General features: G+C 46.4%; 3 protein-coding genes across 3 annotated transcripts; 1 reads left to right on the top strand and 2 right to left on the bottom strand.

Annotated features, from left to right (window-relative positions):
• Positions 1–31496: 31496 nt before the first annotated feature.
• On the bottom strand, positions 31497–42718 carry LOC142563306 (oviduct-specific glycoprotein-like). The gene is made up of 3 exons (XM_075673860.1): positions 42713–42718; positions 41783–42034; positions 31497–31790 (listed from the first exon to the last, which is right to left on the bottom strand). The coding sequence occupies exons 1-3, from the start codon at positions 42716–42718 to the stop codon at positions 31554–31556; spliced, it is 495 nt and encodes a 164-aa protein (XP_075529975.1). The 3' UTR covers positions 31497–31553.
• Positions 42719–43016: 298 nt separating this feature from the next.
• Positions 43017–48843, bottom strand: LOC142563305 (uncharacterized). Its single transcript, XM_075673859.1, has 3 exons — positions 48427–48843; positions 45753–46025; positions 43017–43451 (listed from the first exon to the last, which is right to left on the bottom strand). Exons 1-3 carry the CDS (start codon positions 48841–48843, stop codon positions 43041–43043), a joined length of 1101 nt encoding a protein of 366 aa, XP_075529974.1. The 3' UTR covers positions 43017–43040.
• A 12000-nt stretch (positions 48844–60843) lies between these two features.
• Positions 60844–71192, top strand: LOC142564950 (mitochondrial inner membrane protein Mpv17-like). Its single transcript, XM_075676166.1, has 2 exons — positions 60844–61249; positions 69384–71192. Exons 1-2 carry the CDS (start codon positions 61095–61097, stop codon positions 69829–69831), a joined length of 603 nt encoding a protein of 200 aa, XP_075532281.1. The 5' UTR covers positions 60844–61094; the 3' UTR covers positions 69832–71192.
• The last annotated feature ends 897 nt before the right edge of the window (positions 71193–72089 follow it).

Here is a 72089-nt window from a genome sequence, read left to right as displayed (position 1 = left end):
AACGATTTACCATGTAAGCTAGCTTCTAAAGTACGTCTGTCCTCTGACGACTGCGTTCTGTACGATATAATTACCTCTCGTGGTGATTATGATGACCCTCAATATTCAGTTGCATTCTTTCGCAAATGTTGCATAACTTGGCAAATTAGCACTGAATTAAAAACAAAGCATGATAAGGACCTCTTCTGCAAAATACTGTCCTTTGGTTTTACTGTTCATAGGATGTTTTGCAGAAGAGGGTCAGCAGTTATAAACACCCGGAAGTAATTTTTTACTTCCAACATATCATGGGCCAAACACATTGAGTATATCTGTTCTAAGGCACTGAAAAAAATGGGGTTACTTGCGCAGAAAATTGGAAACTGCGCCAGAAGAAACTAAGCGTTTCTGTAGTCTGGAATCCACATAAACATTGTGAAACTGGTGCGATCGAAGCCGTGCAAGGAAAAGCCATACGCTTCATTTACTGCAGGTATGACAGCGATTTCTCACCTGCATCAGCCGTTCACTCGTCTCACCTTCAATCGCTTTTCAATGCAGCGCAAGAATGAGTCATTAATGTTACTGTATTTTTTCAGTTATTTATGCTACCTCCCCAATAACAATGTCCTAACTATTGCCAACCCATCTTTTACTCGAATTCGTAATGATTTAAACAGTGCCCCTTCCTACTCGGGCACAGACATATTCAAATGCAGTTGTTTTTCCCGCGCCATTGATGCTTGGAACTAATTACTTGACACTATTCGGTCAGTGCCATTGTCAGAATTCAAAAAAGCGCAGGGACAATTGTATAATTACGCATGTTAACCCTCTGGCATTTGCGTTTGCACTGTGCGGTTTGCATATACTATTCAATGTGTGCACGTGTGCTCTTTGCCCAGTCTTGCTATAGCCCAGCAGGGCTGTAATGTGTGTAAATAAATAAATAAATAGCTAAATAAACAAATCGGCGCCTGAGTTCTAGTGACAAGATTTTAATGATGTGTACGACGTCATCGGGCTAGTGCTAGAACGGCTCGGTAAATTGTCAAATCTTCCTAAATGTATCTGTCTTTAGCTAATTAAAGTTGAGTACTCGATAATATTTGTCTTACACGTTTGCGAGCACTAGTCTATCACTTTACCTAATAACTAATATTTGTGTTTACTGTACTTTCATTCCAAGCTCCAATCCTGCCGTAGAATGCTGAGAAGCCAGCCTTGTCGTGTGCAACAATAAAGGATGCTTAGCTGTGTAAGACGCACAGACGAGTGATGTTACAAGGATGCAGTGGAGTAAAAGTAGCCTGGTAAACTAGACTTCCCATTTTGTGAAAAGGCTGTAGGGCTGATTGGGGCTTGAAACCTTAAGCTTGACTGCCGATTACGTGACAGGCACCGCCTTGCAAAAAATGCAGTTCCAGGGAAGTGATGACACCGAGTCGCTGCAGAGGTCTGCGTTATCAAGTCCTGGTAGTTAACATTAGGTTGCGCAATCACTTCAAATTTAGTTAGCAAAATAGTTTGAGATATTGCAAGTATCGTACCGCACCTCTTCTTTGGCCACACGATTTGAAAATTGACAATAGCATTGTTCAGAGCATCATATTCTTTTCGTATGTTCATCTATTAGATTGTCATTATTGTTTATTATTCTTTCTCTATTTCTGTTTACTTCTTTACCTTTGCATAACCACCCACCCCTCCAGCCCTCCGTGTTAGTGGGTACGGTAATTTCTAATAATAAAGATATTTAGGTTTCCCTTTTCGGTTTGCACACCAGGGGAATGAGCAATGTCTAAGCGCTTTCGTGGGCCTACTCTTTGAGGGAGAGAAGAACCTGGGCTTTTGTGAACAAGTTAGATTTTCTCGCTAGAACGAATTGTTACGCAAACACTGTGTAGAATCGAGAACGCTTATAGGCAAACTCTATCGTACGTTGCTTGCAACCTCTACTTCACCAAACAATGCTGCTGATATAGCGCCTAATGCGGGCATCCGTAGCGAGACAATAATATATCTAGAGACCTTCCGAAATAAATTTTAGCTCGCATGAGCTCTATGGTTCGAACGACGCGTTATGAGGAATTGGCAGCCCTTTGACCTACGACACAGAAACGAAACGTGATCGTTGAAATTAAATTGTAGAGGTTTGATTGCGCACCTTACAACGTCGTCCCCTTACATCCGTGGATGTTGATCTCTTCAGTGAGGATGCCGTTTCCCGGATAGTAAATCTGTTCTCTCTTCCAAGGAAATCATTCACACGTCGCTGGGATTGTATCTCTTTCTTCCGCAACAGACAGTTCATACCATACCATACGGCCTGAAATATTGGGCTGTCTATCAGGTATGCTGCTAGTTCTTGGCCGTTTCCACAGAAGTTGGAATTTTTTTTAGAAGTTTTACGCGTATGTTTTTGACAATTGCTTTGGTTGCTTGCATGTAGGCTGTTGACTGTCAACTTCACAAACCCTATCTTTTGGCATGCAATTACCATATTGCAAAAGCAAGTACCATACATCCGATGGCACACTGCGTTAGTCAAGGCGCTGCGCAAACACAAGCCCACAATTATAAACTCTGTGCATACAGACAGAAATACGAATGGAATTTGTTTATCTGTAATTAAGAGTGTACACAAGCGAAAGCGTGTTTACTGAGAAAGTGTATATAACTTCAAAAGCGGGGCAGTTTGGGCGAGTTGGTATGTCATGACTTTTTTAGGCTTGTAGCGCAGCTCAGAAGGTGGAAGTGGTAATTGACAGAAACTGAGAACAGGGTGAGCCCTCAGTTCCAACTGATGACTCAGTGACTCAGGAGGTTGCTGGTACACTAAGCGAACCATGTGGATGAAGAGACAACAACGCAAAACCAAGCAGCAATAGCAAAAGTAACGATGTCAAAAAACATATTCAGACAGCTGTGACGGCATTCCGATATACGCCAATTCATTGCTTGGTAACGATAATGAAGGTCAGCTTACACATGCACGGCCAAGATTTATGATAGCTTTTGCTTCAATGATTTCTCTTGTGAGGTTATTATGACTACGCAACGACACGTTTTGCAGTGCTGCGCAAGAAACCCCCCAGCTGTAATACAATTCCTAGCATTGTAACAATGTTCGCGCAGCCTATTATTCAGACATCGGCCAGTCTGACCAACGTAACATTTTCCGCACTTGAGAGGAAAGCAATAAACAACACAATGTGTGCAATTAAGAAACTTTATGGGCCTCATCGCAGATGGAAGAAGCCTCCTTATTCGGATTAGTGAGCTTGCAAATGCTCATAAGCTTGTTAGTGACAGAAAACACCCCACGAATATTCGCTCGCTTGGTGATTTTCTTCAGATTACGTGAGACGGTGTGCATATACGCGATAATGCTTGTCCGACCCCGAGTAGTTGTAGGATTCTCTTCGTGCCGGTTGGCTAGGATCCGTTCACCTACTGACATTTGTAAGGACACGGGAAAACCAGCCTGCAAGAGTCGGTCGCACTGAGAAGCAAAGTTAGACAAAACGCTATGGTGACACTATTTTTGCAAAGCATTATTTAGGCACAGGTTAGCAATGCCTCTCTTGACCAACTTAGAATGAGCAGAACGAAACGGAGAAATGTTTTTTTGGCACGAGGTTCATAGTGCCCACACGTGGGAATATCGGAACAAGCTAAGCCCAGATCCAAAAGCCGTATCGTGTCATTCTGTGGGAGCTTGTGGCTAACTTTCATTATCCCTTCCACGTTCCTTTCTTGCTCGTTCTGAGCTGCGCTACAAGCCTAAAAAATGCATATAACTTGCACATGTACGGCGGTTTCCAAGTTACGCGATACAGACATGAGTGGAACAACCATAACATTGGACGCTGTGCCTTTACTGATCACGCAACTCGTCTGAAAGACCACACAAGAGTGAAAGAACCAAGAACAAAAGCGAAAAAGCTAAGAAAGCAGGCTATGCGTGTCGATAGTGTGGTTTCGCAAATGGAAGCTTCCCCACGGTAAGCTTAAGTGACTACGGCCGTCACCATTAAAATAAAATTGAGGAACTGCCAGTGTTTTCAAAGAGTCTCATACTTTGGTATGTTCTACGCAGAACCCTTTTGCAGACTTAAGAACTGGTATACATAGTTTAAATAGCGAAGGAACACTAAAAAAGCTAGGGTGTTCGCCACACACCGACACCCCAACGTCCACAGAAAAATGTTCTAAGGGTGTTTGATCTCAATACGCTCTTGAGAAGCTGATGCATGCATGCGCGTTTGGGATACATGCGTACAGCTGAGCTGTAAATGATCCAAACGCACTTAAGGGTGCAAACAGCTTCTCGCCGTACTAATACTGATGTGGTTCCATGCAAACACCCAACCACAAGCGTCCGTGTTGAGCAACCTTACAAACGGCTGCACGTAGTTAAAGAACTTAATAGCTAGGGAACACCGAAATCTGTACCTGTACCTGTACACCAACCCCCCCCCCCCCCGACAACGCCCGCAGAAAACCTTCTATCCTAATACGTTCTCGAGATGTTCATTTATGCATGAACATGGGGAACGCATGCATACAGAAGAGCTGTACATGACGCAAGCATATAGCTAATATCAAACAAGCAGTACAGTGTCAAATTGTTGTGTTGTGTTGCGCACATGCACAAGGTTCCCGACAAAGAACCGAGAGATACATGTGAACCGCATGTACGCAAGTACATATGGATGTCTACTACAGATTTACTAAGTACATGCAGTTTGCACAGTCGGCACTCTTTCTCAGAGAGTAGGCGCTGGCTTGAGGAGTGCGTTTATACGCAAGAGGTTAGTCGTTGGAAAAAGAGGCAGAGTTTCTAACAGGGGGCGAGCAACAAGCGACAGTCCACAGGGATAATAGCAAAGCACGTAGCCTTCGCTCCTCGTTGAAATGTTTAAAAAATGAAGCAAAACGATAGCAACGTATTCTGCGTGATAAAGTTCAGCTCTGTTATCGACAACCGACTTTTAACATACTATACATCTACAGTGTTGGCACACTTCTTATTTGATGAGGAATAAGCGGACGGTGAGGGGACTTCGGGAAGTAGCCGCGAGTGGCACAGCTGACACACGCCAACTACACAAACACGGTAAGCATTGTCAGTTAACCTACTTGAAAGGAGGGGTGGGGGGCGATGGTATTGAAATGACCAGTCTTGATCCTTAGGCTACACAGCAGCATTAAAGGCGCAATCAGGGCAACTATAGGTGATTTCGGCGCACCGCCATTCGCGTATTATAACAGTGAACCGCATTAAAATAAAGCCACTTTTCCAACCAGCTCTGAACAAAACTAGCTTGATGGATCAGCTGGTTTCAATGTCCCGCTGACGTAGTAGGGCGACGATGCAGAACCCCAGGAGAATGAAAGAAAACCTGGGCGCTACGCTTTGACTTCAGCTGAGGAATAAAGCGTTTGAATTGAAAGAACCTTGTGGAATACCATTGTTGCTAGCTGTGCAATCGCCCTGCGATGCGTTCACTAGACTGGCGACAGCAGACTCTCCGACATCGTCAATCGAAAATCACGCGCGTCGAGACGACGTCGGCGTAGCCACTGTTGTTGCTGGATTTCCTCCCCGGCTTGCATCGGAAGGCGACGACGAAGTCCGCGTTGTGCCTAGTAGGCCCATTCACCGAAGCCCGAGCTTTGACTCCGCCGCACCGAAAGTAGGCGTAAAGGGCGTAAAAGAACTGAGCCTCAGACATGCGGTGCAGGCTCCAAGCACGCTTCATACGGAACCACTGCGCCTTCCTGGTATAACCGGTGGCAAAGCTCGTGGTCCTGACCGTCGTGGCTATGCGCAGGCCCACAGACAGCGTAAACAGCTCGTCCTCGGTGTCGTAGTCCAGTAGCCCCTCCGACTCCTTCACACATTCCCTAGGTTGGATGGAGATTGACGGGAGAGCGGGAATCAGAAAAACATTCTTAGTAAAACTAAGCCAACAATTAGTAGGCACGGCAAATTACAGCGAAGCTAATAGTTCCTCGTGGTGATCCGTATTTTTCGTGTCCGCATCCGTTAGCGAAAATGCGGGCCGATCCTCCCGCCGGTGAAGGCCAGAAGCTGTGCTTCATACCCCCGTACGGCAGAGGCATAAATCACTCAACAGAGTGAGGCGAACCGTGCGTACATTCTTCGTAATCGCTCACACAACATACAGAACAGCATAATTTTCACTAAAGAACAAGCTCAAAAAAAGCATCTGAACCACATCATTGATAATAAGGTGCTTCTGATAACAATTAGAAGCACATAGCACTCGCCGCATATGTTTCTCGTAAAGTTGAGTGTTGCGCAAACTGCCGCGGCAACGGCAGCTTGCGAGGTGGCGAGAGGCGTCCCTAGTTTTTCGTACATAACAATAAAAAACCTGGCAACCGATTACAATGTTGTTGCAGCACGCTATGGGCGATGGCGTGCTGTAAAAATTACCATTACTCCCATTACCATCATTATTCTAAATTACCATTACTGCAATTACTATAAGGCAATAAAGCGTTGCACACACCCCTCAGCAGTTCTAGTGTCGGTTTTTCACATATGCGCTCGACATACATTTTCACAGATGCCGGATAGGCCAGTCAGCTTTTCACAAGGGCGCACACTTTCACAATTTAAAGGTGGCCAGCGCTAATAAACGTGGTAAAAGCCACGCGGATTCTTTTCGATATTATTATGAGGCGGTAATGTACAGGTTGTCAGCGAGTTTCAGTGACATATAAGTTATTTTACCCTTAAGCGCTACGGTTAGAGGAGCAAATTTTTTTAGCCAGAAGACCAGGAGCCGCACAGGAACGTTTGGATTGGTTGAAGTCTTTAGATTGGTTTGGAATGACCGGAGTACTACTTCATCGACGATCCCCAAAGTGCTTCGGCCGAGTAGAGAAGGTGCGCGTGTGCAGAGGAGCACTTAGAATATTTTTCTGTCGATGTTGAGTGTGTCGGTGCACGGGGTACATCCTAGCTTTTTTAGTGCTCCTTAGTTATTTAAACTATGTACACCAGTCCTTAAGTGTGTAAAAAAGTAACGAAGTATGAGACTCGTTGAAATAACAGGCATATCCTCAATTTTACTTTAATAGCGACTACCATAGTCACTTAAACTTACCGTGCTGGAGCTGCCAATTGCGAAACCCCACTAATAACATGCATTGCCCGCTTTCATACGTTTTTCGCTTTTGTTCTTAGTTCTTTAAATATTGTGTGGTCTTTCAGACCAGTTGCGTGATCAGTAATGCACAGCATCCACTATTATGATTGTTCCAGTCGTGTCTGTATATCGTAACTTGGAAACTGCCGTACATGGACAAGTTATATGCACTTCGTCAGTAAACACGGTTTCGCTTGTTTACACTCTTAACTACAAGTAAACAAATTCCATTCGTGTTTCTGTCTGTATGCACAGAGTTTACAATTGAGTGCTTGTGTTTGCGCAGCGCCTTGATTAACGCAGTGTGCCATCGTATGTATGGTACTTGCTTTTGCAATATGGGAATCGCATGCCAAAAGATAGGGTTTGTGAAGTTGACAGTCAACAGCCTACATGCAAGCAACCAAAGCAATTGTCGAAAACATACGCGTAAAACTGCTAAAAAAAATTCCAACTTCTGTGGAAACGGTCAAGAACTGGTAGCATAGCTGATACACAGCCCAATATTTCAGGCCGTATGGTATGGTATGAAGAACTGTCTGTTGCGGAAAAAAAAGATACAATCCCAGCGATGTGTGAATAATTTCCTTGGAAGAGAGAACAGATTTACTATCCGTGCAACGGCATCCTCACTGAAGGAATCAACATCCACGGATGTAAGGGGACGACGTGGTAAGGTGCGCAATCAAACCTCTACAATTTAATTTCAACGATCACGTTTCGTTTCTGTGTCGTAGGTCAAAGGGCTGCCAATTCCTCATAACGCGTCGTTCGAACCATAGAGCTCATGCGAGCTAAAATTTATTTCGGACGGTCTCTAGATATATTATTGTTTCGCTACGGATGCCCGCATTAGGCGCTATATCAGCAGCATTGTTTGGTGAAGTAGAGGTTGCAAGCTACGTACTATAGAGTTTGCCTATAAGCGTTCTCGATCATACACAATGTTTGTGTAACAATTCGTTCTAGCTAGAAAATCTAACTTGTTCACTAAAGCCCAGGCTCTTCTCTCCCTCAAGGAGTAGGCGCACGAAAACGCTTAGACATTGCTCACTTTCCTGGTGTGCAAACCGAAAAGGGAAACCTAACTATTTTTATTAAAAGAAATTACCGTACCCACTACCACGGGGGGCTGGAGGGGTGGGTGGTTATGCAAAGGTAAAGAAGTAAACAGAAATAGAGAAAGAATAATAAACAATAATGGCAATCTAATAGATGAACATAACAAAAGTATGTGATGCTCTGAACAATGCTATTGTCAATTTTCAAATCATGTGGCCAAAGAGGTGCGGTACGATACTTGAAATATCTAAAACTATTTTGCTAACTTTATTTGAAGTGACTGCGCAACCTAATGTTTACTAGTACTTGATAACGCAGACCTCTGCAGCGACTCGCTGTCATCACTTCCCTGAAACTGCATTTTTCCAACGCGGTGCCTGTCAGGTAATCGGCAGTCAAGCTTAAGGTCTCAAGCCCCAATGAGCCCTACAGGCTTTTCACAAAATCGGAAGTCTAGTTTACCGGGCTACTTTTACTCCACTGCATCTTTGTAACATCACTCGTCTGTGTGTCTTACACAGCTAAGCATCCTTTATCGTTGCACACGACAAGGCTGGCTTCTCAGCATTCTACGGCAGGACTGGAGCTTGGAACCAATGGAGAGTAAACACAAATATTACTGACTAGGTAAAGTGATGGACTAGTGCTCGCAAACGTGTCAGACATCAATATTCTCGAGTGCTCAACTTTAATAAGCTAAAGATAGATAAATTTAGGAAGATTGGACAATTTACCGAGCCGTTCTAGCACTAGCCTGATGACGTCGTACACATCATTAAAATCTTGTCACTAGAACTCAGGCGCCGATTTGTTTATTTAGTTATTTATTTATCTATTTATTTATTTATACACATTCCAGCCCTGCTGGGCTATAGCAAGACTGGGCAAAGAGTACACGTGCACACATGGAATAGTAAATGCAAACCGCACAGTGCAAACGCAAATGCCAGAGGGTTAACATGCCTAATTATACAATTGTCCCTGCGCTTTCCAGAATTCTGACAATGGCACTGACCGAATAGTGTCAGGTAATTAGTTCCAAGGATCAATGGCGCGGGAAAATCAACTGCATTTGAAGATGTCTGTGCCCGAGTAGTAAGGGGCAATGTTTAAAGCATGACGAATTCGAGTAAAAGATGGGTTGGCAATAGTTAGGACATTGTTATTGGGGAGGTAGCATATTTAACTGAAAAAAATACAGTAACATTAATGACTCATTCTTGCGCTGCATTGAAAAGCGATTGAAGGTGAGACGAGTGAACGGCTGATGCAGGTGAGAAATCGCTGTCATACCTACAGTAAATAAAGCGTATGGCTTTTCCTTGCACGGCATCGATCGCACCAGTTTCACAATGTGGATTCCAGACTACAGAAACGCTTAGTTTCTTCTGGCGCAGTTTTCAATCTTCTCCGCAAGTAACCCCATTTTTTTTAGTTCCTTAGAACAGATATACTCAATGTGTTTGGCCTATGATATGTTAGAAGTAAAAATTACTTCGAGGTGTTGATAACTGCTGACCCTCTTCTGCAAAACATTATATGAACAGTAAAACCAAAGGACATTATTTTGCAGAACAGGTCCTTATCATGCTTTTCTTTAATTCAGTCCTAATTTGCCAAGTGATGCAACATTTGCGAAAGAATGCAACTGAATATTGAGGGCCATCATAATCACCACGAGAGGTAATTATGTCGTATAGAACGCAGTCGTCAGAGGACAGACGTAATTTAGAACCTAGCTTACATGGTAAATCGTTAATACAGAGTGAAAATAATAGCCGACAGAGCATGAGCCTTTGTACTACTTCTGTCGTTATTTTACCTGCCTCTGAGTTACCAGAGCTAAAGCAGACGAACTGTGTAGGTAAGGAAAGAAAACTTGAAATCCATGAAGCCAGAAGCGGGTTTTTTAGTATGATATTAAGTTTATGGCGCACTCTTTAATGAAGTACTTTGTCACATGCTTTGCAAAAGTCGATGCATATGGCAACGATTTGATATCCTAAATTTATATTAAAACACATGCGATCGAACTCGGTTAATTGAGCTACCGCGCCGAAAGCCATGGTGAAAATAGGTTAGAAGAATAATATTTTCAAGAAATTTCACAGTGTTTATGAATGATGTGTCCTCGTATTTTGCATAAATGCGTTATTAATGATATGAGTGCGTAAATAGTTAAAACTTGCTTGTCACCTCATTTGAATAGAGGAGGAACGCTGGGTGCCTTCCATAATGTCGGGACTTTGCACATGCTCAATGATGTCTCAAACATAGTGAAGAGATACCGGGAAGCCAAAAAAGAATACAGTGCCAAAAATGATTGAAGGGTTCTATCAGGGCCGGCCCATTTCTTGGTGTTCAGATCCAAGATGAGGTTCAACGTTCCCTCTAAAGTGATGTGAACGGTAATAAACGCATGTGCTGTATCATAAGTGGTGGCCGTGATGACTGAGTTATCTCTATTGACGTCCGACTTCAACTACATATTGGAAGCGTTTGAAATGATGTAGGGGTCATTAATGACCCTATAATCGATTGTAAATGAAGAGGACGTTTCACTGGGTGAGATCGCGCTCCAAAATTTCCGAGGGTTACTTTCAAGCAGAGCCGGAAGTTGAGTGCTGTAGAAAATACTTTTGCGGTAGCAGTTTCCTGACGTAGTTCTTTTGCTTCTGGGAATAGAGCATGTGACTATCGTTTACAAGAGCGTTTTAGAACGTGTTGACCTCGCAACACGGCAAGTCACGACTACACCAAGGTATGCTATTAGTTTTCTTTTTTGTTTTCGTTCGCTCGAAACGATCGACGCTGGACCTAATGCTTCTCTCAAAGGTATCAACTAATGCTTCAAGGTCACCTGACATACCCAGCGTGAGAAACTAACCAAAACTGCTTGCTAACTCACCGATAAGCGAAATTTCGTCAGCTTTCTAAAAATCTGGAAAGGTAGAAAAAGTAAAACGCTCCTTAAATAAATGTTGTAGCAGAGCCCATGCCACTATGGGTTAGCATTCGTTAATAGACACTAAGAATGCGAATAACATTCAAACAATATATCAATACACCACCTCATTGCTGAAGACCCCTATATTTAGAATCTTTAGTGCTCGTTCTGGAATTTCCATTGCTTCAACTATGTTTGACATACATGGTCTCCGGGATTGTCCCCTTTCGCTAGGACACTCGCACATCTTTGTGACATAACGACTTCTGTACGACAATGCAGGGACGACGATGAAAGGACGAACAATTAAGAGCGTTGATGGAACGACGAAGGCGGTATCAGGGATATGGTATGTCGGTTCTGAAATCATTATTGCAAAATGACTACCGCGTGACGTCGACAGAATGAGCACAATGGGATAACGACGATGGTACGATGACGAAGCCGTGACGACGGCAGCACGACAACTGTGTGATCAGCTCTCCCTTGGTCACTTTTTTGGCAGCACTTTGATGCTTTTACATTAAAAAAAGGAATCTAGCGTCAACTATCCAGCGGCGTTTGAATCGCCACTGTAGAAAAGGGTGATGACATGCACAGCGTCACATGGCCCCGTTCATCGGTGGCGATCTGAATAGCGCTAGAGGAATGCGACCCCTTTAATCACAGTATTTTTTCCCGAACTATCTTTTCCTGGCACGAAACACGGCGTGCGGGGCTTCTACTGTAACAGCTGACCTTGACTTCATCTTTGCTTTTAGTGTCCGTTTATAATGGCGGCTGGCCGACAAAGGCGACAATGTTGCCATTTACGCCAAGATTCCAAAAAATATAATTCGAATTTAATTATGTGGTTTTGCGTGGTAAAACCCCGATATGATTACGAGTCACGCTGTAGTGGGGGCTCCGAAATAATTTCAGCCACCTGGAGTTCTTTACCGTGCAACCCATGCACGCTACACTGGCGTTCTTGCATTTTGACCAGGTCGAAATGCGGTCGCCGCGATTTCGTCCCGCGCCTTCTGGCATCGCTGCACAACGCCGAAGCTACTACACCTTCATGACGGTTGAGATTTGAAACACATCTTAGTCAATCAGGGCCGATTACCTTCCACTCCGAGCTGAGCTCCATCTACTAGCAGTTTGTTGTCATTTGCTTTTCTAGATTTTTTTTATACGTCTTCGTTTTCCCCAATCGTGTCGCTATTTCTAACGTTATCCTTAAGCAGTCGCACGTTTGTAAATTGTGAACTGCATGGCTGCGCCGTGTTAAATGGTGAAATTAAACAGTCGCCTCGACAATAACGAGAAAAAAGACTGGTGTTATCATTCTAGCATACCAGTTACTTTCCTAAAGTTAGCACACTCAAGTCATCTTGCTTAGCGAAGCCAAAAATAACATTGCGTTATACAGCTATATTGTCTGATGGAAGTGCAGGATGTATGAATAAAGAAACGCGGTCACAACAAACAAACAACCGCATACGGTTTGCACAATATTTCTGGATTTCTCGTGCTGTGACGTGCACTTGCGCAAATATATCTGTAATTATTCTTGTGACTTGAAAGGTGAGATGCATAAAAATAAATTGCGTAACAGTCACGGCATACTTGATGAAAAAAGAGAGCGCTACGAAGACAAGGACGAAAGAACAACATGTACGACAGACAAGGCGCTCGCCCACGTCAAGACCAACTCGCCCACATCAAGCTTCCGCTGCTTCAGTCACGGCAGTGTGGGAGACGATTCATCCCGTGGAGACCAGCAGAAAAAAGCTATGGCAAGGCGCAGGCAGGCATCTTGCCCCTGCAGCCGAATGAGTCGGTGAAGGAGCGAAGGCTGCTCATCGTGCCCGTGTCGCAGCTGCCGAGGAGGCCTTTACCTCTGCGACGACAGTCCTGCAATGTCGCGGCGAATGGGAAGTGATGCTGTATACCAACAGTTTCTTTCTTGGAACACTTACACAAAAGTTTAATTTGCTTAGAGTACAAACTTCTGCGAATTGTGCAAGGTGCGTCTCGAAACCTTGTGGTTGCAAATATTTTCGTTTCTCATAGCTGTAGACTTTCTGCAGCCAATCAAATGAGAAGCCTATAAGCGAACAGTAGGCTCAGTGAAATAGACCAGTTATAGTTTGCAGCACTATATAGATGTCTGCCAGCAAAAAATATCTGAGGAACCTAATACGAGATGCATAAATTCATTTTTAGAACGGTCGATATTTCTTTTAACCTCGAACCGTGCGGATATGTGACACACACAGCGAGAACTAAAATTCGTGAGATGAACATTCCACTAGGTATGTAGACAGGGGAACATTTGTTGTTATAGAGAAATCGCGTTTACAAGGTATTTGCGGGACTAATTTTTCTCGAAGCCCGCTTCGGAAAACTTGGGGCTAGAAAATTGCAGTTGGTAAGTGTAGGAGCACGAATGCTTTGCCGCGGACACTGTAGCATTCGTGCACAAGGACGCCGTACAGCTACGGTTTTTCTCGACAGAGGGTACGCTTCAACACCCAGAGATTACACGTGGTCTCCGTGCCAAGCGCTAGTGAAGCACATCAGAATTTCCGCGCCACTGACATTAGGAAGCAGTAACCGCAAAGCCAAGTCGTGACAAATGCAACAACGCATGCAGTGGTAGTTCAATGTATGTATGTATATATATTCAGCAACTATTTGAAAACCCGCCGTGGTTGCTCAGTGGCTATGGTGTTGGGCTACTGAGCACGAAGTCGCGGGATCGAATCCCGGCCACGGCGGCCGCATTTCGATGGAGGCGACATGTAAAAGCACCCGTGTATTTAGATATAGCTGCACGTTAGAGAACCCCAGGTGGTCAAAAATTTCCCGAGTCCTTCACTATGGCGTGCCTCATAATCAGAAAGTCGTTTTGGCACGTAAAACCCCCAAATTAGAATTAAAGTTTATTTGAAAGGACCTTCTTCAACAAACATGTAAATCTAATATGTAAGTCTAGCTTAAAAGCGTAAATATCTGCAGAAGGAAAAATTGGTTCAGACGAAAAATAAGTTACCCATAAGAATATCAAGTTTCATGCGTTGCCTACCGCACGCGAGTGTCCCAGGCTTCCCGATTAATATAATATGAATTGGACATGTGTTAAAGGTAAATCCGTGAACGCGCACTTCTCGAAACACACCGGTCCAGACCGCGCAACCGCTACATCGATTGCTATGGGCGCGCCCGCAGATGTCCGGACCTTTCCTCTCTCTCCATGTTTTGCCCTTTCCGGCGCAGTCGGCAGTGCAAGCCACGCACTAGTCCGAGAGAGCTACTAAAACAGATCCCTCACCTTGAAGCAACCCGCGGTGAAATACTGGCGCCGCGGAGAAAGCGAAGAAAGCATCGGCAGCCAGGGGTCAGGACCCGCAGTCTGCCTCCGCAGTGAAGGCTGCGCGCACTCGAAGGCCAGCAGGCTCTCGACGTCCTCAGCTACGTCTGGATCGGCCACGCCCGTGCATCCGGGACCGGGCTCAACGTCGTCGCGCAGGAACCTGCACGTGACCAGTTTTCAAATAATATCAACAAGCTGGCCGGTGTGCAATGGTTAAGTCTTGGTTTCGATGGTACAAATTAATATGAGCATTTGCTTCATTGAATAGTGGCGTTGGCACATGCCGCCATGCGGTAGTACAAAACGTTCCGATCAATTGGAGCTTTTAAATACCTTACTTACTGCACCTACGTAATTCATAACAGAAATGAAGTTGAAAAAAAAACTAGACAACGCCTCGGACAAGCCAACCGCTTCCGCATATATCTGTGGACCCATTCCTAAACATTCGACCTGAATAGGATGAATGGTTTTATCGTCATTTACACCATAAGTGGGCATACACGATCGTGAGCGCACTCACTACTACTCGCTCCACACTCATTTCAAGGACGTCAGATGTAGCACCAGCGACTGACGAAGGGTCTGAGTGGACGCGAGCGTAAGTCAGTGCCGGTGACTCCGACCGGATAACAAGTACGAACAGCAGCGAGTGCCGGTTAACGTGTGTACGAACGAAACGCTCTGTTCGAGTGTACGTATGAACGTCAGGCGACTGTCGACGATTGTCGGTGAACAGGACTACGCATGTGAGTACCGGTGAATGGGTGCAGACCCGAGTATGAGCGTCTGTGGATGCCGCTAAGTGCGAATTGAAGTAACTATATGAACGCTGGTAAGGCTGGTGAGCTATCCTCGAGCGTGAGTACGAACGTGAGTCAGTATCGACGAATGTGAGCGGCTGTGAGTGTAAGTGAGTGAGTACGTATTCAGTAGAAACGTTGAGTTAATGAGTATGCTCTGTATGCCTATCTACCTACCAACTAAGGCCTGTCTCCCTATTCGATCTGCCCACTGCCTATCAAAAGCTACGCACGAGTCGTCGATGTATAGTGCATAGTGAGCTTCACGTACGAAAGATGTTTGCTGAGGACCGCAGTTGCTGCGCCGGCGAAGAGAAGTCTTCGTGCCGAAACGTTGACTGCAGTGAGATTCCTTGTAGTGCCACTTGTAATCACTTCTCTATTAAGAGACACTCAACGCTCGCCTAACAAACGCTGCCACTCTAAATCCATAATATCGTAAGATGCTAGTACGGGAGTGTCAAGATGGTGTCACCATCAGTCTTCCGTTCGCGTTTCTTCTGCGTCACTACGCTTCTGCTCGCGACAAGTCCGACCTATTGACACTATATACAATGATGAATTATACCACACTAGTTTACCCTATAATTCATTATTCGAGACGACCACATTCCAACGCATGCGAACTGCAAAGGATTAAAAAAAAGACCAATGCAGATGTCACGGACAGTGGGAGTGTAAGCAAAGCACTGATGGAGCTGGCAAGGCAAAGCGGCGCGTCATCGTACGAAACATGAAGTGCATATCGACGACGAACGCATCACGTAACGACCATTTACCACGTGACCCTACCTTGCAGAGGAAAGCCACGTTTTTTAAAGAAAACGTAATCTCAAATGATTACTTTGGTCATACTACCACTTTCACAAGTTTTGCATTACTCGGCACTCTACGAGTTGATACAGACGACCCATAGTATTCCTGGCGCTGTGCTACTATAGCGAGCTTCGCGCAGCACCAGAAACGCACCGATGTGTCTAATGCGGAGTCGCGCGAAACGTCGTGAAAGTGATTGTGTTCATGACAGGGACAGCTTCTGTTTGACGAGAAAACCGACGACGAAGACACGCCGAATTGCGGGGAGCTAGGTAAAGAAAGGTTCGCTTGAGAGAATCTAGTCTACTTTGATTTCGGTCTCCATATGCAACGTTCTTCAGAGACCCTGCCCACCTGTGGTACGAGAATGCTAACAAATAACTCAATTTTACGCGATAGGTTTCACGGCTCCTTCACAAGCAGCGACGAATGCAAAAGAAAGAATGATCGCAGCTGCCACGTGCTTCGTACCGAAATTTTCAGTGAAGTATTTCACTAGATTCAGTGACAGGGGCATTTCCATCGGAGCGACACTAAGGTTGCGCTCCGTTAACGAGACCCTGCTCTGACGTCATCCTGAGCATTCGCGCGTGTATCGTTGTAAAAGAAACACAACACTCTAATGATTACATTTGCTTAGTATATTTAAAACAGTTTAGCTCTATAAGCACAACGCTTAGGAACCTTCAACGTTAGACGCTTATAAAGACGGCATGGTCCGACTGTGAGGAGGATGCAGTGTTGCACAGGCCAGCAAAGAGTTTGCTGTCACGTGCCGCGTGGCCCCCACCGCAATCACGTAGATCGCTACCACTCCGCCAACCAGCCAGTGTTCCTTTTTTGTATTTTAGACTATGATAGGGCGATGTAGTAGATGGTGCTGGATGACTTTTGACCAGCTGTGGTTCATTAGCATGCACATAATCCTAAGTGAGTCAGTGTTGCTGAGTTACGACCTGGTATGTATAAGCGGCCACAGTGCCAGGTTATCTGACACGCAGCCTCGCGTTCACCCGCGAAGTGCCATAGCAGCTTCTGAGCCACCGTAGTTGGTCAGTCAGCCTAGTAACGAAACGAACACGTCACACTCGCCTGCGGACGGTGGCTCTGGCGATGAGGTGGCCGAGCCCGCCCATATTCAGGGCGTCAACTCCGCCAGCCTCGTAGAGGTCCGTTTTGAAAATGCCCGCCGGAACAAGCACAATGCCCCGCTTCGAGACGATGACGTCAGTTCCGGCAGGGTCGAAGTGCACATCCGTCGGAAGGAGTTTATCCTTCCTCGCGTCCTCGGCGGCGACCCACTGCTTGAAGAAGTCCGGTGGCGTCGTCTGCGGGAACGCCGCATAGTAGGAGTCTATTCCAGCGACGGTGTCTCGTCCGGGAGGGAAGCCGACGATCACCGTCGGCGGGGATGGCAGCGGCCGCCGCAGCCAACGGGACGCGTTCCTCGCGAGGCAGTCGAAAATTATCTTCGTCATTGCTGTGACGTCATCCTGAACATTCGGACCAACGACAAGAGAGGACCTAACGCTCCCGAACTGCTGCCCATTGCCTCATACTGACATGCTCCCTCCACAAAAGATAAAAATTCAGAATGCCGCGTTATTGTCGCGGTTATGGCATACATTACATAAAATCTGCACTAATTGGTTCAAAGTTTACGGAACACGAAAGGTAAATGAATGAACACACAGCGTTGTATATATAAAGCACTGCGATGATGACGTGTTCCTTTGTTAATCCCGCAGCCAGCAGCGCGCCTGGCTCTTTCTTTGTGATAGCCATGGTGATTAGAAATACTGGCCAAAATTCTTTGTACAATTAGGCGCTAAGTAAAAGAACATTAGAGCGCTTTAGCATACCGCTACAACGGTAGCGTTACTTCTACCGACTCGGCAACCTGCCATCTTTGCTCGCCAAGTCTCACCGTGTTGATAATTCCGTTGCGGCTTATTTAGCATGCGCAAAGCTGGCTGATGGAGACAATAGCAGAGATATAGTGGTAGAGGTGTGCTAAAAGTATTTTTGTAATACTAGGCCACCAGTTTCACTAAAAACGATGTAAAAAAGAGACTACACGGTTCCACCGGACAACGAGCGCATGAACTCGAGTTCGCGTGAAATGCCACTACACTCAAAGGTGTTTTGGGGATTCGAAAACTGCGCAAAACTTCAAAGGTTTCCCGGTAAAAGCGCGCAGGCTGCAAGTTATCGGTGCAATGAGCGTTTATTAAGTAGGTTATACGTAGTGCACCACATAACAGGGGCATTAAAGAGAGAAGTAGGCTTGGATGCACTCGGAAATTATGCTCACAGAAAGCGAAAAAAAAGAATTGCTTTTTCTTTGTCAAGACGCTGGAGAGGATAAGAAGAGGCAAGAAAAGGAGAAGGGTGGAGGCTACACCACCTTGAAGTTTCCACTTACTATACTGGCTCTTTCTGTTGTCACGGAATGTGAGGATGTATTCTAGGCCGTGATTTTTTTTATCCGTAAAGATAGAGTACAATGTGATATGGGCAAGCCAGTACTAAACTTTGAAAGTTTTTGACAATTTTCACGGTTCGTCAGGTGGCCAAATAAAAAAAAACTACTCTGCAATATACGACATCACAATCTCATACCAGTGGTGGTATTTTGGCGTGAAATAAGAAGAAAAAGAAAGTACTATACTTTGGTTTGCATTTGCTCTTCCAGGAATCAATCTGGTACGGCAATGTGAACCGAAACATGCGCACTCTTCGATGAGTAGGTTATCTCCTCAGTATTTCCCGAACTTCTAGCTGCCTGCTTACGCTTAGGAACTTCGAGCTCGTCACTTCGAAAGCACCCGAAACTCGCGTGAAAGTGCAAGATGGAGCTTGCACGCATATTGAGCAGATGCCGCATGAGCACCACACGTACGATGTAAGACGACTGCGATAGAGAAGCAAGAAGTGTGCACTGCGAGGAGTCATTGACACCGGTCTAGTGGTCGCTGCAGCCTGTCTTTCGCGAGGTAACACGCAGCGAAGTGAATTCGATTTACCAGCAATATTTGCGTACTTATATGAAGAAATATCCTAAAATACAGCATCGACCACGCCGGCTGTCTCCGCAGTCCTGCAGGTTTTCCTTCTTTTTCTTGTCAAAGAATGGTCATGGATGGTTTCAGCGCCTGATCTAGTCACACATACCTGAATTTTCCTCGTGATCACGTCGAAAAGTGCGACGGCTCCGAACGGCACGGACATAGCGTGACGTACGCGAAGGGTGCATTTCTTGCTGAGCTCTCTTTTGGCGAAAAAGGCTGCCAGGTCGGAAGACGCCACGGAGCCGCATTCGTGCAAGACGGCCCAGGCGGTCCACGCCACGATCTCAGCCGGACTCAGCGCCTTCCACACGGCTTCGAGGACGAGAAGCCCCACGTCGCTGGAATCTACGTCCGTGTCTCTCGAGTACGGTGTCTTGCTCTCCACCGCCTCCCCGAATGCGCTGGACCCTACGCCCGGAAACGTCATCTCGGACGCCTTGAGTTCCCTGGCGGTGCTCCTACGAGGTGTAGACTTGGTTTGCAGGTGCGCTTCGACCATTATTGATGCCACAGCTGCTTTGACGGTGTTGTGCAAAGTCACCGCTGTCTTCACTTCTGACGCTGGTTGCCCCACAAAATCGGCGAGATCTCTCAAGTATTCCGCGAGCCCCGACGGGCCCAGAGCAGCGAACGCGGTGATCCGCGCTTCCAGCGACGAGTCGACGTCGAGCAGCAGCGTCTGGGGACCGGGACTGAGTGTTACGAGACCACTGAGGGCATACGAGAAAGCTAGCTCGACGTGCTTCGAGAGTGCTTCGTCGGCCGTAACACCGCTGGAAACTGAAACGACCACGCCGAGCTTGTGGCGAATCATGAAGTCGGTGACGTCGGCGATTTCGTCCGCGAAATGGTCCCCGTGGGATTCGCAGGCGAGCAGCAGATTGGCCGCTTTTGATCGCGCGTCGGCACTGCCAGTGACGCCTGGAGGCGGGTTTCGGCCGAAGGAGAGCAGCGACGTTTCGACAAATTCGGTGACAGTGGTGTCCATGAGTTGACGCACGCTGGTCTGCGGACCTCTGAAGCGCCCGCACACGTGCTGATACCAGTTTCGGCACGGGTCCGCCAGCGGGTTCAGCACCTTCTGAAACCAAGGAACACCGTCTGTTGTACCTTTTGCGCTATTCCATTGTTGAAATTGGTTAATCAATATATTGATATCAACCTATTGGCTGACCGACCGACCAGCCAAGTCCCCGGTTCTGGTTCCAGGCTCTGACTTCAATTATTCCTTGACTGTTGGTTATAGAATGCGTTTTCTTCGCTCAAACGCACAAGCATACCGAATACCAAGCCCTCAGTACCACACTGCACTGCTGCGTCTTTCGACCTGTCATTATAGAGGAAACTACCGGGCCATCGAGAATTCTGGAGGAATTGTGCCCGAACTATAACCGTGTGCAAAATAATGTAGAGGCGACTATACGTAGACAATTTCATGCATTCAGGTAGTCTCTAGGAAAGAAACGGCTTTGTGTTACATGTGCAACATGGGCCATTGTGTTTTCTCCCTGTAGGCCAGCAAGTTCTAGAACGCGATGGCCATAGCCGTCTGTAGGCTGCGTAAAATTAAAATCGAAGAGAACTCATTTGCGATGACAATCCAAATATACGAATAGCAAGAACCCGTCAGCAGACGCCTACTAGAGCCTGGCACCTATCTGGCACTTTCCACTGGACAAGTTGCGCGATCTAGCATCGCCTCTGTGATGTCTGCGCATACCTGGTGGGACATATCCAGTGACTCGAGATTATGTCGAAGGGTTTCACGGGAACGTAGCACACGCCGCATAGTGGCCTACGCAGTATAACATCGCTTGTTCTCGAAAGCAAGACATGCGGGATCCGATTGAGACTAAAAACGTTACCCTGAATATGCACAAGCCTGTCAAAATAAAGTTAAAACAACTAAAGACAAGTTTTACTATCGCGAAATTTCACATCTTCATGCGAAAATACCGAAAGTTCTGGCAAGTGATTAAACCCAGCTACTCTTCACAGGGTAAGGACGGAATTTCTCACCTTTGCAGCGCCCAATGAGGAATTCGACTCTTTTTCACGCTCCCTTCTTACCAACGAAATGCCGTTTCATTTGAACATCACTTTATCTGATTGAATTGTAACACGGCTGACCTAATCATCAACCAACTGATCAGTGAACTAGAATCGCTTTTGAACAAAGCTACTTGATTCATTAGAAGAAAGTACTCGCAAAAATTTAGCGTAATTGAGATAAAAGCATCATCTAATTTACCTTCTTTTGCAAATCTTAGACATGATCCACTACTGTCTTTCTTTCGTAAAGCTTGTCATAGTCGTTCAGTCTTTGTCACCAGTTGTATCAGGCCGGCTTATCGTGTATTTCGTCATCTAGACCGCTCGCTTAGAGTGCAGCCTGTCTATGTGCAAGCTAATCAGATTTTTTTTTACTCGCGCTTAATTCTTGTTGCTATTACGCGTTGAAACGAACCTCCCGAAAATATTACGTCTTATCAGTTTAAATATATTTGTGAGCGGCTTACAACGCATAGTCTCGTTAATATCAGTGTTTTTCCTTTTATTTCCTTTGTTTGTTCTAACGTTTCCTTCATTCAGTACACTTGCGAAATATTATTTGTTTCTCTTACCGGTGGGGTGAAAACGTAGAGCCACTCATTCCTTATGCGAATTTAGTGCTTTGTATCTGCCAACTACTCTACTCTTTAACACATCCTTTGGGTATTTTAACTCTCGTTATAATTTGTGACATTATCTGTACCTTGTATGAGAGCCTATATTGCTCTGTGTACATCATTTTGCATTCAACGCCTTTTCGATTTTGAATTACAGTGTTTACTGAATTCATTGCTTTGTCTCGTTTTTTTTTTTCACTTTATATTGACGTTATATCGTTATTTTCAACAATTTATCACGTATTTTCCTTTTATAATGGTTTCCTCATATTTAAGGTAGAATAATAAATACACGTGGAGGTAGATAATCCCGGGAACGGCCGATATTCTAGACTACACTATCTTTGGGATCAGTCCATATTTTTGTTTAGCCAATATACCTAAGGGGTAGGAAAACCGTCTGGCATTGTGAAGAACGCTATTCGTGCTAAAGGCACGACGGTCTTTGGGATACCTGAGACAGTGCAATGAAGTAGCATCGTCACGATCGGCCCTTGCACGCTTTTCAGGTTTTACTATACTGCCTCAGTGGTCCACTCGCGTTACAAACCAAGTTCAATCCCTTGCAGGGAAATGTCACATGCACTGGTATTGCGTTGCAATAACGGCCCTCGGTGGTTGCTTTTGCGTAGACGACGAGGGAGCACTTTTTCGCAAAATTTACGCTCAGGAATCGTCACGGAGTGCTTTTGACGAACACTGAACTCTCGATTTGAGGAGCGGTGCTGGCGTAGAGGTAGAGAATCCGCATCCCGTGCAAAGAGGACCGTGGTTAAAATCCCGGTGCCGCACAATTTTCCGCCGGATTAAAAAAAATCCACGTGTTGATAAAATTGCATAAACAGGTCTGGAGTGCGGCCTGATCTCGGTTACCACAACCGGTAACGCACTACCTCACCGAGGCAGGATTAGCCACTCTCGTACAGTACTTGGTCACAACCTTGTGTATAAATACAACAATCAAACCCCGGTCCTCAGGCCCCAGCGCCTGCGAAGCAACTGACCACGGCGGCGGTCAGACCTGTGACGCAGCAGAGGGTGCCAAGAATATGTGGAATCGGGCAGGCTGCCATTGGAATCTGAACCTGGCAACGTTTAACGCTAGAACGTTATCTAGTGAGGCGAGTCTAGCAGTGCTATTGGATGAATTAGCGGGCATTAAATGGGATATAATAGGGCCCAGTGAAATTGGAGGACAAATGAAGCATATACAGTGCTAAAAAGTGGCTACGTCCTGTGCTACCGGGGCTTCGCGGTGAGACGAGAACTAGGGATCGGATTCCTGATTAATGAGGATATAGCTGGTAACTTACAGGAATTCTATAGCATTAAGGAGAGGGTGGCCAGGAAGTCGAGATGATGATCAGGAACCGAAAGCTTCTATGAAGACGTGGAATCGCCAATGGGTAAAGTCATAACAAAATACACTATACTGATGGGCGACTTCAATGCCCGGGTACGCAAGAAGCAGGGTGGAATATGGCATGGGTTATAGGAATAGTAGGGGAGAGTTATTAGTACAGTTTGCAGAACGGAATAATTTGCGTATAATGAATACCTTTTTCGTCAAGTGGGATAACCGAAAGTGGACATGGAGGAGCCCGAATGGCGAGACTAGAAATGCAATAGACCTAATACTCTGCGCTAGCCCAGGCATCCTACAAAATGTGGACGAGCTCGGCAAAGTGCGCTGCAGTGACGATAGGATGATAAGATTTCAAATTAACCTAGACTTGAGGAGGGAACTGAAGAAACTCGTGCATAAGAAGCCGATCAATGAGTTAGCGGTCAGAGTGAAAATAGTGGAATTCCCGGTTCAAGCTACAGAACCAATATTCGGCTTTAACTCACGAAGAGGACCTTAGTGTTGAAGCAATGAACGACAATCTTATGGGCATCATTAAGGAGTGTGCAAAAGAAGGCGGTGGTAACTCCGTTAGAGAGTATACCGGTAAGCTATCCCAGGAGACGAACGATCTGATTAAGAGAAGCCAATGTATGAAAGCTTCTAGCCGTATAGCTATAATAGAACTGCCACAACTTTCCAAGGTAATCAGCAAGCGTAAGAGACCTGACATAAGGAAATATAATATGGATAGAATTGAGCATGCTCTCAGGAACGGAGGAAGCCTAAACGCATTGAAGAAGAAACTAGAACAAGGCAAGAATTAGGTGTATGCGCTAAGAGACAAAGCCAACAATATCATTACTAATATGGATTAGATAGTTCAAGTGCCTGAAGAGTTCTATAGATATTTATACAGTACCAGTGGCACACACGACGATAATGGAAGACAGAATCGTCTAGAGGAATTTGACATCCTCAAGTAACACCGAAAGAAGTAAAAAAAAAAGACTTGGGAGCTATGCAAAAGGGGAACGCAGCTTGGGAGGATCAGGTAACAGCAGATTTATTGAAGGATGGCGGGCAGATTGTTCTAGAAAACTAGCCACCCTGATACGTATTGCTTCATGACCTCGAGCGTACCAGAATGTTGGAAGAACGCCTGCATAATCTTTATTCATAAAAAAGGGAACGCCAAAGACTTGAAAAATTACAGACCGGTCAGGTTACTGTCTGTTGCCTACAAAGTATTTACATTTACTAAGGTGATAGCAATAGAATCAGGAACACCTTAGACTTCTGTCAACCAAAGGACCAGGCAGGATTTCGTAAAGGCTACTCAACAATAGACCATATTCAACGCGAGTTAATGACATCTTAGTTGAAATCAAGAAAAAGAAATGGGCATGGGCAGGACATGTAATGAGGAGGGAAGATAACCGATGGTCATTAAGGGTTACGGACTGGATCCCAAGGGAAGGGAAGCGTAGCAGGGGGCGGCAGAAAGTTAGGTGGGCGGATGAGATTTGCAGGGACGGCATGGCCACAATTAGTACATGACCGGGTTGTTGGAGAAGTATGGGAGAGGCCTTTGCCTTGCAGTGGGCGTAATCAGGCTGATGATGATGATGATACTATCAATCGGGTGATAGAGAAATGTGGAGAATATAACCAACCCTTATATATAGCTTTCGTTGATTACGGGAAAGCGTTCGATTCAGTTGGAATCCCAGCAGTCATGCAGCCATTACGAAATCAGGGTGTAGACGACCCGCATGTGAAAAACTTGAAAGACATCTTTAGCGACTCTACAGCCACCGTAGTCCTTCATAAAGAAAGCAACAAAATCCTAAGAAAGAAAGGCTTCAGGGAGATACGATCTCTCCAATGCTATTCACAGCGTGTTTACAGGAGCTATTCAGAGACCTGGATTGGGAAGAATTCGGGATAAGAGTTCATGGAGAATACCTTAGTAACTTGCGATTCGCTGATGATAGTGCCTTGCGTAGTAACTCAGAGGACCGATTTCAATGCATGGTAATTGGCCTGGACAAGCAAAGTAAAAACGTGGGTGTAAAAATTAATCTGCAGAAAACTAAAATAATGTTTAATAGTCTCGGAAGAGAGCTGCAGTTTACGATAGGTAGGGAGGCACTTGATGTGGTAAGGGAATACATCTACTTAGGGCAGGTAGTGACTGCGGATCCGGATCATGAGATTGAAATAATCAGGAGAATAAGAATGGGCTAGGGTGCGTTTGACAGGCATTCTCAGGTCGTGAACAGCAGGTTGTCATTATCCCTCAAAAGAAAAGTGTATAACAGCTGTGTCTTACCAGTACTCACCTATAGGGCAGAAACCTGGAGGCTTAGAAAACGGGTTCAACTTAAATTGAAGACGATGTAACAAGTATGGAAAGAAGAATGATGGGCGTAACATTAAGGTGGATAAGAAGAGAGCAGATTGGGTGAGGGAAGAAACGCCAGTTAAGGATATCTTAGTTGAAATCAAGAAAAATAAATAGGCATGGGCAGGGCATGTAATGAGGAGGGAAGGTAACCGATGGTCATTATGGGTTGCGGACTGGATCCCAAGGGAAGGGAAGCGTAGTAGGGGGCGTCAGAAAGTTAGGTGGACAGATGAGATTAAGAAGTTTGCAGGGACAACATGGCCAATAATAACACATGACCGGGCAAGTTCGAAAAGTATGGGAGAGGCCTTTGCCCTGCCGTGGGCATAGCCAGACTGATGATGATGATGATGATGCTTCTGCCATCTGCTTTCTTGAAGGTTCCCTGCCAGCTTGAGCGCACTAGTCAATTGCCGAGTCAAAATTTAGTACGGAGCGCACTGGTGCTCTAAAGAAATGCCGCAGTTACGCCCGAAAAGTGAGCCATCGATTGCGACAGCAAATTAATACACACTTATACGAAGTAAGAATAGTAATCTTATCGGCCGTATGAGCTTCGAAACATTCGCTATGCATTCACTGTGCTTCCTAAATCAGCTTATTAGCTGATTTAGCAAGCATAGTGTCAGCGCGCAGAAGCAAACATGAATGCATCGCAGTTGATGAGAACGGACACTAGCTGTCAAAACGTTGGTGTGAGCAACCGCGGCAGCAGCAGCGAGTGAAGCTACCTTCGTGCGGTCTATCGCTTCAACGAAAGAGTGGCGAGAACACAACGCTCGCAAAGGTATGTGACGTCTGCAGATCCCCTTCAAGATACGGGGCGAGCGACCCCTCCCCTCCCTCCCGCGCTGTCTCCTGCTTTCTTCCTCATATGGCACACGAGATTGAGCCGCGATTGTCAGTTCCCCTTGAGGCCGGTCGCGAAATGCGCAGTTGCTTCCGGAGCGTCCATACAAATACTATCGAAATAAAACGGTAGTAAGCATCCGACGCTCCTACGTGGTCCCTAGTTCAGCCGCGATCACCGACGCGCCGAAAGTTCGAAACATCTATGGTTAAGAGAGGTCCATGTCTTTTCCTCTTTGCGTTCCGTTACACCATGCCCGTACCTGTAATCTACGTGACGCTCTGAGGCACTGGTGAGAGAAGCAGATGGTGCGATTCATCGGGGTGTCATCGGTTGAGGTAGCCGTGGAGGACGGTGAAACAGCGTTCGGCGAGGACATGAGTGGCGGCTCTGGCACTGTCAGTGTCGTCCTATGTTCGGGAAGACGCGAGAAGCTGGATTCCAAGAGCATCAGGCACGTGATGCCCAAGACTCCACCCACGACTGCGCCGATGATCCATACAACGGCTGCCCGGATCAGAGAGTTCTCGCCCTGTTCGGAGGGCCGTACCTCGGCGACCTCGACCTGCGCAGGATTGCAAATAACTGACTCCTATGACGGAGAAATAGGAACAACGGCGTGGAACAATAAATTTCCTCAAAGCATGACCAAGGCCACATTTGCCACAAGGAAGTTATTCAGGGACGAATAGCTAATGCTGAGTGAACGTTCCAGAAAGAAAGACTGCTAAATATTACATCGTGATGAAAAGCTTGCAGAAGTTGGAGAGAATCAAACTGTGACTCACGCCGTCTTTCTGAAGAAGGATTGTCGTTAAGGTCATGATGAGCGCTGAACCTCTGGAAGCCGATACCTGCGCCTCACAACTCACAACTAATAAAGCAATCAAACTAGAATAACAAAGTTCTATCGCTGATGGTGAGCTTTCACTGGCCTACTTAATCTGTATGTTTAACCAAGTGCGGAAGCTTCTTCTTCATCTGGCTTAGCACGTAGCACGTTGTTTTTCTCTGTACTCTTCGCTTTACTGTCGACTACGACCTTCCCTTTATTGATGTCGTTGTTATTCTCTGAAATATTCGGTCACACCTAGTATTATGGGGAATTCGCCAAGACTTCTTTTTATTGTTGTTGTTGTTGCCTCAAAACATTTTCTCATTTACGTTTCACTTCCTTTTCTTTCAATGATGGCGCATACCCACTGCGGTAGTTTGGTCGAGATTCGGGTGGTACTAAGGAAGACGTTGAGTTGATTTTCTGAAAAATCGAGTGAAAAATACCTCACGAGAAATGGCACAAGGAATCGCCATGAAACAACTGAAAAATTCATCCACGGCTCAGCAGGCATCTCTGTAAGATCGCAGACCCTGATGATCGCAGACCCTGATGCGGACGGAGCAATATGCACCCAAGACGCCGGATGAGAACTTCACCCGAGCCTCCGAGTTCCCCCTCCAGCGGTGGCTCTACTCGGACTAAAATCTTCGAGCCAAGATGAGGAAGCCTGGACGCTCCTTCCTTACGCATGATTTCCGTTCACTGTGGGTCGACGTATGTGTATCGAGATGAGGGTCTCGAGATGAGGCGAAACTCGAGGTGTTACTCGAAAAGGTGAGAAGACGTGATAGAAGCCTCTGAACATTGTGAGGCCCTTCAATTTTTTATGCGTAGAACCTGCTCACGATAGGATCGTTGCACTTGCCTTCTAATGTGGAATTGGGAAAGGTTGCTAAGCTATACATGTTTTTGAAGTTGTCCGTGTTTTCAAACGAAGCTTGTATTGGTTCACAAGTCGCCTTGTCCGAATAAAAAAGAAACCCACTTGCTCCCAGAGCAGAGCAGCAGCAGAAAAGGGCGGTTTGATGAGTTGAGAGCTGTGCTGGCGCCGGAGAGTGAGTCACTAGCAAGGGTTCCTGCCTGCTGCACAGGGGCGGGCTCGCGCCACGCGCCGTTTCGCTTCCGCAGGGGAGGGAAAGGGTATGCTCAAGTAAAACTCTTGCTTGGGCTAGTTGGTTCATGCTTGAAGCGTTCATGTTCATGCCCGATACCCTTTCCACTTCAGGAAAGGGTATCGCACGCGCTGCGCCAGCTTCATTTCCGTCCAGTTCAGTATCGGAAAACGGAAGGGACCGCTACGCGTTGTGTGTTCCCTGCCGACAATGGAGGCATGATAGCGACTGGCTGACGATAATGTCATGACAAGGGCTCATTTTCGTCTGTCTTTTTTGTCAGCGTTTGATTTTTTCGCGCTGTAAGCAATAATGACAAGGGCGGAACAATCACGAGACGTTGACGACGGCATGATTAAATACAATAACGAAGAAAGATTCATATGATGGAATGGCCCAGATGGTGTGGCGACGAGGCTTAACGAGAGTCGAATGACAAAGATGGAATTACGATGATTCCAAGGATATGATGGCATCACGGCTCCTAAAACATACCCGGTGGCCCAAGATTAGACCACAGCGTCGATGTGGAATGCGTGACGACGACTGCATTACAAGATTCACATCATGAAGCTGGAATGACGACGCTTGAGTGACCACGAGGGCCTCACTACGGCGGTGTGACAACGAATGCATGATGGCTGCATGACCACGATGGCGCGAAGACGATGAGATGACGAGCGTCGGATGACAACGTTGGATTGACGGCGATGCAACTACCACAGCGGCATCATGACGACGAGCCCATACCTAGTGGCCCAAGCTATTAGAAGGCCGACGATGGCATGACGCGAGTAATATCACGAAACATGAATAACGACAATGAAACGAGGAGAGGCTATATATATATATATATATATATATATATATATATATATATATATATATATATATATATATATATATATATATATATATATATATATATATATGCTCAAAACGACTGAAGTGGGTAAAGAAGGCTATTTGCATGAAAGCATGCTCGGTGCCTAGTTGAACTGACCGAGGATATTCAGGCACCCTACTGCGTGCCTCGTGTTAGGTACGAAAAATAGGAAAGAAGCAGTAACCCCTAATTATCTGCAGAGCTCATAATTAACCCAAAAGACACTGAGTTCGTGCTGCGGGGAAGGAGCGACTATGGATGGATGGAGTAACTTTATAGAAAGGTCCTGCGAGCTAAGGGGCGCAAGGTCCCATAGAGCGGGCTACTCCCACGTTGGGACCGGGAGTTGTAACTCCCTGGCCGCATCGTGGGCTCGCTGGACGGCCCAGAGCTGCCCCGCCAGGTCCGTGCTGCGTAATGCGTCTTGTAGCCTGGCGGAGTCTTGATCCTTGTTTGCGTGGGTCCGACCACACGGCCAGAGCAAGTGATGTACGTCTAGTGTGCTATGGCAATTTTCGCAATATGATGTTTTGTATAGGTCAGGCATGTAGTGGTGTAGTCTGTTCTGCGTGGGGTACGTATTTGTTTGAAGCATTCTGAACGGCAGGGCTTGAGGCCTGGTGAGCTTATTGTGAGGTGTGCTGTATATTCTGCGGTCTAGATAAAAGTGCTTTATGATCTCGTTATATGTGGAGGGAGGGTCCCGATTAACTCCTTTCGCAATGGAGGTGCCATCCGTATCCACCATGTGCGCTGCTATCACTCGAGCGCGGGATTTAAATTGGAAATTAGGCCACATTTAAAGTATCTGGCAGCCGTCTCTTGTTATAAGGAAGGAACACGACTATGAGACGCGTAAAGGTGAAACATAAGTTCTAGCAACGGGTGTAAATTCGGAAATATTTTAAATAATTACGAATCCGTTAATTTTGATTCATTTGCGTGCGACACAAGCAATTTAAGCATGCCTTTTTTATGCATGAGAATATATTAAAATTACGTAAAGTTGCTAATTTTTGTTTTACTGTAATAATTCATCTTCATGTATTTGTGCTGCTGTAAGCTACATGTAATTAGGTCATGGGCTGATGAATCTGTGAAATTGTATTTTTTAATCGCATCTCCTCTGTATATTTATTGAAATATATGGAAATAAAATGATTGATTGAATAACCTCCTAAGATTCTCCTCCAACATTTATATGAAATGTAATCCTGGCGCCGGGTTTGGCTCCAACACAGGGACACAATGTTTATAATTTCTGTATAACAATTTTGAGCTACTGGCTGATGAATATTTCAAAGACGGTTGTAAGTGACTCTTCTAAACGTGCCTGAAGACCACCCTTAAAATTCTCCTTACCCCTTCAAAATGTAAACTATGTGGCGCTTTACGTTCTTTCAAAATGTTACATAAACTGTGTAAGTGTCCTTATTAAGCATCTTGATAAGGCCCATTGCCAGGGTTTAATGCTCGTGTGACATTCTGGAACATGGCTGCTACTGAGCATGATGATCGTCGAAGTTCATGGTTCTAAAGAGCACAAAAACGGCATGGTGAGTTCACACTTGAAAGCTAATTTTATATGGTTCTCGGGGATGAATACTTATTCCTTAACGCCAGAGTGGAGCCAAATTTTTATTTTAATGCTGTTTGATACTAAAGGAACTGTTACCCTTGAAGCATTGTGGAAAGCCAATGTAAGCGGTGTCTACGAAATAGCTGATTTTGACACAGACATATACTGGCATAACCGACGGTAGCCTTGAATGGTCTGTCTGTATCTTATCAAGCACATATGTTTTCAACAATTTTTAGGTTGTAAGTAATAGTAACTTATATGTGAGAGATTCAAAACTGTAGTTATCCAGGCTAAGGATCCAGATCCCACTGCCAACCCTATTGTATCGGACTATGGCGGAACAAAGTGTTTATTCTTATGCTTCCGATAGAGGAGAATGTAAATGACAATTACCTGTGTATCGGGTGCTCAAAATAAACGATAGTGTACAACATAGAGGGCCACGTGATTCAGTGCTGTCATCAGCAAATGCAGGGCTGTGTTTAGGTACTGTATAGAAAAGCACACTCGGCAGGCTTCCTCCTGCGAGCAAGTGCATCCGGCATATCGCATTTTTTTTAATTGCAAGCACGTAACGACAGCGTCGCAAGCAGACGCAACGACAGCGTCACCCGGCTCTAGCGTCGGACCACGAGCTACAGGTGGTCGGAGAAGACGCCGAACAGGTTCCTCATCAGCGGGTACTGGCCGCCGCCGCAGACGCCTGCGAAGTCGTCGTGCCAGAGATTCCAGACTCCGAAGCAGCGAGCGCCGAACTCGTCGCGGAGGTAACGAGCCAGTGGCGGTACCACGAACTCGGTTAGGTGCGAGACCCAATTGGCACCCTGCTTGGACACGACGCCGAACTCGAATACTTGGCTTGAATCCCACACCTGCGTTTTTGTTTTTTTTTTTCGTTTATAGTTACTCTCGGTCTCTGGGACTTCTGGAGCGCTCGTCAAGAGTTTATTAAGCATGAAATGCTTTTAGCTCCCGTTGTCGGTGGCTTTAATGCTAACTTGAGCTAGAAGCCTGAGCCTTTATCCGGGCACTTAAACGAGCACATCCGGGGAAGTTACGAGAACAAAACGAGATCATCCGTGCAACCAGTCAAACTTAAGAAAAATACGGTCTGTGGCCCCCAACGCTTTGTACAGGACCGCATAACACAGGCTAGTTACGGCCCAAACAAGTTTCAAAAGATATTGCTTCCAAGTTCTTCCTAATGTTTGTTCACAATGCCACTAAGCTGCAACTTTTAGCACGCTGAAGTTTTCTCAGTAATTTCCAATAGTGACGTTCAAAAAGCAGATACAGGGCACCATACCCTTCACTTTCATCTTTTGGCACTGAGACAGGGTTACCTGTGCTGTTTTGAATGCCAGCGGTCCGTGAGCTCTGCACTGGGGGTTTCGCATGGCCTCGAGAGGTAGCGCCACGCTGCGTGGCATTTCCTTCACGTGATTTCCTTTTTCTGGACAGTGCGCTCTGTCCCTCTCGCGTCTTTCGCTCCCTGTACTGCCGCCTTCAGCTGTTTTTCACTAGTACATCATAATTGGAATTCCCCGCTCTTTCTGTGCATGCGCGAGGAACAGTCGTTGCGAGAGAGAAATGTGGGGACTTTCAGTCCTTGAAATTTCTCTTCTCCTAGGTACTACGGGGAAGAAAGTTGTTGGCTCCGTTTGTCCCTAGCCAAGCTGGCTGCACAGAATCGACAGAATGCGTGGGCGGCAAGGCGGAAAAGCCGTGTCCGAGGCGAGTTTGTTGCTATTTTGTTGCGACGGTAGCATATTAAATTTTTATAGTCGCAGGGGATATGTTTGGGTGTAAGGTGTCTTCTCGGATGACTTGGTGGCAGAGCATTACATCGCGCCGATGTAATTCCTTAGTGTCGTTGAGCAAGGTCAGCATACCGCACACTAAATTCAAGAGATTAGCGGAAAAGGAAACAGTTTATGAATTGGACTGCCGTGCCGATACGAGCTTGTTGCTTTTTCTTTCCAACTTCCAAACTCACAACCTCACTTCCAAACGTATCCCCCTGCGACTATAAAAATTTAATATGCTGCCGTCGCAACAAAATAGCAACAAACTCACCTTGGACACGGCTTCTTCGCCTTGCCGGCCACGCCACGGAACACCTGCCACGCATTCTGTCGATTATGCTGCCAGCTCGGCTAGGGACGAACGGAACTAACAACTTTCTTCTCCGTAGTACCTAGGCGAAGAGAAATCTCAAGGACCAAAAGTCCCCGCATTTGTCTCTCGCAATCACTGCTCCTCCCGCATGCGCAAAAAGAGCGGAGTAATCCAACTATAATGCGCTCGTCTGTTTTTCTTCCTTTAGCTGGGCAGAGTCCATATGAACGATTGCACAGTATGCCGTCGTGTGGTGGGGTGTGCCGTTGCAAACATGCACTGCACCCATTTTAAGATTGTGGCTAGTATCACTAGCAACCAGTCTGCTTTGCCGGTTGTCATTTCATGCTTGCATCTACTCTCAATTACGGGAGAGGCAGCAATTTTGTTACCCTCGTCACAATTATTAGCATCACACACTCGGAAAACGAGGTTACGAGCGTTAGTGAAACTTTGATTTTCTTACAGCGCATAGAAAGTCTGTACATGGCCACTGAAAATGTGGCCTCACAATTATATTTATTAATTAATGTATATAGGCTTTGTGCAGACGGTGCGAATTAAAACAGGAATTACACAAAAGGAAAAGGGTTTAGCTACATTCGTCAAGAGAAATCATATATACTCTCTAAAATATAAGGAGAGAAACTTCATATTGTTACGCATGAAGAAAACGAAGACCAGTGAACGTGCTTGCGGTCCCGAGTGGAAGAAGGAAGAAGAGAACGACGCTCAGTTGATAAACCAGCTGACCCGCAAATATTACCGCGAGGCATTCTTGTTCCGTCACAGTGTAATTCTGCTCGGGCCTACTTGATGAGCGGCTTGCATATGCGATCACGTGTTCGCGGTCACCGCAGCGTTGAACTAGGACGGCACCAATACCTATGCCACTGGCATCCGTATGGAGTTCTGTCGGAGCTGAAGGACTGAAGTGTTGAAGAATCGGTCGTGACGTCAGCAGGAACTTCAACTGACGAAAAGAAGAGTCGCACTCCGGAGTCCACTCAAAGGGGGTGTCCTTTCGTAGCAGGCATGTCAGCGGATACGCAACGTCGGCGAATTTAGGAATAAATCGGCGGAAATAGGAACAAAGCCCCAGAAAACTACGGAGCTCCTTGACACAGCGCGGTGCACTGAACGCTTCAACGGCTGCTGTTTTCTGGGGATCAGGGCGGATGCCATCCTTGTCGACGAGGTGCCCAAGCACAAGGGTTTGGCGGTCTCCGAAGTGGCATTTCTTAGAGTTTAAAACTAGACCAGCGTTTCTGATGCAGTTCAGGACAATATCCAGACGCGAGTTGTGTTCGCTGAAGGTGCGGCCAAAGATGACGACGTCGTCGAGATAGCACATGCAGATGTTCCACTTCAAGCCACGCAATACAGTGTCCATAAATCTCTCGAAAGTTGCCGGAGCGTTGCACAATCCAAATGGCATCACATTAAATTCGAAGAGCCCGTCAGGGGTTACAAAGGCAGTCTTCTCCTTGTCGTCAGGATGCATCGGAATTTGCCAATAGCCGGATCGTAAATCTACTGAGGAAAAGTAAGAGGCGGAATGAAGGCAGTCTATTGCGTCATCAATACGTGGGAGTGGGTACACGTCCTTTTTTGTTACAGCATTCAAACGGCGATAGTCGACGCAAAATCTCCAAGATCCATCTTTTTTTTTAACAAGAATCACTGGAGCTGCCCACGGACTTGCTGACTCTTGTACGACTCCCTTTTTCATCATTTCGTGCACTTGTTCGTTGATAATCTGGCGCTCTGATGGTGAAACACGATATGGCTTTTGTCTAATCGGATTTGCCCAACCCGTGTTGATGGTATGGCGCGTTCGAGACGCAGGGATTGCAGGTATATTGTCCTTCTGCGCAAAGTCGAATACCGAAACGTGCTTCGAAAGCACACCCACTGACGTTTCAACATTCCTGCTGCAATATGTGATCCTGCGACATGGTCCGCCCCGCGTGATCATCAGCGACCGTGGACGACAATTCACAGCGGACGTCGTAGAGGAGCTGCTTCGTTTGTGTGATTCCCACTTGCGTCACTCGACACCATACCATCCACAGACGAATGGGCTTACGGAGCGTACCAACCGAACTATTGTAAACATGCTATCTATGTACGTTTCATCCGACCACAAGAACTGGGATGACGTACTGCCTTTTATCACGTACGCATTCAACACCGCCAAGCACGAGACCACCGGCTATAGCCCTTTCTTCCTGCTGTACGCACGGCCACCCCGGTACACAATCGACACTGTTTTCCCCTTCTGCAGTCACGAAAATTCCACTGTCGCCGAGACTCTCTGCCTCGCCGAAGAAGCTCGTCGTATTGCTCGTTTGCGCACTTTGGCATCGCAGGACAGATCAAAAGTACGCTACGACATTCGCCACCGTCCGGTAACCTATCGCCCTGGTGATTTAGTCTGGCTGTGGACTCCAGTACGGAAACGCGGGTTATGCCAAAAGCTTTTGGCCACCTACGATGGACCGTTTGTGATTATTAGCAGACTCACGGAAGTCACGTATAACATAGCTCGCCTCACGGCGAGTGGTAGACGAGCTGCCAAGACACAAGTGGTCCATGTCGCCCGCTTGAAATTGTTCACGTCACGACACATGGATTGACTCGCCCGGCGGGCTTCGTCTGCGACGAGAGGAATGTTACGCATGAAGAAAACGAAGACCAGTGAACGTGCTTGCGGTCCCGAGTGGAAGAAGGAAGAAGAGAACGACGCTCAGTTGATAAACCAGCTGACCGCTCTTGCGCTCACCTTCGCGACCTAAAGTAAACGGTCCCCTTCATCCGTCAGGGTTATAAACGGTCTCCTTCGCGCGTAACAAAGTGGTGGAGGTGCGGGGTATCGCTCACAACAACGGAACCATCACTGCCGCAGCTTCGTCGAAGCCGTCGACTTGCCGGCCTCCCGCCATCAGCCGTGACCATCTTCGACATGCCAGAAGAAGGAGCCACTCCGAGGGCAGCGCCTAGCAGTCCGCTGCCATACTACCGAGTTCCACCCACCTTCGGAGGCAAAGCGGGGGAAGATGCCGACGAGTGGCTCGTCCACTACAAACGAGTGAGCAAATCCAACGGGTGGGATGCAACCGCTCAGCTCACCAACGTGGTGTTCTCCCTGACCGATACCGCCCTCGTGTGGTATGAGAACCACGAGGACGCGCTTACGACGTGGGACCATTTTGTTGACGAGTTAAAGGCGTGTTTTGGGGACTCAGTCGCCAAAAAAAAGCGTGCGGAGCAGACACTGTCGCAACGGGCGCAGCTACCAGGTGAGACATGCACAACATACATCGAAGAAGTGTTAAAGCTGTGCAAGGTGGTCAATGCTCGCATGTCGGAAGAAGATAGAGTTGGGCATTTGCTGAAAGGAGTGGCTGAGGATGTGTACAATTTTCTAATTGGAAAGGAGAGCCTCAGTTCTGTGTCCGATGTCATACGGCACTGCAGAACTTTTGAAACGCTAAAGATGCGTCGGATTGCGCCAAAGTTTGGTCGGTTGGCAAACGTTACGACGGTTGCCAGTGTGGACACGAGTCCTTGCCTCGACCTTCCTTCGACCATCCGACAGATTGTCCGCGAGGAACTTTCCCGCCGCGAAGGGTTGTCGCATTCCACTGGTGACCACCATGGCGTGTACACGTCACGTGAGGCTATGACGGCGCCACATTCGGCCCCTTGGCAACCGATGGTTACCGCAGCGGCCGTGGAGTACAGCGCAGCCCCACAGTCGAGGATGACAACACGCCCGCCGACTCCGCGCTATGACCAACGCACTCAGCGCACGCCTTCTCGACGCCCGATGTATCGTCGTGACACTCGCCACGAACCAACCCACTACACGCGGGAAAATGATAATATCCGCTTCATCGACGAACGACCAAGGTTTAGACCTCTCCCGGTGTGTTATTCCTGTGGTGTCCCGGGTCATATATCGCGGTTTTGCAACCAGCGTATAACCACGTGGTATGGCCAGCCGTCAGAGTTTTTTCGGCCCTCCGAACGGCCACACGGTGCCCCGTGGCCAGCACACGTATCGTCTGGCGACGAGTATTGGCCGAGCAGCTCCCGGAATCGCTCCCCAGCATCTGACAGAAGTTTGACACCCCCACCGCAACGTCGTGCTCCCCGTTCTCCCTCACCGCTGTGTCGCACCGCGTCCCCTTCGTCACCGGAAAACTAGCTAGCGCGGCCGATGGAGGTGAGGTCGCTGGAGACGTGCTACTGACAGAAATACCTCCTGTGTTGATGCTGAAAAACAAAGTGCGCGTGCTTGTAGATAATGTCCCTGTGATGGCTCTGGTGGACACAGGCGCAACAATTTCGGTCATGAGTGTCTCGTTTAAACACGTGTTAGGGCGAAAGGTTTTGTTTAAATGGGACGAGGATTCAAAGTTCTGTGGAGTGAGTGGTGAGCCGTTGCGACCTCTTGGTGTGTGTAGTGCTGACGTATTTTTGGGAGGCCATGTTATTACGACAGAGTTCGTAATTATTCCTCGGTCGACCCATGATGTTATTCTCGGCATGGACTTCTTGCGGGAGTGTGGTGCTACTGTCGACTGCCGCACCGGAAAAGTATTCTTAAGTGGTAGTATTCCATCAGGACTCCTGGAGAACCCTGTAGATCGCGAAACTACACTGTGTGTTTGTGGTGATACGGTCATACCTGCATCATCTACCGTTTGCGTTCCCGTTGTCTGTTGCGGCGCCGATTCCGACTGCTTCGAAGCTACCGTAGAACCGATGCACTTTAACTGTATGAAGAAGAATGTTTTGGTTCCACATTGTGTGGTGTCGATCAAAGGCGGACGCACTGGCTTATGGACCGCAAGCACGTTCACTGGTCTTCGTTTTCTTCATGCGTAACAATATGGAGGGAAAATTTGAAGATTATAAAAAACCTACAGACTATCTGGATAAATTATTTTTTAACAGAGAGCAACTGTTCCTACGTCTTAAGCTGTAGACGGGAAGCCATGATCTGTCGTTCTGCGATGTGTATTGCAGCACAAAAATTTTCCTCGGAATGATGAGAAAAGCTTGCATTATTGCTCTGTTTCCTGCATAACAATATCTTTGCACATTCGTACAGTAACGACAATTATCCTCATGCAAAGCTCGCCTTCGATTCCAAGTCTGCATTACCCTGAATGTCGCACTGCAACGAAGGGTAGCCCAGTTCCCTCACATCAGATCCATTCCAGTTTCGTTTATCGGAACAAAACCGACTGCAGGGACGTACACCTCTAAGTAACTACTCAGAACGATCGGACCGCCGACTGCTTTTATATAGGCCGCCGGTGTACGCGAGACGGACGCATGTGCTGTTAGTTAATCTGTGCACATAGGCGACCTTCCCCGGAAGCAGGAGAAGTTCCTAGGGAATTGACTAGCCACATAGAGGAATATGTGCCAATACCTCTTTCCGGGTCTCAATATCTTAGCTACCAATCAGGACACTTGATAAATATATTTCTTTTGTGCCATGATGAACATGGCTACGACATCCAAGTTCACGCTGTCTCTTTCCCATGGTGCTGCATGTGCTCAAGTTTCTCGTCTGTGGCGTATAATCGAATAGTTTTGTCGAAGCCGAAAGAATCCTTGCTAACGGTTACCACATTTCATCGGCCTTAAGGATTTCAGAGGCGCAATCGAGGAAGTATTTGCACGGTGTGTGCAAACGTCCGGGCTGTCCAGCGAGCCGCATCAGTCTACTTTAAAGAGCCTTTCAAGTGAGTCGGAGATTTAAAAAATAGAAGTGTTTGCGCCTATAGAGGGCCTCCGAAAGGTGGAAGCCCTTGTTCGCGGCGTTGCTCCACACCTATAGGTACGATAATTCACTATTTTCGACCTTGATAGACCAAGTCGCGTTTCCTCCAACAGGTTTTCTAAATTTAGTGAGGGCTTTCTTTCGAGCACTGTCAATTGTATTAATGTAAATGCGTGGCATGGAAACGCATAAGACGAGTTGTAATTGAAATTAGTTGCGTGTGTAGAGTCGCAAAGCAAACTAGTGGCGCTGTGGCCAGGTTGAATGCTCCCAATATGGAACGAGCGCTGTTTACTGTTGCGTGTATATTTCTTGCAAGAAAACAAACTTTGACTTCACTGCGCCGAATGATAAAACATCTTCAGCTTATAGCGCTAAACTAAGGCATGCAATCAAAACAATATTTCACCTCGCGACGTAACACATGTCGTTCTCAACGCCAGATCTTCCGAGTTAGCTATCGTTCGTGCTACCGGTGCCTGCGAACATTAGCGAGGATATTCCTTCTGCTTAAACCATTAGATACACTAGTGCTGGTAATGCAGGAGCAGAAAGCTAAACAACCCAAACCAAATGAAGCTTAAGCGTACATCACTAATTTATTAAAACACCTGCCTAAACAAAGTACACTCCGCGATCTGAAACGCCAGCAGCGTAGTTAAAATATATAAAAAGAAAGCAAAGGTCTACACGGAAGGAATAACGTAGACGACCCGAGTGAAGTGTTTGAACAAACCAGCATAGGATGTAAGAGTCGCTTTTTCTCAGTGCGTACTTATTTCTGTCTGCCTGCGATGCATGTCTTCTGCTTCTCTAGGGAAATGATGAAATCATGCATTGCTGCCTTTCCACCCTCTGCCCCTCCTATAATGGCCAACAGCAAAGTTCTTTCAACATCTTTTTTTGTTTTTCTTTTTCGGGTTTGTGCACCGTGGCGTCAGGAGGTTCTGACAATTACAAGAAAACGTTGCAGCGCACGCTGTAAGGTGAGAACCTGAGGGTGACCCTGGATCGGCTGGTTCGCGGCACGGCCGCAAGAGGGCGAGCATTTATTTGGAGTGGCATACTCATAACCAAACAATATAAATACCTCGGTGTATAATGAAACGAAGGAAAGACTCAAGCAGCCTCCAAGATGATCTGAAAATAAAGGGGACTGGAGTGCAGCTATAATGAAACGTAGAGAACTTTGGGGGGACATGCAATAAATATGTGATGGAGCGGGAACTATGAAAAGGAGTAATGGGGCCAGCGCTAACTATCGCAACTGCCATGATCTGGTTAAAATCGGATATTTTGTGAGGGCTGGAAGTTAACGAAAGATTACTAGGCCGGTTCGTCTTTGGATCCCGCGGCAAAACTATAACTGAGGCCGGGCAAGGCGACAAGGGTAGGGCCTCGTTTTAAGTCGGAGAAGCGCAGAGCAAAATTATTTTTGAAGAAAGACTCAGGAACAAGGATCAAGATAAGGAGGCGGCTAAAGATGACAAGTATCTTTACTTGAGCAGCGTGGACACAGAATAGTGGTGGAGTTCAAGAAAGTTGGCAACCATGTACAGGGTAATTGAAAGTGTAAATAAGTGTAAGAATTCATCACAAAGAAAGTGAGAGAAACAGTTACAGGTAATTGGATGCAAAGAATGGAAACCAAAAAGTCAATGGAGATTTACAAGAATGAGAAGACAGAAACTAGCAGGGAAAATGTACACGATAAGGCGAAAGGGAGTGCCTTGCTATTTTAGCTCGGGCTGTTTGCCTAAGGAGAAAAACATAGCGGAGCAAATATTTGCAACAAGATGAGTGATGTGTATGTTGCATCGAAACTTCTGAGAGCACACTCAGCACATCGCAATGGAATGCGAAGAGGTTCACTCAGTGAGACCCGTAGGTAACATACACCTTTCAGAGGCGATTTGATTTAAAATAGACGGTAGCATCGACCGGCCAGCAGTCGAGATAACCAAGAGACTTTAGGAATATTGGTGGAAAAAAAGCAGGGAAGAGATAGATGCAACCGGACTCGTTACACGCTTGGGTACCGGTATAAGGTTGATAGAGAAGTTTTGAAGCAGTGAAAAGAGACTAAAGATGGGTAGAAAAATGCTTGAATGAAAAGCATACAAAGCATACCTCAGTATGCTGTGTATGCAGGCTAGGTGCATGTCAATCAGGCTAGGTGACTAATTTAATAATATTTGGGGTTTTACGTGCCAAAACCACTTTCTGATTATGAGGCACGCCGTAGTGGAGGACTCCGGAAATTTTGACCACCTGGGGTTCTTTAACGTGCACCTAAATCTAAGCACACGGGTGTTTTCGCATTTCGCCCCCATCGAAATGCGGCCGCCGTGGCCGGGATTCGATCCCGCGACCTCGTGCTCAGCAGCCCAACACCATAGCCACTGAGCAACCACGGCGGGTAGGTGACTAATTTTCACCGTCCCGTTTCAAAGGGGATGCCAAGAAGTCGCCATCAGCAATGATCATAATCATGGAAAACATGCACCGTGTACCGGCAAGAGGGCGCAGCGACGCCTTATTTATCACTCCAGTGTCAGGAGCACCGGTAGATTTGGATGCGAAGTAAGTCCAACGACATTCACTCAAGTTTCATCGCTCATCTGTGTGTCATACATGGAGCATTGCCAATTTAAGCTCGCGAATGTTTCTGATATCAATGGTAAACATGCTCGGTCATTCAGAGCATGCGCAATTGGATATCCTTAGGTCTGTAGGACACCATTACATCTGATAACAAGTTAGAGGAGTCACGGTGAGTGTGCATTGCGTCCCTCCCATTGCCTTTACACCACCCACTAGTCAGGATGTTCGGGCAATGCCGTCCCTTCGGCGCAAGCTTCGGCGCAAGGTGCTGATGGTCAAAGGAACAATCTTCCCCTTGAGCGGAACTCGCGTCGTTACGGCAAAGTCGTAATGGCTTACCTCGTTGCATATTTCGTAGTAGGCAAGTTCGCCGGGCGTCTTGGTGCTGGGGCCTGGGTCTCCTGGACCATACACCAGCTCCTGGACGCCGGTAATGTTGCTGTCCCAGAACTTGTACGTGACGCCCGCGAAGGAGAACACATAGCACAGCTTGCCGGCGGACGACTGGCTCAGACCCACCGTGCGGCTGCCGTAACTAGCGCCACCAAGCGAAGGCGACTGAGACTGCTCCTCCTGCTCCACATTAAGAAACTTTGTTGCGGTAACACAAGAAAAAAAGCAGAAGAAATGGCTGTACATATCAATCTTATTCCAACGAGCAACGTCCTCTCACGCATAGTGCGAAGAAGACGTTCACCCGTGTTCAGTATGCCACAGAAGACAGCATTTTTCAAGAAACAATTACTCTCGACATAAGAATTCAAACCCGATATGAGAATAATGTTCCTTGCAATATTTCTCGCTCTAATTTGTGTGTGTGTCTTGAACATTTTTATGTTAGGCAATAATATTCCGCAGCTATGACTTCTTAGGGCGTTCTTCCTATAATTAGTTATTGATGTACAGAAACCAATTGTTTCTAGTCTCACATATATTTGCTTTATTTGGGCATCCCACTTGCGGACGTGTTCAGGGACCTCAAAAATAACAACGCAGATGTTAAGGTAATGCTGCTTCTTTAGGTGTTCTAGTGTTTATTGAAAATGAGCCCCGTAGAATCATGTTTAACAGCGTGCTCCTGAGTTATAAACGTTGGTAGCTTCTTCTGTACATTGTAAAACTTCACTAGGGCTAGGAGAAGAGCCGTAAGAAATGCTTGGGATTCATTTGAACTATGCGAGAACATTTAACGCGAGCATAAATCTGAGTACGCGGGCGAGCTTGCATTCCCCTAAGATCGCAGCTGTATTTCTTTGAGCTAGGCCAAACTTCCATTTTTGAGTTTCGCTCGAAACCACGGCGCCGCTAAATCAGCGTGACGTCATGGATTTCAAGGTATTATATTGTATTTTGTCTAGTCATTGAGGTGCAGTGAATGCTTCCGAAACCTCCCAAGTCAATCATTCGCGCGACAAGATACCTTCAAAATCTATGACGCAAAGGCAAGGTGGCGCGAGAATTTCTAGGCGGCGCCGCCAGGCCCTCTTTCGCTATGGCGCCTTCTCTCAGTTTTGAAACCTTCTGTCTAGAAAGGAGTGGATCTTTCGGCATCGTATCGTGGTAATTTATCATAATGCAGCTCAGCTTAGTACACCCTTTAGACCTTTAAACTGCGTCGGTGTGGTTGGGCGTAATGTCCCGCACGTGCCTGTCCAAGCGTAGACTGCAGCTGCCTGAGCGCGTCCCGGAGCCTGTTCTTTTCGTAGAGAACGGCCGAGCGCGCGTCCTCGACCCCATGGTTGCGGGCCACGGGCGGTTCTCCCACGATTGGGTGCAGCAGGACGGAGGCCGTCGAGTGGTGACCGCCGCCCGGTAGGGCCGCGTCGAGCTCGCCCAGGGCGAGCCGCTGCTTCAGGCTGTCCCCGGTGTCCACGAGCACGCTGAGGACGAAGCCCTCGCGGCCGAATCGGCGGGACACGCGCTCCAGGAGCTCGCTGTACCCACGCCGCGCCGCCAGCGTCTCCAGCGAGGCCTTCCACAGAAGCACGGCGCCCTCGTACCCTCGGGGCTGCCAAAAAAAGAAGAAAAAATGGGCGCGATTTGCACAGTGATGCAGGTGGTGCTTTGACGTTGAAATTAACGTGCACGTGGTCGATTGGAAATGGATGGACAGGTTAACGTAAAAAAATAAATGCCTGAAAAGTGCTGACGCGCCTCTGATGCGCTTCATAGTACCCCTCCTAAACATGAAGATTCTTCAGTGAAAACCGTGTTAATTGATTGCGGATGAAGCGTAAAGTTTGCGCTAGAAAGCGACAATAGCCCCCATATTGAAGAACGTTCACTGACACGGTGCTTGCGCCTCGACTCAGTAAAGTGGATGTCAGCACCGTCCAGAAGAACAGAAATGGAGACTGCGCTTCATTGACACACCGCGACAATTCCTGAGAAGCGTAGGGTCTTTTTCAATACATGGGCGGCGCTGGGGATCAACTCGGTGGAGTGTAGTAAGAGTTTAGAGTCGAGAACTGTTTGAGGACACGGGGGGGGGGGGGGGGACCACGTCTTCGAAGATGTTACTCCGCTCGACATTGTACCTCAGGAAATGAGGCGTCCGCTACGCTTCCGGTGGCACTAGACAGTTGTATCGGAGGGAAAATTTCCAAGCCAGCAGGCTCTCGCCGTCTACTCAAATGCGCTGGTGTGAATATGTAATTACGGAAGAGCGCTGTCTTTTACAGACATGGGGCGACGCTGGGCGTGATTCAGTAGAGTCAAGGAAGATCGCGTCGAAGCCCATTTTTTTAGTACTGGTGTAAATCGGCTAATAGACAGAAATTTTATGTAAACGTTTCTCAACATCTTCTTTTGTCAGAAAAGGTTATTTTACCGGCGAAGAACACGACTTAGGAGCGTGAACTGCGCCAATCGTGCTTCAGTGTGATGTTGATTTTAAAGTTTGCACGTATTGGGGTTCTTCTTTGCGCCGAAAATTCTCTCTGCACTTGCTACTCAGAAGCGTAAAGCTTTTTTTCCTCAGCGATGAAACGGACGAAGAAAAACGAAACAACTCCGAGAAGAAATCTAACACGTTATTTGCACCCCAAAGAGCCCAAATACATAGCACGTTACATGAAAGCATAACAAGCAAAACAGGGGACAATAAAAAAGACATAACGATAAGTTATGTCCCAAAATTCATAATTTAGCAAAACCCTTTATTCTCCGTTAAACCATGCTGTTCGGAAAATAAACTGTGTTACACATTAAGCTGATCCTGCTTTTTCCATACATGGTAATGCGGTACCCGTGGACGACAGCCAACAGCTGTGATCTTATCCTCAGACGTTCATGGGACAGCGCTTCGAGCGACTTGTCAATTCGCGTCATCAACGTGTAGTAATCTTATTTCAAACTGCGCCTCATGAAGAAAGGAAAAAAGCCACGAAGCACAATAAGGTAACAAAACTGAAGCCAAGAATAACGGGCGCAACATGTGATCATGTCGCGGTAAGTTTCAATTCCGTTCAACAGGACACTTGAGCTGGGGCCTTGCTCCGTCGCTGGGGCCCAACTGTGATACCGCCTATAGAAACATGTAAAAAAATGCAGAAATGCTTTTCTGAGATAACTCCTGGAGCCATTTTAATAAACTTTGTTGCATTGGCTAAAGTTACGTGCTAGAGAATGTAGAAGCGGAATTTCGGTGCCAAATTCGGTAAGACTAAGAAGAAAAATAGAAGCACGAAGTTTACAAATCAGTAACTGTGTACGAGGAACAGATATCACACTTTTGTAATGCGCATATGTTAGAACATAACAAGCGGACATATTTCGCGGATTAGTTTACACCTCGCATGGTTTATTGCAATGTTTAGGCGAGTTTTCCTTAAGGCCTATTCGGAAATGTCTTATATTTCACTTGGGACTATAATGCGACAATCTTGTCCGCTTTACACGTGTTATCAAAAGCAGCTAACAGAAATATTATATCTTTTTTTTTATTCTTGAGATTGAGTTTCCAATTCGATAGCTTAGTTTTTTTCTAAATTATGCAATATATAAAGCTTTTTATAGGAAAATCGCTTTCCTAAATCATAAAGGTGCTTTCTAGTCACTAGAACTTTACCTTCTTCATTTAAATGTCGCAAATCTTGTCAGCTTCAGTGCATTGGTTGCCGACAAAAACGATTTCTCTTTTTCTATATATTTAGGCAGGAGCCCATGAGCTAAACCTTCATCTTGATTCCACCACAGAGTTAGCCACGTTCCGCTCCCGCTCTTCCTAAACGACAACGGGAGCGGCAGCAGCTGGATTCTACCGCAATCGCACGCTCAACCCAGGACCACAATAAACGTGCACGCGTACCGTTAGCCACACGATGGCGCTCTCGAGGAAGATCCAGTCAGAGCCGCTCATCATGGCGGCGGGCATCCTGCCGCCGAGTCCCAGCAGCGGACGCAGATGAGGGTTCAGACCACGAAGGTATCGTGGAAACCCGTGCGCGTCGCTGGGCGCCTCGATCTGCAGCGACGACTCGTTCAGGCGGCCGCAGCAGAACACGGCGTGTGTGCACAGGTGGTAGGGGAAGAGCGACAGGCCGAACAGCAGACCGGCAGACTCGGGTCGCTCGGCTCGGGCCTGCGCAGAACGCACGGCAGATGAAATGATGATGGGCCTGTCTCATCCGTGTGAGCCGTGGTTACAGGCGCGAAGAAATTGTGAATTCGGGACCACGAGGCTCCAACAGCCGCGCCGACTGCGTTACTGCGCTGCTGCTGCTTCTCAGGATGCCGGCGTTCTATAGTTTCGATATCGAATGGACGATACGAGGAAACTACAGTGAAAGAATGCTCCAGACGTCAATGCGCACTAGACTCTCATATTTGATATTGCTAGATATTGTGAAGAGCGTATCTTACTTTTGTATGTGTACACTCTGAAATCCCCGAAGTGATTGTTATATTATTATTATTATTATTATTATTATTATTATTATTATTATTATTATTATTATTATTATTATTATTATTATTATTATTATTATTATTATTATTATTATGAAGGTACTTATTGAAAGGCTACGCAAGAAGGTAGACCTCGAACTCGGTGCGGAGGTTTACCCTGTGAGCAGCCAAAGCAGACTACCTGCGTAAACGCTGATGAAGCGCCTGCTTGACCTGCACTTCACCATTGTATCTTATACGCTTGGGATGCACCTGGCTGACCACCGGTTCTTATACGTTGCATTTTTCCTCCGGAAAGAAAGACGCTGCCCTGGCGACCTAAGCATATATCTAAGCGTATTCTAAGGGCTTGAGCTGATCTACGTGAACAGTTTCACGACCGCGGTGGCGCTGGTGAGCAGACGGCGACACAGGCCCTACAGCATAGTTCACGAGGGATGTTCGTGCAGTTACATAGTAAGGGCCATGGTGTCTCGGGAGCAACTTAGAAGGAAACGCTGGGAGCTACGGGTGGAACCCAAAGCCGAACCAATGAGTCAGAAGGGAAGGTTCTTGGGTCAGGACCAGCATGACGATGGTCCTGGCGCGGTTGATCTGCTGTCGTGGGACAACGGGGCGAGCTGTCTGCATTCTTCAGCATATTGTGCAGCATGAGGTACAGGAACACATTCTTATGAATGAGGCAGGTAGGGTAGAATTGTATCGATGGTGCCGGATGATGCGCAGCCGCACAGCAAGAAAAATGGCGAGACGCCAGTGGTGGCTTGAATAGCAGTTTGTTAGTGCAATGCGACGAACGGAAGCACGGAGTACCAGTTGGAATAGATCGACGCGAAGTACATGGCGAGCATTTCGCCAAGAGTACGGCTGAAACCCTCTGTCAGCCCGTTCGGCTGCGGATGCTATGTGCTAGTGGTAACTAGCGTTGCTTTGCGCTTCGCTAACTTCGAACTTCCCTGAACTTCTTGCCCTCCAGCGGTCGTCAGCGGGAAACACGGGCGGTTTCTAGAAATTGCCGCTTATTGATTTAATTTATTCCCCAATAATAAACACTAAGCACACAATCAGTGTCCGCGGGAAAAAATGGACCCATGTAGATACCCACAACTACACTATTGTTAGTCTCTGGAGGCCAACAGCCCGTGGAAATTCACGTGGGAAGCTCGAAATATTGGAGTAGATAGGAAGCTGTGAAATTGAATGGCATTTGGGCGCAGAGAAATATAATTCATTTTAAAAAAGCTGCGATGTCGTTTGAAATATGCCAGGAATACCAAGTTCAGACTCCGCTTTTAGTTCCTTGCATGAGCGCGTTTTGAAATGACCGGTAACGTTGGTACACAATTGCTGGCTTCATACCATGGTCGGAAAATTAATCTAAGATAATTTTTTCCCAGTGAGGCGTCTACAGTCGTTCTGGCACTGTCCAAGCGCTTTCCGCGGGTGGCGATCAAACTCACACTCAGGCGACTTTGAGCTCGATGAGTCGATTGACGAGCAAGGCGGATTTAATTTTAAGATGGCTCACCGCCCCTATTAACCTCGCACAGCGCTTCATTACAATATCAGGCCCGCCCCCACTTCCCTTAAATTTCTGTGCACAAGGATATATATATATTTATATATATATATACCTTTCATTTCCATTTTCAGGGCTAACCTTGCCCCCCCCCCAAACAATAATAGTCGTACATCTTGCGTGCATTCCATTGTTTACAGAGCTGCGCTACCTACCTACCGGTATACATTCAGGACACGAAAGGCGTCCTTTCATCATAGTAATCTAGAATTCCTTGCATGGAAACAGCGCGAGCGAATAGTGTTTCAAAGGAACTGTGTACGCATGATAAGCGACGTTATTGTTCTGGGACAGGATATAAGGCCCTAAACGTGGATAGTTACTTTAGCGTATTGGCTTCTCCGGGTGAAAACGAGCAGCAGTCACTACGCTTTTGACTATCACACCAAGGCTCTGTAAGGGCATAGTTGTGTACGATGTGCTTTCTCTGTTTGGCACTCGTTTGGCAAACGGGCAATGCTCATCATGAGTTTGTGGTCAGCGCTCGTGCGGTTACCTGGTAGAAGCAGAAATATTGGTGGCTCGAGTTCGTGTACAGCTCGACGGGCAGCAACGGGAACCGTCCGCGGTCCCTGGTGCGAGGCGCGACCTGGCGGTGGGCCGGTGGCGTCTCCGTGGTCAAGCTGTCCTCCGGGGTGATGAGGTCCCGGACCTGGGCGGCGGCCACCGGAGGCCGGACCTTGGAGGCCGCGTGACCGTGGCCGCCCGTCCAGGGAAAGGCGCCCAATTGACTCAGGGCCACCGTGGACAGGAACAGCATGAGCACCACCAGGAGACCGCAGCTGAGGAACGCCAGGAAGACGCCCTTGGAGTCGCCAGCAGGCACCGCGACCGTGGTGTCCATCACGTATGCGCCCGATTTACTCGTGCGGCTATCTTCTTCTTCCTTGCGCGAGCGCTCAGTGGCAAGCATGATGATAATGGTGACTTACATCAGAAATTACACTTACTGCTTTCGTTCTCGTGCCTCTTCTGGCTTACTGAGCCTGCTCTCAAGGTAAGAGTAGCTTTTTTACAACGAAGCTGTCCATCGCTAGGATTATAGGAGAAAATGTGCCCCCCCCCCGCGAGATGTTGACAAAAACAAATAATCATGGGGGTCCATCAGTGTGATAGTGCAGAAAGGGTCCAAGTTCAACCTGTAACGTGTCATTGAACTACCTTTGCCACACGTGGGACCCAAAGAGGTCCCACGCACAAGAAAAAGAGCAGATGTCTTATGAAAAATTGTTTTTTAGAACTTTTCAATAAGGACTGTTAAAAAAATTCTCGACGCCAACTGCGCAAACGCGCTGGTGCCACTGCTCGCGCATTCGTTAAAAATTAAATTATGGGGCTTTACGTGCCAAAACCACTTTCTGATTATGAAGCGGCACACCGCAGTGGGGGACTCCGGAAATTTCGACCACCCGAGGTTCTTTAACGTGCACCTAAATCTAAGTACACGGGTGTTTTCGCATTTCGCCCCCACCGCAATGCGGCCGCCGTGGCCGGGATTCGAACCCGCGACCTCGCGCATTCGTCGTCGTCGTCTTCTTCCAAAGCTGGCTCGCTGTGCAAAAAACTATCGTAATGAGCAGTGCCTTGAGCCTCGTCGTCTTCCACATCTGGCTCCGTGGCCGCTCATCATTACGGCGTAGAATTTCACTTCTGTCTTCGTGACGGGGAGGCCGAGTTCACGGGGGTATGAGCCATTGCTGAAGTGCGTACGAACCATTTATTGTCTTACGTGACTGACACATTTAATGACAGAGGTGATACGTGAATGTGCGTGAGTACCGATAACGACACGATGACGACAGATTAGGACGATATATATGTTCGTGCCTTTGTTCAATATTCTGGGCCGGCTCTGTGCCGTGCGCTAAACAGCTTCTCTGGTCATCCACTTTCACAGAGGTGAATGGCTCAAGAACTTTTTTTGGTAATTTAGTAGCTTGAGTTACTAATAAAGCACAATTTATTTTTCTGTTTACACTCCCTTGCGTTCGTCTTGTTGCTATTCTTCGCAAGTTAAAGTCAACTTTCAATTTCCTCCTGTTGCTTAGATTTGTTTGGTCGTAGGATTTTAAATCTTGCGGTTATTTTGACTGATCCCCCCTTCTTGGCCAGTCCTTCGTAGTTGGTGCGAAACAACAACCATATTTTACCTTGTTTTCCTGAAATTTAGGACGATGGTTCTTAACCTGTTCGGTACGTCCAAGATGATGAGCCGGTGGTAAGCTCGATGCCTGAGCCAGCTTAAGGGGCGCCCTCTTACTCTTATTCTCTTCCAAGCTTCTGCACATGCAGAGAGTGATTTAAGCTCTCCTATCAGACGGTAGTAACTTGGAAAACCCCAACAAAGCTTTATTCCACATTATCTTTGACTCACTGACGCTACCCTCGGCCACAGTGATAACGATGTCCACGTAGTCTAGAGAATGTTTCTTGCCCCTTCTGTATAAGCTGTTCTCACGAGCACCCTTGCTGTTATTGTTGCCTTCTGTGCACCTTGCATTGGGCTAAAAGCTGGAATTGATAAATGTAAATGAATATAAAGAGTAAATTTAAATTGCAAGTTATAGAAAGAATAAATGTGACAAACACAATAAATTTAATGACCTAAAAACGTTTAATGAATTCCAATACACGCACCAATATATTAACGAAATAGCCAGCAGATTTAAGTGGGAAATCGCTTGGAGTCAATAATAAATTCCCCATTGGTCAGTGCGAGTGTGACAGAACCATTCATGCGTGATTCGCATGAATTTTTTTTTTTGCGCTTGAAATCTGCTAGGGATGGAAAACAACTAGTCTGCTCTCATGTATCGCTTAATCAAACATGCACTTTCTACATGTAGATATCGTTGCACAGTTTCTTAACATGTGCCATTTCGGTTTCTATACCGCAGATTTCTGGCTTTCTTGCCCCTAGACGCCATATAGAGGTCACCTCGGACGACATAGTGGTTCGTAAGGACATACTGATCCGTAATACGCTTGATGGAGTGTAAGCCAATCAAGGAGGCCGGTCACCGAGAAACGATTTTAATGAAAAGTAGGGTTTGTGAATTCATGAACATTCTATGAGACTAGTGTAAATCGTGGATTGCGAAGTGATAGAAATGATGGTGATAGTTGTATGTCTCTCATACCACGATTGCATAGCCGCGTACTACTTTGATTCTCTAAGTTAACGTAGGCGCGTCATTGTCATCTAGCGGCTTTGTACTAGACTCTTGGATCGGCCATCCGAGCCTGTCACTGCTGTTTAGTGAACAATTATAAAGAATTGCTAACTGCTCTTAGCGCAAGTCTGCCAAACATTAGTATTTCAATAATTTCATTGCTTCCTGCTTTTCACAAGAGATGATTGATTAAATGACCAGCTGCATGCAAATTTTATGCATTCCATTTAGCCTCATTTATAGCTACAATAGCATAGCAATGTTTAGAGAGCTGAAAGCATTGACATCACACGCTGCTCGAATTAACAGAATATTTCACTTCTGCGTGCTATAGCGACAGGATAAAATGTGCGATAACCTTTACAAGCTCCTATTTGCTCTCAATTAGCAGGCACCGGTTCCTATTCAACTTGCTTTGATGAATAGTTTCGGAGCGGCGACTTTGTCGAAATGCGCCAGCGCTGTTGTGAATTGGAGGAGCCGTGCTTTTGGTATGCTTTAGCCTGCGCACTTAAAATCTGCGTCTGATTTCCTTTCACCAGCACGGCGGCGCACGAAATGTCCTTGACAAGGTACCTGTTCTCTGTTCGGGAAGACGAAAACTAGACTTGTTCACGAGATGCCGCAGAGGCAGCTGCTCTGCGTAAAGGAAATGATACTTCTCCAGCTTTAGGGTGAGTCTAGAAGACATGCCTTAAGTAGTGTTTTAGGTCGCACGAGGTGACCGTCAAAGTTTGAGGAAATAAAGACAACCTCCTTTAAGTAGAAGAAACAGGTCTGCCACTTTAAGCTTTCCAAGACTGCGCAGAAGAAACGTTGAAATGTCGATCTTTATATTGTTATCAACCCAAAAGCTATCCTATCCTGATGACGAAATGAGGACAACCTCCTTCAAGTAGACGAGACAGGTCTGCCACTAAGTTTTCCAAGACTGGGTACAACAGAGGATGAAAATATCGATTTTTATATCGTTATCAGCGCAACCGCTATCCTGAGTAGCGGCACTCAGACCGGCTGGCCATTCGGCAAATAAATCCAATTAAGTTTTCTGCATATGAGCCTTACTTACGAGCGCTGACAACAAGAAGTGCGGGTAGAACTCATCTACGATAATTATCTAAGTACGTGAACAGTCGCTGCGCGTTATGTATGATACTCGTACTGAAGCGGCGCTATCCTCTGCCGCTCTCGATGAGGATGATGATTTATTGCCTTTCCCTTTGAAACGGCGCGGCGACAAAGTCACCCAGCCTGCTTCACTTAATCAGACAAGCTATACTAGATTTTCATTCTAGCATTTGCGTATACACTTCCTTAATCTTTTTTTTATCTTCCTCATAACTTCTCTATCAGCTTTGTACCACTACCTAGCACTATAACGAATCCAGTGGTATCAATCTCTTTCTTGCTCCCCCCCCCCAATACTCCAAGTCAGTTGCTTATCTGGATTGCTGACCTGTTGGTGCTTCGCAGAGATGCTGTTATATCTAGCGTCGTTACTGCGAATTCCGCAGCTATCCATTTGCACATACCCAGTGCCTCAACTTGTCATGTGAGTTCATTGAGGAGTGGTGTATTCCCAGTGTCGAAAGCCCAGATCATGTACGCGACGCGAATTGTATGGTGCTTTCTGTGAGGCACGCGGGCACCAGCTATTACCCTGTGAGAATTGATGGATCGTGTATAGAAGCTGACGAGCTTGAACAGAAGATTTTCAACAATCCCTGGCCCTGTTCGCCGCAGTCGTTGTGCTTGATTGTTGCTTGTTTTTTTGCTGAGCAAAGGTTCATGTACGAGAAAGTTGAGTTATTCAAAGTTTTCACTACTGTGTTCTTCATCCTTACTAAAACGTGCCAATAAGCAGTGGCACATGCCCAGTTGTATATGGGCTTATATTGGGGAGCATGCGCCTTCTTGGGATGGAACATCATCTCGCAAAGCAAAGAGGCGGAAACTTTTGCTTTAAATCGGTACCATAGAGCGGCATAGGGTCGCACCACATGGTCTCGTCAATCCTGAGCTATTACTCCTAATCAAACGCGTGCCGATATGCGTCTTTAGATATCGTCAATGTGCGGCTGAATACATCCACATGTGCCTAGTGCGGGACGGGTAGAAAGCGCACCTATAGAGCATTTTGGAAGCAACCCAAACATTGCTTTCGATTATTTTCGACGCAAGGATGTGACGTGAAAAGTTTTGGCGAGGTTATGAAGACACATTGAAAGCACTGGTGTTGATTGGAGAAATGTCTGAATTAATACTGTGTATTTCAGATGGCACGTGTCAACATCAGCTATACTGATGGCAGGTACTCGGAATTCTATACTTCTTTAGGTAAGTTTTGTATACCTATGTAATATTAGCAACTGTAGTGAATGTGCGAGTAAAAAGACGCCGCGAAATTATTCCAAGCAAGATATACTGTCATTGGTTTTTCTTGCTTCGGGCAAGAAGAACCGGCTGAACCACTTTACAACTATGTTTTAGGCCTTCAATTGCTTGTGAAAAGTTTCTCCCTGTTTCGCGACTCATCATTTACCGCTGAGCAGAGCAGCGACGTCCCTGCGATAAACTTCAGTTATGACCAATGAGCCTCGGCCTCTGCGAAGGTCAGAACATCCTCTTTCTTCCAGGTACGGTGACGTTAATTTAGGCATGTGTTTGAAGCGTAATAAAATGATAAGAAACTAGCCGGAAACTAGATAAGTTAACAAGCGATAATTGCAGCAAGAAATGCGTGTACAAACGCCTGTAACTCGCATATGAGCACTTCGAAATGAGCATAGAATGTCACTGCTAACGCTATATAACCCAGGCGCTCGTGTATATTTCGCTTATACAAGCAATTAACTATTTCGTAATGAGGACGCTAAACTAAAGTACAATGTTAAGTTTTCAGGGCAATTTAGCCAAATGGCAGCTTTCCCCAATACATGCATTCCAAACGCTGAAGACAGCGGCTAACATTCAGAGTCGATCTATCAATTTTTCTCAGTTGTAATACATTAATTTGAGTGAAATAATTTAGAACGCAGTAGATATCAAGAATTGTAAGTTTTGATATACTGGGCTTTTGTAGGAATCTGCAATGGTGTTAATGTCCTTGTATGAGAAATTTCAATTGTATTTATGACGGAAAGATGGAGTCATTATTGCTACTCTTCGAATTGCTCGTCAGTCGACAATGGTTAATGTGACTGAGACTTGGTCAGTACGTAATCTCGGTACATTAGATTACATAAGTTTTCGTGACGAAAAAAAAGCACAAAAGGAGATTTGTGTATTCGCTTGAGGGGCGCTCACCGAAAAAAATATTAAAAAATAATTTTTAGCCAACATAAGATCAGCTTACCATTTATAGTGGTAGACGGTGTATTTGTTAAGTACCACAAATACCATGAGTGCTTGCACTCTAGCCCAACTGAGTAATACTTGATCCTCGTTGCAACAATGTCGATTTTTCAAAACGTTTTTGCAACGTATTCTCGTTGTCCACGATTCGAAGCATAACGGTATACGGGGGGCTCCTGCAATAAAGTTGTCTTTTTGTAGGAGCGTGAAACTATGATAGTGTTTGGTCACCCGCTACTAAACGACACAATTCGTGCATCAGTGGCCTTCGTGGCTAAAAGTCTAATAATGCCAATACTTCAGAAATACTGCACTGTGTCCTCCGACAGGTGTACCTGCAGGTGCGCTTCAAGAACCTGTATTCATATATAATGCGTCCAGGTGAGTAAATTCCTTCACTGTAATGAAATTTATGCAGCAGTCGCTAAATAGTAAATGCTTACTTCTTTAGTTGTTTTGAAAGCTGTCATTCTAGATAGATTAGTTTATTTTTTTCCCTTTCCCACCGGGGTGGCTCAGTGACAATGACATTCTGCTGCAGTGCATTAGTTTTCCACCTTCTTTCCCAGCAGGGACCGCCGCATCCCACAGGATTAAATCAACGACGAAGCAGTACCACTTCTTACAGGAACGCTAAAGGGTCCTAGGCGGTCAAGAATTATCTGAAGCTATGACATTTTTATAGCGCTTGTGCGTCTTCGGTTCATTAAATACCATTGACCAATAACTGCCAGCTAAAAGGGACCCTTAAACAGTTTGAATAAATTGTTTAGGCCCGTAGGGTACAGCTAAAGTGAAACATTAGCGCTGCAATTCAGGCCAAGTGTCTCATATTAAGAGGGACATCGACGATTACAAGTTACCTTCCTTCCTAGTCATGCTTTTTCTCCCCACCTCGTCCCCCGAGTGATCGGGGCTAAGCTCCGCCGTCACTGGCTCGGCGTCATGACGTGGCGTCGTGTCGTCTACTTCCGGTTGTCTTGGAAGTAGCGAGCGAAGCCTCTGCGCTATCCGCCTGGTCATCGATCCTGTGATAGAGCTATCCCAGCAGTGTGCGTTGCGAGCGTTCTGTCGAAGCGTCGAGCGTGTCCAGTAGTTAGGTAAGCGCAAACGATCTGGGCGTTTTGACGGATGAGAGGAGGCGCGAACTAAAGCCCCTCCATACTACTACCGCTGTGTTGAAGAGGCTTTAGCGTAAACTTAGCCGGCCTGAGCGGCCTACATGGTGCAGTCACCTGGGGACGCCAAGCTTAACCAGCAAAACACAGAGCTACTATTGCTCTAGCCAAGAATAACATAGCTTGTACATATAAAATGGAAAGTGTTCATTATGATGCTCCTACCGAAAATTTACAGCAAAATAGAATACACTTGGTTACTGCTATATTAGTTCTGTGTTTGTCTGGTGGAGTTCTGTATACCACAACCGGCTGCGTGGTTGCTTAGTGGCTATGGTGTTGGACTGTTAGGCACGAGGCCGCAGAATGGAATCCCGGCCACGGCGGCCACATTTCGATGGGGGCGAAATGCGAAAACACCCGTGTGCTTAAATTGAGGTGCACGTTAAACAAACCCAGGTGGCTCAAATTTCGGGAGTCCCCCACTGTGCCGAGCCTCATAATCAGTTCGAGGTTTCGGCACGCAAAACTCCATACTTTAATTTTAATTTTGAAGTTATGTACCACCAGGTGACTGCACCGTGCAGACCATTCAAGTTTGTGCCTCCGCTCATCCAACAAAACACCTAATCTGCGTCCGCTTGCGTTTACCTGAATGTCAGGCATATTAAACATCTCTTTTATGATCGCAATCCTACGGCGTGAAGTTAAGGCCGCAAACGCGTAGATGCTCCCACAGATCGGGTACCGACAGCCCGATGCGTTGCAGCCACTTCGCTCGCATGTTGCTTCACAGAGAGGCACAATGTCGCTGCTTGACATGCCGCCGATCGCAAGATTTGCAGCATACAGCGTAACAAGGGTGATTCATGGTGCTCGCGAAATGAAATTTCAAGACCAGCACTGAGCGCGAAGCTTGAGTCAACACGTAGAACGTTGAAACACAAGCAGACGACGCCTGCTGTGCGCTGGAAGGGGCTCAGTGCGGCGATAAAATATTGTTGTGAATTCTTTCTGTCACTTTTTCTATAAACAGATTAACCAACATCCAAACTATTTAGAACAACATTTTTTCACAATAAAGTGTACAAATTATCAATTACGCGACCTGAATAGCTAATCGGATAGCTCGCCCAAATGGCGTCAATTGGGCCTGCCAGCATGTCATGTTATCTCTCATACGGCGTCAATGGCATGCTTCCTGAAAATGGCGGCCCTGTATGTGCCCTAGCCGAAGGTAAGTTAAATTATGCTAGTGAAAATGTACCGAGGTTTGATATGATTTGCACATACTGGGCAATGCAATGTGCCTACACTTACAGTATAACCCCTTCCGGATAATAGTATGCTTGCGTGCCCGAGTTTGAGAAGAGGGCTGCGTGCGAAATGCAGATAGTTAAGAACCGGTCCTAATGGGCGCCATATGAGAGACGTCTTATTTTCAATCTGGTATAAGCACCCGTAACCTGCGTGAGAAGAGCCGACACAAAATGCTAACAATGACCATATGAGTTCCAAAGAAGTCGTATGGTTGCCAAACACTTCTCTTCATACATCATCGAGTTTAGCGGACGGCAGTTAGGGGTTTTCGGTAAGGCAATGACAGAACAGTTTATCTAGCTGGGTTTGCTTGTAGCATTTATTTCAGTTAGTCTTTACGGATCTTATGAAACTGTGAGGATACCTAAGCTGTACGTTTTAAATATTAGGTAAAGATAATATACTAACACGGAATACCTAACAGGGTATGCACTGCGTGTTTTCAGCGCCGACATCTTTGGGTCAATGGGAACACTGACAGCGGAAGAGTTAGCTGATGCGTTACTAACAGAAGGTAAGCTCATGTACTTTATCTGAGATGATTGTCTCAAAATTTTGATTTCTGCAACGGTAAGTTATGCTGTTATGGACACTGATCTTATGTATTATTTGTGTTGCTTTGAAAGGGTGGGTATACCGATAACGTAATAGTGTAAGTATTAAAGAGAGAAGCACCATAGCGTTAAGAAGACGCAATCCACCTGCTCTTAAAATGTCGAGGCCGGAAAAAAAGATGAGAAAATTAAAAGCTAACACATCAAATGTGCCTTGTAGAAATTAAATAGCGATTTGCCTATGGCTGATCTTTTTCGGTCATATTCTTGAGTGGTACATAAGTTGGTAGTGATGCTTTCAAGGGCCACTTTAGAGCTGAGCTTGCCACGTCTCCAAAGACACATGTTATATGAATGCACGCTAAGCTTTTGGCGCTATTGCTAAATATATCGTAAGAAAAGGCAATTACAACTTTCTGCATTAGCGCGCAGATGGAAGGAATGCGTGGGTACGTAAATACTGATCAAGTACAGAAATCCGCAGAATTTTTTTTTCTCGTAAGGAATATTTCAAGGAATGACACGACCTGAGAAATAACTCTTTTGAAGACCTCACGTAAAAAGCTCGTCACCGCTGTACGGGCGCGTTCACTGTACATTTGCAGTAAGCGATGTATGTACCCTTAATTTGTGCGTATCTGCACATGATAGGGGCCTTGCTTTATCAGTAGCTCTATGCAGCCCTATAGCAAATTAATTGTGCGAGCCGGCAGGGCGGCCAGCTGTATGCCATGCCTGTTTACGTTAGGTCTGGAATCAACTACTGGTTCGTTCACGTATATGATTAACATGGGTGGCACTACTGAAAGCACTGCTACTATGAATTTGTCGAAGGAGAGCGCGGTTACTACTGTAGTCACTGCCTCATACATTAGACGAAATTGCAATTATCTCCTTGAAGGTCAGTTTAGACTCGGACACCATTGCTCTGTCACAACATTCTGCATCCTTAAGTGTTGCAATAAACAGAGTGCCAAAGTGCTGTTCGAACCTAGAACATGTGACGCCTTTAATGTCCAAGAGCTTTTGCAAGATATTTATTGTTACGATCAAGGCGAACAATCACGTCTTTTGCAAGATAAATGTATCTTATGATGATGCGTCCATTTAGGGCAGATTTTTGCAGCGCTTATTACAGATAAATAGAATTTAAAGTCTCTAGTCTGTAGGAAAATACTTTGTTCTCATCACCTGCCCTTTGAGGTCTGCCCTTTCTCCTGTGGTACTGAGAATGTGAATACATGTTTCGCGCATGTGCGACCAAAAACATATTGTCGAGCGACGAAGAATAAAGTTCGTTGAAAGTCAGCGTTTATTCTTGTCTCTTCCTACGTCCTTGTCTTGAATTCCGCGCAGTCCATTTATTTCCCTGTCTCCAGATTCGGTTATGTTAGGTCAGATTGGATACAGCTGGAAGATAACGTAGAAAGGTTTCGAAGCATGTGGCTGCATGCTGATCCATTTTTTTTTTTTTCTATGTAGACTAAGGCGTTACGACTGATGAAATTTACTGGAAAGAAAATACTCCCATGCATGGAAGAAAACGAAAACAGCAAATATTATAGAGGACATAGGTGTCACATTGAATCACCAGATCTTCACCAAAATTTTTATTCGAATACGTGCACCACGTCGGTACCTAGGGGCTACGTTGCAGGAACAAGGAATTCCCTGCTATAAACACAGTACTAAGTAGATTTCCAATGCAAGTTTATATAAGCGGTGTCTATCTTAACATGCGTTTATGTGCCCGTGCATGTGCGCGAGCCCCCGTTTGTGTGTGTGCGTGTGCGTTTTTGTTGGACGCCAGATTTGACGATCGAACAATGTGCACATTAGTCTGGCGCAAACATCCGCCTTCAAGCGACTTTGGGCCGCGTTGAGAAAGCGAAGTACACTACGTGCCTCACGTAAATGGTGCTGCACTTAAACGCACGCAAGTGCCAGGAAGCTGGGCAGAAGCAAGGTAACCTTGTTTGCCACCGCTTGGATCAAGTCTTATTTTAAGAATTTGCCTATTTATATAACTAGTCATCATTCACTAGTTAACTTCCTTAAACATTACATGCAGAGCAAAAGTGTCAATGGGAAAATTGTAGACCACGCCGAGAAACTCCCGAGCCAGCTGTCTGCTACTCCAATAGGTGCTTACTCCAAAGTTACTTCAACGCCTGAAAGAAAGTAACTCCGAATACAGGGAGATTGGGCTTAATTGGCTTTCTAAAATAAAGCCCGCAAAACACAACACACTGGCGCGCGACATTCGCGGGCTTCTTTCAGCCAGTCGGTGTGGCCGCACGGCCTCAGCAGCGTTCTACCACTGGCGGTGAGCCACGTGCTTATCAACGCGATAGCGTTTTGGGCCCCGTATATCTGCCATGCCTTGCTATATGAGATGCGGAACATGTGGATTATATTGCCACACCATTCTATAACTAAACTTGCTCATACTTTGTCTTACACTCTGGACAAAATTATTGCTCGGCATTTTGAGAATGACAGCCAACAAACAAATGTCCTGAAGCAAAACACCGACAGTGCAGGCCTCTTATGTTAATTTTTTTTTCGGACTTGAATAATAAAAGTGCGAAACAATAACAGAAACATGAAAATTATGCTGTTCTTTTCTTGGCGCGGCTGTGCACTACCTCCGGGATCGGCCCACGTAAGAGGCCGCGTTTCTACCAGAAAGCTCGCCTTCGTCCATAGCGTTCGCCGTCAGTGTTCCCCAGTAAACATTGCAGTTACACAAAGCGCAGCTACTGGGAAGCGTGAGAACCAGTCAGCAATGTTTGAATGCTATCGCACTCCAAATTTCTTGAACTCAGACATCGAAACACTAAATGAAAGTAAGCCGCACACGAAGGCGCTAGTCAATATTCCTGTCCACCAGGCGGCGCGCACTCCGCCTAGGCCGACGACTCAAACCCCACGCCGCACCGCTCGCCTGCCACACGCGTGCGGTCGTGCGAAAAACTGCACATGTCCCAAAGAGAGGCGCAAATTTAGATTGAGACGGCCTGTGCGGAATCATTGCCAATCTAAATTAGTACAACCGTCCTACAACATTCACAGTTTTTTTTTGTTTTTTTTTTTGTTTTTTGCACGACCACACGCGTGCGACAGGCCAGTGGTACGGTGTGCGGTTTGAGCCGGAAGGCGAACCGCACGTCTCCCGATCTCGGAGGAGCAAGCAGCATCTCTGAAACTTCTCCCAGCCGCCTAGCGGTGGCACTGTAAGCTGCCGCAGAAGTGCTGCGGATCGAAGGTCAAGCGCTCTCATGAATCCCTTTCATGAGGGCGTCGCGTACGTAAGCAGCACGTCTACCTTGCGAGAGAGGTGTGCGAATTGAGCGCACAGCAGCTGGGAGCGCTTGCTCCTGACGTCACCCGCTGCCGCGTCACTCGCGATAAGGTATTCAAGAGGCCAGACGTCTCCTCTCGGCTCTCTTTCATTCGCTGAACACGTGTCCGCGGCTTCGCTGTCGCCGGAGGCACGTCAGTGCAATTTTAACGCGCTTGCTTCACTCGCAACTCGCTTAGCGACTGTGCGGTTCCGTAAGCGCTCGCCCGTTCAAAGCGTCCTACGGAGAGCGCGCGCGTTTGTCTCTCCGTTGGCAGTGTAGCGCTGCCGCAGCACCGGATATGCGGCAGGCGTGGAATTTCTACGCGCGTATGGTGCGCGATCACCCGATGAAGACGCAGATGATCACCACGGCCACCGTGATGGTTTCGGGGGACCTGATCGCACAGAAGGTGGTCGAACGCCGGCCCCACGTCGATGTTCCTCGAGCGGCGAGGTAGGCTTTTCAATACGCGAATTACCGTTTAAACTGGGATATACGTAGATATTTATTTCCCGAAAAAAATAATGAGAGAGCGAAGGTGGCCCCTCGTCTTATATAGCGGTCTTCACAATGCCAGTCGTCGTCTGGCCTAGTCAAGGTCGGGGGTCGACCTATATTCCGGTTAATACGTTAATTGTCTCGTGTTCGTGAAATTATACTCTAAGAAACGTTTACACCCATTGGGGTGTATCTTATGTCCGAATGATCATCATCTGTCTTGCATGCCTTTCCTTTCTTGAAAACTCTCAGCTGTCAAGAATGTTCTGTCACGCTGCTAACGTGCATCTAGAAGTACCGGATGCGCAGCGTTAAAGAAAGGGAAGGCACGTGAAATACATAATTGTGGCAACTCAAAAAGTGTAAACCGTTCTTTTTTATTAAGTTGTGCTAAGGTGGGGCGTATCGCTGTACCGAAACAACACACACTCTAAAAAACATTTGCACCCTTTGGGGTGTATATCTGCCACACGACGATAATCGACACCTGCCTTGATGCGTTTCCTTTCTTTAACGCTGCGAGCCCGGTACTTTCCAGTAACGAACGGCATGCGTGTTGTCAGCATGACATAGCATTCCCGACAGGAAAGTAGAAGGCGCGGCGTTTTCAATAAAGAAAACACATCAAGGCAGATGACGATTATCGTTGTGTGGCAGATATATACCCCAAGGGGTGCAAACGTTTTTTAGAGTGCACTCTACTCTTAGAAAATTTTACACCCTTTGGGGCTTACCTAGTCCAACAACGATAATCGTCATCTGTCTTGCCCGCGTTTCCTTTCTTTAACGCTACGAGCCCGGTACTTCCCAGTCACGAACGGCATGTGCGCTATCAGTGTGACGCAGCATCCTCGACAGGAAAGTAGCGAGCGCAGAGTTTTCAAGAAAGGAAACGCAGGCAAGGCAGATGTCGATGACAAATATACACCCCAAAGGGTGCAACCGATTTAAGAGTGTACACTTTTCGAAAAATTTACACCCTTTGGGGCGTATCTTGTCCCACAACGATAATCGTCATCTGTCTTGCCCGCGTTTCCTTTCTTTAACGCTGCGAGCCCGGTACTTCCCAGTCACGAACGGCATGCGCGTTATCAGTGTGACGCAGCATTCTCGACAGGAAAGTAGCGAGCGCCGAGTTTCAAGAAAGGAAACGCAAGCAAGGCAGATGACGATTATTGTTGTGGGACAAATATACACCCCAAAGGGTGCAACCGTTTTAAGAGTGTATAAAGAAAGTTTACACCCTTTGAGGCGCATATTTGCCACACAACAATAATCGTCATCTGCCTTGCCCGCATTTCCTTTCTTGGAAACGCCACGCTCGTTACTTTCCTGTCGAGAATGCTATGTCATGCTGATAACGTGCATGCCGTTCGTTACTGGAAAGTACCGGGCTCGCAGCGTTAAAGCTAGGAAATGCGAGCAAGACAGATGACGATTATAGCAGTGTGGCAGATATAAACCCCAAAGGGTGCAGCAGCTGTTTTTAGAGTGCACGCTTCTAAAGTTCGAACCCTTTGGGACTTGTCTTGCCCCGCAGAAATAATCGTCACCGACCTTGCCCGCATTTCTTTTCTTTAACGCTGCGAGCCCGGAACTTCTATAGGTTACGAACGGCATACACGTTATCAGCGTGACATTGCATCTCCATAGGAAAGTACCGAGCACAGGGGTTTCAAGAAAGGGAAGGCAAGCAAGGCAGATGACGATTATCGTTGTAGGACAAGATAAGCTCCCAAAGAGCGTAATCTTTCTTTTTCATTTTTTTTTAACCGCTTCCAACGTCTTTGCCCCTTTACGCCGAGGGCTTCACGATGAAAGAACTGAGGAGAGCTAAGCAATAAAATAAGTCCGTTTTACAAAGGGAATGGGCATTACTCGATTACGACGTAGACATGCACTTGTGAATCGACGGGTCATTCGCTGCATGAGGAAAGCCTATGCTTGACGCGCGGTACAAACAACCTGACCACCGGACAGTATTTGCCACAATGCAGAATATGCGTAGACGTTGTATGCCCGACCTCTCTGCAATCGCTCCTGTGACTGTATACTTCGTAGGAATTATTTTCGTCGTATTCCAATTTATTCTCATTCGTGCTGCTGAATGGCTGGCCACGGCAATATAGCCAAACAGACAGGCAAGAATTATCGCAAAATGAAAAAGGTTCATTCCGATGTACAGCCCAAGATTACTCTGCGACGTAGGTGTACGGAAATTTGGAAATGATTGATTCGTGGGTTATGACGTCCCAACGAAACACGTGGGGATATGACGCCGTCGTCGTGGAGAGCTCCGGACTGCTTTTGAACGTCTGGGGTTCTGCAACGTTCACCGAGGTCACGAGGAGCATTTGTGCAGCTTTAACCGCCAAAAATGTTCTGCTGCAATCATGCACGATTCGTGCGCGAGTATGTGAAGGTGTGTTTACATATCTTTGCGCTTGCCTGCATATATTGCAAGCGAGTATGCTAGTACGTTCTTTGCGCGCAAGGTATTTGTGCCTACGTCAATGCTTTGTTTTCACTATTGCTATTTATGCGCAGGATGTTGCTGTGAAAGTAGTGTCTTTTCAAACCTCAGCGCACATTACACTGCGTTATGCCTCAACAGGAAACAATTAAGCGGTATGGAGGTGATGTATTATATGTATACTCGATTGCTTGTTCTAACTCATTTTCATTCATATTTCTTCTTTTGAAGGCTCGTCAGAAATACTTATTTTTCTTCGTTTATGTTTCAATTCCTAATAAATGTCAATCACAATAAATGTCATACATGAACACAAAGCACAGCAACTTCATTAAACTGCGTCTTTGAATTCTACGCAATATATGCACAAGCTGCTTCTTGTGCGGAAACGACTTGTAATGCGTCGCGTATGACGCAGCAAGGCGTCCCTTCTATTCGAAATAGGGAAACTGACCTGCACTTGTCTCGCAAAGTCTGTGCTCAGCGACTTCCTATTCTGCGCATCGACTAGGGAGGTTTGGTCATGTCAACTACCAATTTATAGCTCCAATTAGGTTTGCGTGTGTGCTCTTTCCTTGCGCTTGTACTAAACGGTCTGACTAATAGTCGTAGTCGGCAATTATTAGTGCTACAAATATGGTGCTACACAATGTGTGTCGCGCTGGTTATTATAACCCGCCTCGAGCTGCCTTTGCGGCTATGGCGTGGCGCTGCTCAGCTCGAGGTCGTAAATTCGATCTGCGGCCGCGGCGGCCGAATTTCGATGGTGGCGAAATGGAAATACGCTCTTCTAAACATTGCCTCCGAGATTTCCGCGCGCCGGCAGGTCCTTCTCAAAAGCAACCGGCGTGCTCAAATCTCGGACACCATGGTCTAACCTAGATTAGGGACAGGTTAGAGAACCCCTGGTGGCCTAGTTAATCCGGAGTCTCCTACTATACAGCGTGCTTCCTAATGATATCGTGGTTCTCGCGCGTAAACCCCAGAATTCAATTTCAGTTTAGCTGGTGATTAGAGTTTTGTGTCTATGAGGCAAGGTTTACAGTTGCGGGCGTTCCAAATCCACGAAGAAGTTTGTGGATGCATGCAACGCCAGGATGCGGTTATGACATGATGTAGCTGATGATAGTCATTAATGTAGATAAAACCTGGGCACACGCACTCCTAGCATACATACATCACTACAAAGTGAAGCGATGCAACCCAAAATCATACGTCTGATGTAACCCAAAGAAACGTTTTTGGCTGATGGCAAAGCGCGCGTTGAAAATGTTTATTTGGAATGCGATTACATGTAAGCGGTACATGGAAGGTGCCTGCGCTTTCATTATAGCTTCTTATTCAATTTCGTTCAATACTATCAGGCTAAGTTAAGGTAGCTTACGTTAGCGAGTATACGAAAACATTATTTTGCAGAAAGGCAAATTATTAGCCCCTTAAGGGGTGGTGGTGGTGGTGGTGGTGAATTGTAGCAACAGGCGGATTTAGCCTGGCGATCAAGGCTGGCAATTGCTCCGCCCGAGCGTATCGCACAATACCGCTGAAGGGTTTCACCATATGTCCATCAAACCAGTCTCTCTTAAGAATTCGATGAGGAGACGTGAAGTTTCTTTGCGGGCTATAACTGATCCCTCGGGAAATATAAGGTGTTGTAGGCGCGCATGCGGAAGGTCCTTGTTTTGCAGATTCTTCAGGAGAGTGTCTTTTTCATCTTGGAATTGCTGGCAGGACCACAAAAAGTGCTCAATGTCTCCTGTCTCGTTGCATGCCGTACATTTCGGAGAATTGATTCGCCCCGTTTTAAATAACCAGGCCGGTGTATTAGCAGATCCTGTCCTTATTCGATATAGAAGTGAGGCTTCCTCTCGGTGCAGTCTCTTGGTTACGCACGGCATATGCGGTGGAACCGAAAGCGACGCAAAGGGGTTTCGAATGTTAGATTTTTGCACTTGATTACTCTTTGGAGCCTTGATTTTGGGAGGATGATAGAGCGCTGCGTATGCAAGCGCATCAGCTTTTTCGTTTCCTGAGATACCAATGTGGGAGGGAATCCACTTAAATTTTACTGTGAAGCCTTTGTTGTTGAGTTCTTTCACGATGGCTAGGGATTTGAGTGGGAACTTGAGGGATGGCAAACCACGGTATACTTGTTTTAATGCGGCCTTTGAGTCCGTAACGACAACCACATTCTGCGGAGGCAAAGTCTTTAGCTTGCGCAGAGCAGAAGCTATTGCTACGCTTTCCACAACTGTCGACAAGGCTATACAGTCGAGACGGCCAGACCACGTATATCTTAGAGAGGGAATATAGAATGCAGCTGCGCAGCGGTCTTCGTCTGCCTTGACAGAGCCATCTGTGTATACTTGTAGGCGATTCGGGTAAGTCGTGTTCAGGTGTTCCAGGACTAATGACTTGGCTTCTGCAGATGGAATGCAGCTCCGATTGCAATCGGGGCACACATCAGTTGCATGTGATGTCCTCGGATGTCCAGGGTGGTTCTATCCTTTCCCTCTGTCTCGAGCAGCGCAATCCTAATACGCGAAGCGTGTTCAATGCTGCATAAAAATGTGAGCGCGGCCTGTAACCTATACGTCGTAAGAGGGCTCTACCGGACGTAGACTCACTCAATCGTAGTAGCTGGATCATGAGAGCCTGGGAAGCCTGAAGTCGTAGAGGGCGTGACTCAGCTTCGTAGAGCACTTTCTCGTTTGACGCTGACTGAGGGACTCCAAGGCAAAGTATGATACCTTTTCTGTGGATGGCTTCTAAGTGCTCGTATTGGCTGTCTGAGGGTGACATCAGAGGTAGCTGATACAGGATTCGACTGGTAACCAACGCTGTATGCAGCCGTAGCATCGACGTAGGGTGGTTGCCCCAGCGCATGCCAGCGACTCGCTTGATCACATGTAGCGTGGGTGACGATGACGCCACAACGTGGTCAACACCGCGGCGCCAGAGTAGCCTGTGGTCTAAGGTAACGCCCAGAAATCGGACGTTGTTGACTTGTCGAATCTGGTATCCGTCCAAATTCAGCGTCAAGCGTGTAGATTTTCTTTTCACTCCAGGAAATAGTACGAATGATGATTTCTGCTGATAGTGATAATCCAATTGTTGCCAAGTGGCCCCGAATGGCTTTTACTGCTCCCTGGGCTATTCGTGCGAGGCGGCGATGCTGGTAGCCGGGGACCCATATGCAGATATCATCGGCTTATATAGATATCTTCACTGGTGTTCGATGGTTTAGTACTCCTGGGAGGCTACTCATGGCAATGTTAAATAATAAGGGAGATAAAACACTCCCCTGTGGCACGCCGCGAAATATACGTATTTCATCGCTCAATGTGTCGCCAAGACGAACTCTGATGCGACGATCATTGAGGAACGTATGTATGAAGTGCAAGAGATGACCCGTGACGCCTATAACTTGTCTCTGGCTGATGATGGCTCTTTGAGACACGTAGTCGTAAGCCTTAGAAACACCCATGAAAGGAGCAAGTGTCAACAGGCCATCCGCACTGTAATGTTCTATGTGGCTTAGCAGGTCCAGCACATTGTCTTGAGCGCTTAAACGCTGCCGAAACCCAGTCATGCACGATGGTAGTTTTCAACCCTGCTCGACATACCGAGTGAGTCTTGTGCACGCCATCTTCTCCATTAGCTTCGCTGCACAGGAGGTCAGTGATACCGGTCTGTATGAGTCCAGAGCTGCAGGATTCTTTCCAGGCTTCAGAACCGGTACCACCCATGCTATATTCTATAAAGGTGGGATAGCCCCACTGGCCCACACTTAGTTAAAAAATGCCCTTAGGGGGTCTTTCTTTAAACGGGTAAGCATTTCTGTCCGTCCGTCGGCCTGTCTGTCAGGTAAGATAATTAGCTAAATGTAATTAACGTTTAGAACAGAATAAATTTGAAAGGAAATCTGTTGGCCATTGTCAGTGAGCAGTCGATGAGTTCATAAGGATGATAAGGAGTTGTGAAGGGTTACTTGGGTCATATCACGGTTGGTAATGGTTCAACGCGGTTGGAAACGGTACTTAACAGCAATAAGGATATATAATGGTTGGAGCGATTCTGATAAAGTTAATAAGCATCGATAAGGGTTGATAAGGGATGGATCAAGTCCAGTAAGGTGGTGAAAGACCGATAAGAGTAAAGGGTCGGATCGTGCCAGATAAGACTGGTAAGGGCAGGTAAGGGTTGATAAGGATCGGGTCGATTGAGCTAAGGTTGATACCGACAGATAAGTGCTGATAACGCTTGCATCGAGTCCGATAAGGTTACTAACCATTGATGATTGTTGGGAGTTTATACTGATCGGATCAAGTTTCGTAAAATTGATAATCACACCAGGCTGAGTAGATATGAGCAATTGTCACAATGATTACACATCCTTTGACAACTCCTAGAGGAGGTTCTGCGTGATATTTTTTTGTAGCGGTATCAATTTGATTTATTATGTAATGATGGGAAATGCATGAGCCGAATGTTTAAAACAGGTAAATATGTCTAGAAACCGGCACCCTGCACAAGCCTTTTTCACAAAGCCAAGGTCCCATACTGGTTTTCTTGTGACTCTTCTTTCGGTTGCAGTGACTTTTTAAGTAGCAAATGACGCAACAGGACATCGGAATCGTTATCTCCCATTCAGAGTGAGGAAAAGGTAATTCAGCTGAAGCGCTCACAATAGAACAGCTACTGCCATTTATGTTGCGTAGGAAAAAAAACACCTCTGCATGGGCCTCTTTTCGTCACGAGCCAACCAGAAAGCGCAGAAACCCCGATGACGAGGTGGTCTCCTCGTAAGCCATGGAGCGGCAATCGCTGGGAAATGCACTGCTAGGAAGCATTAAGTCAACGCTGCCGTTATTCGCAAGGAGACTCTCCTTGAAGCGATCTCCTACGCCTTTTCTTTATCAGAAAGCGGGCCAACACGTTACCCTGCGTCGGACGGAGCCGACCCATTGTGTGCTTGCATTCCTCATAGGTTTTAGTCGCCGCACAGTCGTTCGGGTTCATCGCCAACCAGTGTGTACATTTTGTTCCGATATAGGCGTGTGGAACGTCGTTTCTTTATTGCAACTTATAGCCTTCGTTGTAACGCAACGTGCGAGTGCTGCAACTACATTTCGCTATTGCACACGCTGTCTTTTCGGGGGAGCGTGCATGCGCTTGTAGCGACCGACCGTCACTTCGTTGTCCCCCCCCCCCCTCCCGTGGCAGTTATTGCGCCTTGCTCCGGAAATCCAGTTTACCTCGCCGTGTAGGTCATTGCTGACTGCTGTTTCTCGCAACCGAAGCGGCTGCCCGACTGGGGCGCCACCACTGCAACTATACAAACGTGCTTTCACTACTTTTGAATAAAGCCAATCGACTCTCCGTTCTCAAACTGTCAAAACGTGTATTCCTTGCCTCCACTAAACCAAGCTCCCAACATGCTGATTCCGGAAAGTGCGGCGTTAGAAGCCACCAGAACTTACCGCGACGTGTTCACGTGTTGAGCCGACTTTTGTTGCCTTCAATATTTGTTACGTAATCCTCCCTCCCAGTTATTTCCTTCCTGCTTGCTGGACAAACTTTTACCTCACTCCCTAAAAGCCTTATCAAAATTTGCAGGTTCTTCATCATGGGCGTCGGATTCGTTGGTCCCGTCGTCCGTGGCTGGTACCTCATCCTCGAACGGATCGTCGGCAGTGGCGCCGGCACTGCGCTGGTGGTCAAGAAAGTGCTCCTGGACCAAACAATATTCGGCCCCTTGTTTGTGCCCAGCTTCATGGTGGTTCTGGGCGCCCTGCAGCGACGCCCGTGGGATGACATCAAGCAGTCAGTGCGCGCGAACTACCTGCAAATCCTGAGGACCATGTACATGATCTGGCCCATGGCGCAGTTCGTGAACTTCAAGTTTGTGCCCCTCAGCTACCGACAGCCGTTCGGCAGCAGCGTGGCTATCGTGTGGAACACTTACTTGGCCAGTAAAGCCAACAGGATGCCGAGAGCGTGCCATGTAGAAGTGACTCCGAATTTCGCGGACTTAAAAGCTTCCGTTCCGAGTGCAGGTAGCTAATGAGCGCAACACGTACAGACTATGATCGCCGAGGCACAGTGATAATGGAAGTGAAAATCAGTTGGAGATGAACTGCCAAGGCCTTTGCACTGCGGGAATGGAGAGAATGAAATGACGTACTTATTTATACATAGCTAACCCTGTACAGGATCTTAGCTAGAGGGTCAAATATATGAAGAAAATTAGTATATTTTTAATTAGGACACAGACATGCGAAAGTACTCGTTAATAGAATTAGCAGTAAAAACACAACACACAACTAAACAGCACGTTTCAGTGTGTTAGCAGGTCTCAGATTGCAAACGTTACCCTGGATGGTAAAGATGAATTCTTCCAGCGATATTCTGTTAATGAAGGGCTCAGTCTATTCGTCTCTTTCGTTGTTCGTGCCACAAATGAACACCCAGAACAGTCGGTGTGGAACCACCAATATTTGAATGCCTGCGTCTTGCTGGTCTTATGTCCAAAATTGAGACGCATTTACTTGCGTATCTCGATCGCGCTGTGAATTAGTTGACGCGTGAATTTTACGCATGCTCATAGAACTACATGCTGTAGTGGCAGAATCCCTGCGTTGTTCAGTAATTGGGTTGGCGAGTCAGTGAATATAAATGTATTGTAGATAATTAACACCGCATTCTTTTGTATATCTTCTGGTTTGTTCATATCGGGTTTAATAACAGGATACCATATATGTACGGCATCGCCCGCCCGCATTCTATGCCAGTAAATTTGTTTTCCGACGTGCAAAACCTAAAGGACGAGTTATGTTCAAGAGGCACTTTAGAGCTGTTAAAAAGACGTCGTCTATGTGCAGCACATCATGTTATCAATATGCTGTCATGCGTGGCGGTGAGTGGGGAAAATATATTGCAATTTTCCCGTAGTGAGCGATATGTGACAGTGACGTCGCCATGTATTGAAAGGTGTATTAGGATCGATGCCTACAGTATAAGCCTGCAAATTCTCTACTTCACGACGACTCAAGTTTCAGAGCTTTTAATTGTTGTAGCGATAAAACGAGAGCAGCATTAAGTGTGAAATCATGATAATATGCGTCCGCTTTCCGAGTTAAAGACGAATCAAAACAATATGAGCAAGCTGTTACTATGAAAGAAGTGGTTAGCATCAAATTTCCCATAAAGGAACCAAATACAAGCTTGAAGGTAGAGCTGGAAGAATTTCTTTATAGTCTAGCTGAACAGTTCCTAGCTGCGCGAAAACCACAGCCGCTGTAGATTGCACATATAGTAGTTCGATACACGCAATTCCTTTCTGAACTGCCCTAAAAGTACACCCTACTTTTTTTTTCTTAAAGTGAAATGGGCGAAAACGGCTTTCGAATAAAGGCGAGAAACGGCTTTCGATTGTTTAATCAAATGAATATTTCGTCATTTCTAAACATACTGAAATATATGGCTAGCATGAGGTTCATCTGGCAAAAAAAGATGCCTTATTTACATTATTTGATGCAAAGATGTAATGGCCCTTCGCAATGGGACGGCGAGCCAACTGAAGATCTTGAACATAATAAACAACTTATTGTAGAGCAGTTGGCTGCTTCATGCGCTCACTGAGAAACTGTGGCGCCTCTGTGTAGCATCTGTTGCTGTCGCCTTTGCCCTCGATAATCCAATAGTCGTTGTTATCCCTTCTGTTTGAACACAAGCGAATATTGTACATTTTCCGATAGCGAATTCTCTAATCGAATGCGAGTCAAATGGAGAGATTATTTTATGTGCATTCGATGTCTAGAATGTTCGCAAATATTTATAAGACGTTAATGTTCCTAAGAGGATGCGTTCTTCAAACGGAGTTTAAAGAGAAATAAATTGTGGATTTGTTTAAGAATATTTATTCGTCCGGTGATTCAGAAGCCAGTGTGTGCTACGTGTTCTTAAATCGTACGCTAAAGTGGTTCACCGCCCAGTTTGAGACACTTAAAGGGTTCCATCTACAGTCAAGGAAACGTGAGACTGCTGCCTCCAAACAACCGCATCGTGATGCTATGTATAGTCCCAAAACTGCGCAGGTGAGGCATGCGTAATGGTGTGCGTAAGCATACTTTGTTATTTTGTAAGTGGGAGGTGCGATATTCTATTTTATTAGTACCAGAGTGTTTTACTGAAGCTCACGCTTCTGTCGTGAATAGTAGTGATGGTTCTGTATGTCTTGCAATATCTCATATTCCCAAAATATTCCTTGTATTTGTGCCGAGACGTACTCTTGTGATATCCCTGATTCATGAGATCTAAAGT

Source organism: Dermacentor variabilis, chromosome 11 (genome assembly GCF_050947875.1).
Source record: "Dermacentor variabilis isolate Ectoservices chromosome 11, ASM5094787v1, whole genome shotgun sequence".
Classification (NCBI taxonomy): Eukaryota; Metazoa; Arthropoda; class Arachnida; order Ixodida; family Ixodidae; genus Dermacentor; species Dermacentor variabilis.
This window is presented reverse-complemented; position numbering and strand designations above follow the sequence as displayed.

Coding starts and splice junctions, on each gene's coding strand:
- LOC142563306 (XM_075673860.1), bottom strand. Junction 31,791..41,782: donor ACTACGAAATATGCAACGAG/GTAAGCCATTAC, acceptor ACAAAAACGCAG/GTGTGGGATTCAAGCCAAGT.
- LOC142563305 (XM_075673859.1), bottom strand. CDS start 48,843: ATGCTTGCCACTGAGCGCTCGCGCAAGGAAGAAGAAGATAGCCGCACG. Junction 46,026..48,426: donor AATATTTCTGCTTCTACCAG/GTAACCGCACGA, acceptor CGTTCTGCGCAG/GCCCGAGCCGAGCGACCCGA. Junction 43,452..45,752: donor GCGCCATCGTGTGGCTAACG/GTACGCGTGCAC, acceptor TTTTTTTGGCAG/CCCCGAGGGTACGAGGGCGC.
- LOC142564950 (XM_075676166.1), top strand. CDS start 61,095: ATGCGGCAGGCGTGGAATTTCTACGCGCGTATGGTGCGCGATCACCCG. Junction 61,250..69,383: donor GATGTTCCTCGAGCGGCGAG/GTAGGCTTTTCA, acceptor CAAAATTTGCAG/GTTCTTCATCATGGGCGTCG.